Here is a 71,208-nt window from a genome sequence, read left to right on the forward strand (position 1 = left end):
GAGCAGTTGTTCTGAAGTCTTCCCGCGCTCCTTCCTTCCGCCTCTGCTGTCACTTTGCTGAGAATTGAGACTTACCAACTCCTTGGGTGTCCCCCCTCCGTTCCGGAACTTGTTTGGCGTCTGCCTTCTTTCCTCCTCCCTCCATCCCGCCTCGGAGCCCTGCTCAGCATTCCACGCCCCGCACCCCGGGCGGATTCCACCCTGCAGCTGTCCTCCCGCCTCTGGTCACCCTCAGGGGTCTGGACCACAGCTGCAGTCCGCCTTGAGGCAGGACGGGCGACTTGAAGGCGGGGCCGCTGGTGAGGGAAGCGTGGGGCAGGAGCGAGCAGCTGCGGGCGGGCGCGTCCTCCGCGTCCCGCAGACCTTCTCCGCCTCTCCCGGTACCTCGGCCTCCCCCTACCCCCCCGCCCCCCGCCCTGCTCAGCTCAGCCTCGTCCTCTCCACCCGCCAGGCATCGCTCCCTCCATCCTCCCTCGTCTGTGCCGGCTCCTCCCCTCTTCCAGCAGACACGTGCAGCTCTCCACTTGCGAGCAGCTGCCCTGAGCCTCTTTCTCCACTGCCTTCCCTCTTGGTGACACGTCCTTCCTCCCTAGTCTCCCGAGCCGCTGCTCCTGCGATCAAAGGCAGCCGCCGACGGCTGTCAGGCTCCTCCCTGTCGCCGCCCTGCGCTGGAAGCAGCTGGCTTCTGAAACAGGCCGCCCGGGCCCCTTCTGTTACCGACTTCCCTGTCTGTGCCCGGCTTCCGTCCTCGGCCCTCCGCTTCTCCCTCCTGCCGTGCAGACGCCCGGCTTCCGCACGCCTTGGCCCATCTCTCAGTGCAGGTTGCTTCCAGATCTTTCCAGATCTGACACCTCTAGCCCTCCGCCTCTGCCAGGTCACTCATGCCCTTCCACTGCCTCCGAGGTACTGCCAGGACGGTGTGACCATTACCTCTAAAATCGAACTCAGTACCCCGCCCGCCCGTCCCCACGGAAACAGAACCTTCCTGATGGCTTCTCATCTTGTCACTCCGACCCCAGCCCAAGCCTCCTGGTCTCCTGCTTCACAGTTTACAACAGCCTCACCCACCTTCTGCCTCTCTTCACTGAGCACCGCTCCTGGTGTCTCTCTGAATTTCTCATCCTTTCCTACTGTGGACAGGAGCTTCCTCTTCCTGAGAAACACCTTTTAGTGTTCTCTGAGCTCTAGTGCTAACTTCTCCTCTGCAGACATGCTCCTGCCCACATTCTCTACTGCACTCTCCCCCTCCCCAGAGATGTCACACCCTCTCCAGGACCTGGAGGGGCCTCTTCTCCGCCTAACCAGGTCCAGTCACCTCTGCTTCTCCGTGGAACGAAGCCCTTCCCCACACTCCAGTCTGCCGTGCTCACTCCCTCCGTAGACCTCCCGGTGCCCAGCTCAGCACAGTCACACTGCCGGCGCTCCCGAGACCCTTCCGGCGCTGAACGCCTGTCCCCTCCTTCTGTTAGCGCTTCACTTGTCAGGCTACCCGTGACAGCTTCTGGTTAGGAGAAGGTCACCTGTCTTTAACGTCCCTTACGTTGTTCCATGTTTAATGCTCGTCTCCCCCAGTCTGGTTGGGTGCCGGGAGAGGCCATGCCTGCGTCTCCCACAGTACGGGGCCTGCCCTAGCATCTACTGATTTGATCTTCAGCAGAATGTGCCGCTCTGAATACTTCATTCATCATCCACAGTGTCCTTTTTTTTTACTCTCTGGGGCATGACCAGCTGCATCCGTAAAATAGAAGGCGTAAAATACAAACCAAGCTTCTCGTTATTGTTGTGTAAAATGAAGCAAAGATTTGGATACACTTCCTGAAAAAGAAAGCAACGGTTATGGCGCTGGGACTCCTAACCCTACCACCCCACCCCTACATGTAGGAAACAACTAAACCACACAGGGGCACACACAGAGACACTCACACAAACACAAGGACCTTCTACATTACAGATGGTTCAGGTAAGCATCTGAATTGAAGGAACGTGAATTCACGCGTCACACAGAAGAAAAGATCTTTGTTCGTTCCTTTGACGTTTAAATGTTAATGGTTAAAATAATATTTTGTGTTCTTAAACAAGAGAAACGCTTTTCTCTCAATGCAGTCACAATAAACTGAGCTTTTGTGAATATTTAATTCAGTATCTTCCCCTGTAACTAAGCTCCTCTTTAAAATCAGCTGATCCAAAAATAACTAAAAACAACTGAATTTGTCCACTTAACAGGAGTGAATTATATCTCAACAGAGCTGTTATTAAATAGATATCACCTCTCTCCTTTTCTCTCTCCCTGCTTCATTCATTTGTTCTTTCATTCATTATTTACTTATTCATTCACCAGATGTTTACTGAGCACCTACTCTGTTTGGGTCAGACACTACGGATACAGTGGGAAAAAAGACACGGCCCTCTCGACACTTACCGAGCAGTGATGGATTTAGAAACAGGAGTAGGTAATTGCAGTACAGTGTCATAAGTGTTATAAAGGGGTGAGTATAGGGTACTCAGGAAAGGCAGAGTGGGAACACCTGTTCCAGTCTCAGAAGTCGAGAAGGTCTTCCAAGGGGAAGGGGAAAGGACACAAACTTTCCATTACCCCTGGTAGAGAGGATACCAGTGCACGTACATTCCTAGAGAGCAGAGTGCTAATGTGCACAGGCAGGGGCTGAAAGCGAATAGTCCAACTGGGTGGAATGTAGGCAGTGGGAGTTTTACAAAGGACACTAGGAAGACACGTAAAGGTCGGATTATGAAGGGCCTCGTGAGTTGTAATTTATCCCAAGGATGATGAAACCAACACAGATAGTTAAAAAGAAGACTCCAAAGTAAAAAAGAAACAGGACAAAACCAACTGGGATAACATCACAGAATAGCCGTAGGCTGGAGAGGACCGTTGGCCACCAGATGGAGCCTGTAAATGTTAAGGAGGGGGTAGAAAACATGGTTCAAAGGCATACAACCAAAAGAAAAAAGCAATTGGAAAACAAATAATAGGGGGAAAAAATGACAAAAAAAAAAAACCCTACACTGATCATATCTTTTCAAATCTTTGACTCAGATAAAGAGACACACATCACCCATTTATAAATTCGTACTCAATACATTCCCAGGCTGTCTTGGTCACCATAAAGGTACTTGTTAATCTTTCAAAATGAAGGAAGTGTTAGAAATCCCTTTCCAGGGTGTCGGTGAGGTATCCGTGAGCGATAGGTAGCTAAGCGCTGCAGAATGTGTGGTAAGGACTGCAAGGGAAACCCATCTGATCGGCTCTGACCTTGGACTCCACTCAGCCTATTTATCCCATCACTCACTGGAGTGAGAAAAGAAAGGGCAAGACTCCAGGAACAAGGGAGACAGACTGGCTTCCAGGTCACTGCGAGGTGGCCAGTTCTCCCGCCGCCCAGGCCGTGCCCCAGTGCCCGGCACAGGAGTTCATCTTATCTCTGTGCTATCAGTGGCCCTACTTTTTCAACATGCTTTATGAAAAGTTTCAAAGATACAAAAACGCTGAAAGAATTGTACAGTGAAAACACACCTATCCGCCACCCAGGTTTCACAGTTGTTACATTTTGCCCCGTGATTCCTGAGACGGCAGAATTTTCAATTGTGCCGGGAAGATGAGGCAGTGGTGGTGCTTGGGCCTTAGAATGATGCTTATGTTTTCCAAGCCATCCCTCTCTCTCCCCCGGTCACTGAAACATGGTCTGACAACAACAAAGAAGGCATTTATATGGAAATGCTCTTGAAGGTATAAAAACTACTTTTATCCACACTTTTATTGAAAAAGCATATGCACCCAAGCCATCCTAGAAAAGCCACCTTAAGATCACAGATCAGTTACCGTCACAGCGGCTACACAGACAGCCCACTGCTGACTCCTGAGTTTTCAACACAGCCAAGAACCAGGAGAAAAAATACTCAATTTATGAGAGCACAATATAGATGAATAAGGCACAGAGAAAACGGACAAGTGGTCTTCTGTTGGAAGATTTTCCGTCACAGTGTTTGAAGCCTTTGAACTAAATCGGGAAGAAAACGTCACGGTGTACATGAGAGCCAAAGAAAGCGTATTTTTAGGTATTTACAACAAAACAAGGCAAACATCAGTCAGAAAAGCTGAAGATATTTTTAAAATCAGTCTTATACGAAGAAACTGAAGCTCAGAATGGTTCAGGGATATGCTCATGGTCACAGAAGCATATAGTGATAGAACTGGGACTAAAACCTGGTCTCCACTCCTAGTCTAACAGGGGATCCCTCGGTCTATATTAGTCTCCACCCCTAGTCTAATGGTAGATCCCTAGGTCTATCTTGGTCACTACTCCCTAGCCTAAGGGTGGATCCCTGGATCTGTATTAGTCTCCACCCCTAGTCTAATGGGGGGTACTGCAGTCATTCTTACCTTGTTAAGAAAAAGGACAATGGTCTTCAAATACAGTTAGGAATAGAGAACAACAGAGTTTTAAATAAATAGGGAACTCAAATGACTAGAACCAGATTAAATATTAGTCCTCTGCCTCCAAGGAAGAAGCTGCAGAAGAAAATGAGCGTTGTATTGTATTCTTTCCTCAGAATTGCTGCGATCCTTAAGAGATGTGTTGTACCTTTCCGATATAACCTTATTTCCAAAGCTGGCGACTCATTCTGCAGGGAGAGTTAGTAACCCAAGACTAAATTATAGCGTTCTCTGGCTAAGCCAGTAGAGGAAACACGCTGCAAAAGCAAGATCCTCAGTACCCAAACAGGATTGCAGTTATTCATTCCTACTTAAGAAGAGTTTATATATACCATTGACTTTGCGCCAGGCACTGTTTTAGGGGCTTTATAATCGTTAACTCACTTCACCCTCACGATAACCCTAAGAGCCCACTGGGAAATGCATCCTGGGTATTCTGAAAGGGGGGGGCACAGTGTATTTGGCTGGCAGATTAAATGATGCTGTCCTGTCGCAACAGAGATAAACAGCTAAGCGGGAGGAACACAAGGGTGCCCAGAAATCTGTGCCAGTTTCCTGTGGCTGCTGTACCCATTACCACAAGCTTGCGGCTTAAGACAACAAACGTATTCTCTCGCAATTCTGGAGGAAGGAAGTCCAGAGTCAGTTTCACTGGGCCAAAGCCGAGGTATGGCCGGGACTACCCTCCCCAGAGGCTCTAAGGGAGAATCCATTCCCTTCCTCTTGTGGGTTTTGGTAGCTGCTGCCAGTTCCTGGCTCCTGGGCACGTCAATCTCCCCTCCATCTTCATATCACCTCCTCTTCCGTGAGTCAAACCTCCCTCTGCCTCCCTCTTACAAGGACATTTGTGATAGCATTTAGGACCCACCCGGGTAATTCAGGATGATCTGGTCATCTCAAGGTCCTGAACTACATCCACAAAGGCATTTTTCTCCAAATAAGGTAACATTTACAAGTTCCAGAGACTGTATCTTTGGCCCAGATATCTCTGGGAGGCCATTTTTCAGCCTACCACAAAATCATCTGGCGAACAGCAGCTCCACACCCAACACACACACACACAACCTCCCAAATTTGAGCGGGACTCGCCCGTGAAACTTAACCTTCTATCTGTGGCTTCATCAGAGTCCCAGGGACACAGATTTCAGCGCACTGCGAGGGGCTCCCCGCATTGACCGGGAGTGGACTCCGTGCAGCTATGACGATTCCCTCACGACACGGAAAGAATGCCATTCTAGCTCCTTCCCGTATTTCCCAGAAATCACCTTGCTTGGACTCATTTGGCAGGGAAACACCCAGGCGAACACCTGCTCTAGAGCTGAGCCTTCTCCATCCATCTATGGCCTTCATTTCAATTCAAGGTCAGAAACTCCCTCATTTATGTTCTGCAGGCAAATAGAACCACTTGTCTTTCTCACAGCACGTGCTTCCTGTGCTGACTTTACACCTGGCTGCATCTTACCTTTCCTGCCTTCGTATTCCCTTCGCTGATTTTTAAACCCACTTTTAAAAAAAACTGCATTTTATTGTGTTGTGTGAATTTTTATAAAGCAGCCTTAAACCGTTTTTTTAAACACAGGTGGTAAATAAATCGTACCAGTCCATTTAAAATACATAAATGTGTGACCAGGCATATGTCTGTACAAGAGTGTGCCTTCTGCCCTAGGGGGCGTGTTTCTACTCTTCCACAGCTGGGGGACAGTTCAACCTCCACGTCTTATACTGGGCTCCTTCCAATTCGCGGTCCGAGCACACTGGAAGTGCTTCGGGCAGGGTGCTTGAGCTGGTGTAAATTACTGATCAATGGTCATTTAGGGTGTGTCTTGATAGCTTGTTGAGAAAAATCACATGGTGTATGACCCCAGGGGAAATGAGTTGAACTTATCGTCCCTAGTATTTCTGCCAGGAAGGCAGATGGGCATCGGCCAGAGAGGACCAGCGCCCAGTGGGGAGTACTCCTGGCGATGGCCTGGCCGGGGACACACAGTAACTGCAGGTGGAGTCTGGTTAGCAAGCACCCTCCTCGTTCTCCAAACTCACCTCCATCTAGATTCCTGAGGCGTCCATGCACAGGGACACACCAGATGAATAGGCGCTATTACCAGCCTGCCCTTCAACCTCAAGTCCCCATGGCTTCCCTATCATTGTGCTGGACTTAGGAATTTCAGAGCTCTCTTGCCTCTAACACAAATGATGTCCTAGAGGTCATCTTAAGTGGTTTCCTCTCTCGCCCTTTCTCCCTGAGCCCACCCTGGCATCTCATCACGCTGAGGGCAGCAGAGAGAGAATGAAAGGTAAGCTGCTCTCTTCCCTAAGTCCCAGAACAAAGTCCTAACTTCTCTTCTCTGATACCCCGTGCCCTTGTGAGAGACTTGGGAAATGCTCCCAGGTCGTATGGTAACTGTGGCTTTAACCACGTCTATTTCTAATGCATGTACTCCTCCCACCAAAATCGGCCTTCCCAGTAACAATGGTTTCTGTGTTCCTGGGGCCCCACTGGTCACTGACTTTCATTAGTGCTTCTGTCTTGGAGATGGGATGGAGAGCAGAGAGAGGGGGTCTTTGAGCTTCTGCCTGAGGTTGACAGTGCATAATTCTCTCATCCTCTTGTCCTCCCCTCTCACAGGGACCTGCCTCTCTGGGGCTATAACTCTTCCTAAACTACTAATCACTTCATGCTTTTATTCTGCTAATCTTGCTTTGTCCGTGTGTTTAACAAGGGTTGTGCTCAACATTCTGTAGATGCTAAGCTTCCTTGTGAGAGTTCTTCAGAAAGTCAGGAGAACCAGGTTGGAAGCTGGGTCTCTAGGGACCTGTCCTCAGTTAACTGGTGGCCAGAGGACTGAGGTGGAAAATCACGCATCCTTATCACAGTTGATTAGAACAAAGGCATCAGGCAGGCTGTTGACACCCTCTCCGAAGCCCACACTAGGTGGTCTGGAGGCCCACGCGCTCCCACAGCCTTTTCACCCATGACACTGACCCAGCAGGTGTCAGCCGATCTTCAGGTGTAACCTCCAGGTGTTACCTTCCAACCGAAGTTCTACCAGCTCCGTACAGAATGGGCTCAGATACATCTCTCTGAACTGCAAGTACAATCCATGAAGACAAGAGGACTGGGCGTGCTTGGGCTTTTGACAATCGCTACGTTTTCCTTGGGCAGAGAGATGAGACTCCACTGACAACTCGCCTCCAGTGAAGTGATGTTGGTTGCTGTAGGGTCTTTGGGTCACACATGCACTTGGCGTATGTTTATTATCACAGGCTCTGAAAGAAATCAGGCCTGTGCATGTAGACGTCAGACCAAGATCCAGCAGAAAGCACTACACAACAAATCATTAAATAATACAGCACTGTGATGAAGGTGAAGGGGCCGTACCAGGCAGTCTCCTGAGATTTCACGTTATTCCAGCACCTGCTTGCGCCTTAAACGTAAAGCACAAAGTGCGTCTGAGAACTCCAGCTCCGCTGTTATTTAGCCGCGGTCCTAGGCAAATTGCTTAACCCATTTAAATTAGAGAAAGGAAAGTGTTTTATGAAAGCACACGGCACTGCACGTAAAAGTGTTTGGAGACTTCGTTTAAGCCATTACATCCGCCTTCTCACTCTTGGCCTCTTGAGGGACTCATTCAACCTCCAAAGCCAGCTCAGATGGCTCCACCAATATCCCCAAGTAGCCGTGGAGTCTCCTTCTGGCACTCAGTGGCCCACGGTACCTCCCCCATCACAGTACTCAACATCCCGTGCTAAGCTGTTTGTGGAAGTGGAGGACTGGCCAGAGGCTCTTCACCGTGTTCATCTGTTCCGGGCGCCTGGATCAACGTGGTCCCGATAAATGCTAAATAACAATGCTAGCTGAAGGAGTAACATCACCCTAGGTTACAGAGGCATGAAAGCAAGGAGTCAGGTTGGCTAACCCACTATGAATTCCACTGGGGACATAAGGGGAACAGTATCGCTTGTGAATTGCAAGGCTTAAATTAGCAACAATTCTGAGTTCACTGCACATATGCCTAGGAAGCTAGAGGTGTTTTTCTTAACAACTATGGATGTCGCCTTACAGAGTAGTTCACAATTTCTGCAGCTTTCTTCCGGTAATGCTGGGCTGCCTTATTGTCTACGTTTCTCTGCTGGTCACCGAGTAGCAAGACAGACCCACCCTGAACTTACAAGAATGACTTACGCCAGGTAGCAAAAAAGGAAACCAGCTGAATTTATTTTCTAGTCACCTGTGGCACCTTTGTAGAAGGGTATATTCGAAAACACTTTATGATTTGGGAAACTTCAATATTCCTCGCCAAGCTGTACTTACAGTATTTAAAGCGTACTACACTTAGAGTAAGAGAAGGTTTGGGGTGAGTTATATATATTTCAGATGGAGCGCTGACCACCCACAGTGGTTTATGTGTACCTGCCACTTCACTGCAGGAGCCAGGAATGTGTCAGCCCAGCCGGAAGGGAAGGGCCCCTTGCTCGCCTTGATTCATTCCACTTCTGACTCTGACAGGCTATCCCACCGTGATGAGACAAAGGCCCAGAAACTCACAGGCCCTAGGAGTCACTGCGGGTCCGCAGACGCAGGGAACGCAAGCATTCTGAATCAGAGCGCTCCCCCAGACAGAGCCAGCCCTGCAAGCTTCGCCTGGGGCAGGCCAGGCAATTCTTCAGTGCTGCAGGGACAGCCCTCCAAGAGCGGCAGTGTTGGTGCTGGGCTCACTTAAGGCAGCATTTCTGGAACTCTGTGCGGAATGATGGTCGGAGGACTCGTGTCAAGGCGCAGGGCCGGGGGCAGAAGGCTGGGTGGGGTGAGATTCTGCACCACGTTTCCAGTGACGCCTGCGCCACGGACTACATCTTGAATTCTAGATCTCAACTAGATCCACATTAGACTCACGGGGTCGGGGGGACTTTTAGAACCGTACAGGCACCCAGGCCTCACTCCTTACTAATTAAATCTGAATGATGCTATAGGGGCCGGAGCGGGGAGTGGGGTGGGCGCGAGGGGGGCACAAGGGGAAGTCTTGATCCGGGCTCGATACTGTTCTAAAAGCTCCCCCAAGTGATTCTCTTGTTCTCAAGGTTCAGAACAGCTGAGCTCAGGTTCACCTCATTGTTAAGCAGGGGCCCAGCCTCGAAGGAAGAGGTTCCAGTAGACAACCAGACTTCACCTGGTTTTGCCACTTAAAATTTTCCCCACCGAGGACTTCCCTGGTGGCGCAGTGGTTAAGAATCCGCCTGCCAATGCAGGGGACACAGGTTCGAGCCCTGGTCCGGGAAGATCCCACATGCCGCGGAGCGACGAAGCCCGGGCGCCACAACTACTGAGCCTGCACTCTAGAGCCCGCAAGCCACAGCTACTGAGCCCGCGTGCCGCAACTATTGAAGCCCGCGCGCCTAGAGTCCCCAGCAGGAGAAGCCACCGCAATGAGAAGCCCACACACCGCAAGGAAGAGCAGCCCCCGCCCTCCGCAACTAGAGAAAGCCCGCACGCAGCAACAAAGACCCAACACAATCAAAAATCAATAAATAAAATGAAGTTTCCGCACCGAACAGTCCCGCCACTCGCTGAAGGCAGTTTCCTGCCACCCCTCATTTTAACGGTGACTTTCAACACAGCAAATGAGCGGGAAGGCTTTTCCTTCTCTGCCTATCACCCCAATCCCTGACATGGGGTTGTGTACGTGACAGGCTGTCAACATGCTGCTTCACGATGGTGAGTTCTACGTCCTCTCTCTGACCCCAAAGAGGTGCTAATAAGCAACTACTGCACCAAAGGAGAGAAGAGAAGAGAAGCGAGGGGCCCAGAGTATTCAGTGACTGAACAGCCCTGAGACGGAACTGTCAGCCGCAGTCTACTGATAAAACAACTCCAGGAACGAGCTAAGAGAGGAATAAAGCTGCTTTCAGATTCTTAATGGCAAGAAAACAAACTGCAATTTTCTTTCAGCAGTTGATCGGATTCAACGCATTCAAGTTGATGATTCTTAATTCAGGCCAAAATAATATCGATACACAACCACAGACAGTTTAGCATTTTATCCTCACTTGTAACCTACAAAGCGTAAAGTGTGCACGAAAGATTTTAATAAATATAGTAAGGCTTAAGGTGACGACCGTTTTGAGTGGAAGAGTTTGCTTTCTCACATAGTAGCTGACATTCAGAATCTTTAAAACCTGAAACGTTCACCGCCTTACCGTGAGAGACACAAAACACAGCTTGCTCCAGTTTTTTCCCCCCGGTTTGAAGTATCTTTGTACTATCTTCCTTCCTCCCACATCTGATGGACAAACGATGATACAAAAATTTTTGACAGGTTAAGAGAATGCAGTTCTCTTGTTTGGTGTGACCTGAAATGTTTACTGTTTCAGGGAAAAGCTTTTACTGAGTCACTGGACCATGAGTAATGCAGCTGACAAATAAATACAGCTCAACCCAGTGGCTTCGGAGCTCAGCAAACAGCAAGAAGGGCTGTCGAACACACCGAGGAAGGGCAGCAGGGAAGTGTTCGCTCTCTTACACTGTAAACTGGAGGCAAACCCTACCTGTGAGAAAGCCGCCAGCTACACACGGGTCCTCTCATCTCGCACAAAATACCCGAGCAGGTCTTCTCCAGGGACCCTCTCATCATGCTCTCAGTACAAATCCTTGGCCGCAGGGCCTCAGGGCCAGGCTGTGAGGAGATTGCTGAACGCCTCCAGGTCACCTCAGTAGAAAGCGGCCCCCGAAATGGCCCGAGGCCCCGCGCCCAGGCAGATCTCCCTGCCTGCAAACTAAACGGGCAGCACAGGTCCCACTGGCCCGGGGATGCCCGCAGCGGGGGAGGAGAGGAGAAGCACACGCTGACAGTCGCCTCCCTCCTGGGTCCTTTAGATGGACTCCAGGATCCAGTCGGCGCTGCAGAGCGGGGAGACGGGCGGTGAGGGGTCCCTCGGGGGGCTTCGCTCCCTCCTGTCGTGCAGGGGGCTCTGCTCCTGGAAATAGCCCTCCTCGTCGTCGAAGAAGCCGTTCTCCAGAGCGTAAGTGCAGTCTGAGCTCGACGCAGCCTGGCACGCTCCCTTGTACTCCTGGATGGACTCGTAGAGGCTGTATAGCTGGCAGAGCAAGGACATGTCCAGCTGTCGGAGGCCAACCTTGAGGGAAGGGGCAGGCAGGTAAAAACGACAAGTCAGCACTGCAGTGTCACCTCAGCTGTACCCTCAGCCAGCCATCTGCTCGCGCCTGCACATTCCATCCACGCGGCAAACGACGCAGAGCATCACCTGAATGCTTCGGATTTCCAGTTCTGAGAAAACCTTAATTAGGTGATGCCCACGCCTCAGACGTTACTCAACATGTCAGGGAAGGGCCACACCCGCAGGGCGGCGGGGGGCCCCGGCACGCCCTGTGGTGCAACAGCTCTGCACATTCTGCAAGCCCCAGCTGGCTTCACATTGGACGGCAAGACTCAAGGGTGTCATTTCCTCTTGCCACGATCAGATTCAGAGAAGACCCACGTGTGCCTGCCCTGCTACGGCCGTCTCTCCTCCCTGGGCCAACAGTCTCCTTGCCACCGCCAGTGGCTCACCAGTCAGTGTCACACACTGCCCCCTGGAGCGCGCACCCTCCAACCAGCTCCGTCTCCAGGCTCACAAGTGGTCAGACTCCCTCTCCTCTGGACAAGAGGACACCTCCTCCCGAGATGGCTGTGGGATCACTCGCCACAGCGGCCACCAAATCAGCCTAGTGAGACCCGGGACCTCTCCAGATTCTCCTGGGAACTATTTCCACAAGTGATGACAGAACTAAGAACATATAAAAGTCACGTATTTGTTTACCCTCAGGTTCCTCCCTTCCCCGCGGCCCATCCCAGGGAAGAGAGCACAGTCAGGACAGGCGATGGATGCAACGTTTCCATCAATCCCAAAGGGAGAAGGGTTAATTCACCTAGAAATGCAGCCTTGACCAACGCATCTCCACTTTCCTGTGCATGAGAACCACTTGGGGATCTTGCTAAGCCTGCGGGTTCTGACTCGGGCCCCAGGCCTGAGGCCACTGGTGACGGGAACACTGAGCAGTGCTGCCGGGTGGCAAACCTCACGGAGTCTCGAGGGGAGACACTCTAAACAAGATGCCAGATTTATCATCTCTATGCCTCACCTGATGACAAAATGGAATACTTCCTCTTAATCTATTGGGAGGATCAAATGAAATATCAGCCATTTAAATAAACAGGAGTCAAATGCCTCCTGTGTATCAAGCGCTAGGCTAAAGGGGTCGCGATGCCCAGGGAACAGTCCACAGAAAACCGCAGGGAGTATCAGAGGAGTTAGTCTTTAATATTACCCAGCAGTGAGATTTTCTGCACAAGGGAAGCTAGGGCCCAGGAAGGAGCGGTCACCTGGTGACAAGACTGGACGATAAACTCCAGGTCACTCTTCACACCGTCAACCACGCCCAGTCACCAGCCCTCTCTCCAGTACAGCCGAACAGACCACAGAAACGGAGCCCCTCACACCGCCTTTGCATAATAGCCAGGACGTTCAAAGGAAGACCCAGACGGAGATGCGGGTCCTGTTCTTTCTGGAGCGTTTCCCTTTATTCTAGAATTCCTTCTACCTAGAACTCCTAAAGAAGCTGTTCCCAGGAAGAGACCTCGCCACAAGCCGGGGGCGTGGCCTCCAGGCCCAGCTCCGGCACTTTCCATGGCTTTGTTGAGGCCCTTGCCCTCAACCTGTCAATAAACGGAGGCTTCGGGCCAGATAATCTGTGGCTACGCAAACACTGGGGCTCTGTGTCCTAAACCACCGCTCCTTAGTCCTCAACGAATGGCGAGCGCCTGGGAGAAGGCTTTCCTGAAGGACAGACGTGCCCCAAGGCATCCTACTCTCCAAAGCACACCTTGAACAGGGAAGGCAAACCAAGAGGTGACCGGCGGCCACAATGTCCCACTGTCGGGTCAAGACACCACCACTATTCCTAATGAGTGTGTGTGCGCGCGCGCGCACAATATACGTGTGTATGTCGGAAGAGTGGGTCCCTGACATTTGTGTTCTAAAAATTATGCAGATGATCCTGAAGTCCAGTTCTAGTGAAGAACCAGGGTTCTTGACGGGAGTATCCGTCTGCCTCTCCCGGGCCGCGTGTAGGCACTGTCCTGGGCGCCCGGAACCGCAGGCCGGCAGGGGGCGCGGCGCCGTATCCGGGGCGCGGCGCTGCATCCAGGGCGCGGCGCGGCCCCGGGCGCCCGCCCGCCGGCCCGGTCCAAGCTGCGAGAGCACCGCAGACCAACTGTTCAGCTCCTGAAAAGAGCGGCAGCTGCTGCCACCCTTGTTTCCCTCTTCACTGTTCTTTTCCACTCTGCTGGCCTGCAGGGTTTCAGCTTGGAAAGGAATGGCAGGGACCTCGGGGCTCCGGCCAGGGCAGCGCCCGCGCGCCGCCTCATTCCTCCGCCCGCTGAGCCCTGATCCGGCCCGGGGTGTGCGTGGCGTCGCCGGGGCAGCCACACTGGATGCACGCTCTCCCCGTCAGCCTGCTTTGTGGGAAGCAGTGGTAACTGCAGACTCTCAAGGAGGAAAGGCCCTCCCGTGTCTTACTTCAAACCCCAACAAGGAGGACCTTGCAAACCAGCTAGTTCATTTCAAACCGATGTAATTATTCTTTATACCAAGTCAAACTCTGCGAGCCCTTAGATGCTATGTGTCGCCGCTGCACATACAAATGTAGTTACTCTCTTTCTTAACCACCTTTTAAATATTTGAGGATAATCTCTTTCCACCACCTTCACCCCCTAAACCATTTGCCTTCTCCGAGCTAATATCCTCAGTCCTTCCACTATTCGTGATGACTCTGTTCTATTAACCATCTAGTTCTTTCCTCTGGCCTTTCCAAAGCCTCCTCCACGGTATCCGGATCTGAATACAACAACCAAGCCACAAGGTTCAGACTTGGCAAATTCACACGGCCCTACCTTCTCTAGGATTTTATACAGGGGACATAAACTTTAATAAAGGAAGTCATCACACCTTCCAGAGAGCACACCAGTATTTGCTCTGAAAGTCATAGCAAACATTCATCCAGAATCCTGGAGATGCTTCTACTGGGTCACTCTGATACCAGTAGGGTTGGGGGAATCCCAAAACTGTTAAGGGAAAAAGAAGTACCAGGGAGTGACATGCTACTGGCCCAGGTCTGTCACCCTGCTGGGCCACTGGAATGCAGTGGGCACAGGTGAAGGCAGAAGACTAGGCTCCACGGCTCTACAACCCCTGACAGGCTGCAGCGGCCCCGACCTCCCACGATGCCGTGCTACCCGTGAAGCGAGGTTCCAGGCTGTTCTCTTTAGGTGCCAAGGTTCTCCAAGGCATTCCCAGGCCTACGTGGGAGACGCACTAGGCTGGGAGTCGGATCATGACCTGGACCTTTCTGCACCGCGGCGGCTGGTGATTCACAAAGCTGCCTTGTCATCGGGCAGAAAGCTGGCCTAGAAACCAAGTCTGACCAGCCTAGGAATACAGCACAGCCCTGTACATGCCTGTTACACAAGCCGGCGGATGCCAAGCGTTTGGACTAACTGAGCAGGATTGCAGGGACTTAAAAACAACACACGTGCACGCACACGCCCACACCCCACCCAGCTTCTCGGGGCCTCCTTCTTCGGGTGCTAGGTTCCACTTCCTCTGATTCACCAGCAATCCTCCAGATTAGCTAGGAGGACATGGGGCAAGTAAACAGGAAGCTAGGAACAACCTAGCTTCCTAGCCAGGACCCCCCCTCTCCCCCAGCTGCGCTTGTTTAAACATTTTCACTTGAATTTTCTAGATGTAAATTGAAAATCCCTAGGCAGCATCCCCTGATCTGGTCTGAAACTCTGCTCCCCTGCGCCTCATGCACTGTTCAGGCTGAGGCCCCTTCACCCCGAGTGTCCCCTGGCTGTCTCCAGTTACATCTGTTGAAGCCCAGCCCCAGGGTCTCCTCCACTCTTCAGACCCGGATGGGCTCAGCCACCAGCGCTCCTTGCTTTCCCTTGCCTCCTCTGCCTGTCTCATGGCATTTATCACTCCCTACCTTATGCCGTGGGTACACACACGGTCTTCCTTCTCCTACTGTAGGAGGAGCTCAGATGGCAGGGACCCATCTGCCCTTTGGGTCCCTCAGCACCCAGCGCAGAACCCTGCAGAGGAAACTCGGATACTGGTTGCCTGAGGGAAAGCGCCTCGCTGTGGAGACCTCGGTGCCCTCCCAGAGGACGCCTGGCAGCGTCCTGGCAGTGGGTCGCACTAAGATCCGCAGGCCCCTGGCTCCAAACCAAGGTCCCCCTGAGGAAAGCCACAGACCACGTGGTTCTCGCCACGTCATCAAAAAAGCACTCACCTCTTGCCTGACAGGAGAAGGCACAAAACCAAGATTCCTTCCTGAGCGCTCGTTACAGAGCCAGCCATCTGCAGCTGGAAGACAAACTCATGACAGGCCAGAAAGCAGGCTCTCAACACTGGCGCCAAGAGAACTCAACTGCCATTATGTTCTAGGACATGATGAAATCACCCATGAACAAGAACTTCTCATCCTTCCCGAAGAAAGTGAGGCGGCGGTGGGGGGGGGGGGGGGGGGCTAGGCAGGGGAACATGCCCTCAGCAAGCCCACTAACCCTCGCCACTGTCCCCACCCTGCGAGCAGAAGCCTGTCACCTTATGGACGTGTTCCCATGGGTCCCTAAAGGACAGCTGCTCTCCTCATTCACAGCTGGATTCAGAAAATGCAGCTCTTATTTGAAAGTGCAGTTGAAAAATTCAGACAGGCTCAGTTTAGAAAAACACAGAATTCTAAGACCCTGCCATTTGCAGCCCCTTGGTCTACACCTCTGAGACAATTCAGAACAAGCCACTCGTTTCCATCTCTTTAAACTGCTAGCGTGATTCCTTCCTCTCCCAGGTCAGGCTTCCTGCCTCCTATCTGAACTTCTCCCACGAGCAGAGCTCCCTGCACGCTGCCTGCTGCACGCACAGGTGCTCACCAACCCATGGCATCTCCAACGACGGGGCCGGATAATCCTGAACAACCCTCGCTCACGACGGTTTCAAGAGTTCACAGTGGGCTGGCCCCATGCATACACCTCAGACAGGGTGGTGGCTCCCAGCTGGGTCTGGGGTCACCCAGCCTCTGGATATCTTTGGAGGGTGGTGTTGAGGAGGAAGTTCTTCCTGACTTTCAGATTATAATAGAAACATTACCATTAGGGTACAAGGCCTAGAAGATGCAAGAAGACTTTCATGGGAGATTTATGTTGATTGAAAACAAAGCATCATGAAAAATTTTAGGATTTTCTCAGAAGTCAAAAATACATTTAAGAAAAAGAGTCTGTTTTATTGAAGTAACTGAAAACAAACTTTGGGGTAATTCACCGGTGCAACTTCTTCCCAAACACAGCAGTGAGTAGAAAACAAGACAAACATACAAGGAAATGGCCTTATTTGTACCCAGCTCCGTATAGGAGCCTGGGCCCAGGGGAGGGGGAAGCAGATCTGGTGCCGGTGTGGGCAATGAGCCCTCTCCCCTGGTAGTCCTCTATCTGCTATCGCTGTGATTCCTCAACCTAAGATGAAAACTGCCCCACCTCACATGGGACGAGGGATGTACAGATGCAAAGTTAAGCTATAGAATCAGGAACTACAGTACAGGGGGCCCCAAAATATGGGGACAGACGCGGAAAAAGTCTGTCGGGTAAAAGTTTAGTTCGGAACATAACGGATGATAGAAACTTGACTTAAGAAATTATATTATAGTCATACAATAAAAACCAGGCAGTCATTTAAAAGACAGAGCAGCTCTCTAAGCACTAGAGTAGGACACTGACCAACACACACCATTTGGCACGAAAGTTCAAGGTATAGAATAGTATGTTTAGTAGGATCTCACTTTATACATCTATGCACACACATGTGCAAGCTTCTGACTAGAAGAGAAAATGTCCGTTAGCAGAATTTACTTTTGGAAAGTGGGACTGGATGTTCACAGCCTTCTGTACTGCTTAATTTTTTTTTCCAACAAGCACATTACTCCTAATTTTAAAAACTAGTAATAATAGGGCTGCATGCTTGTAAAACCTTTCTGGAGGACTCACTGGCAATGTCTATCAAAAGCCTTAAAACATAACTTTTTTTTTTTTGGCTGTGTTGGGTCTTCGTTGCTGCACACGGGCTTTCTCTAGTTGGGGCGAGCGGGGTCTACTCTTTGTCGTGGTGCGCGGGCTTCTCATTGCAGTGGCTTCTCTTGCTGCGGAGCATGGTCTCTAGGCGCGCAGGCCCAGTAGTTGTGGCTCGCGGGCTCAGTAGTTGTGGCTCACGGGCTCTAGAGCGCAGGCTCAGTAGTTGTGGCACATGGGCTTAGTTGCTCCGCGGCACGTGGGATCTTCCCGGACCAGGGCTCGAGCCCGTGTGCCCCGCGTTGGCAGGCAGATTCTTAACCACTGAGCCACCAGGGAAGTCCCTCACGTAACTTTTAACCAGCTAACCAGTTCATTTCTGGGGACCGTGGAGTAGAAAATCTCAGCTGTACACAAATAGGTAATCCTCATCCCTGTTCTGTGAGGTAGGTGTGGATTCTGTTACGATGAGGAAACTGACGTCCTGAAAGATGCAGGCCCTTCACTAAGAGCAGGGGGCTGCAAGCAGGTGGCAGGACTCCAGCGTCCATGCCGGACCCTCAGCTTGCCCCGCCTGCACAGACGACACAGGGAGATGCCGCCATGTCAGCTGCGGTGCAGCAAGCTGCTGAGATCACAAGTGCCTTGTATTTGGGGCTTTTCTGAATTTTCCAGATCTTCTACTGTGAATACGTATTAATTCATAACGAGAGAACTTTCAAAGTTATCTTTTGAAAACGTAATGAATGAGTAAGCATATCCAATGAACAGCTTGTAAATTTATTTTAGACAAGACTTGGTAAATGCCCCCAATTTAATGGGAGTGTCTAGTGTGCACCCACAGGACTGGAATGCAATAAAGCAGTAACTAATGGACCATAATCTGGTTTCTGAATAAAGGATGTGTTGACAGAAGGACGCTGACCTGCATACTGTTTAGAAAAGGAAAGTCAAAGAGAACAGCTTCATCGGTGTTGATCTAATAGAGAAAAAGCTATGAACTCAGCAGCCGGAGCTGGACAGAGCTGCCCCTGCAGGACCCCGAGCTGCCCGCATGCTGTGATCCTGGGCTCCCTAAGCAGGCTTCCATCCATCACACGGCTCCTCCCCAGGGGGATGCACATCAGTCAGCCTCGTCTCCTGTTAACACTGTGGCCCCACTGAGCTGAGGACTGCCTCGGAAGAGCCCCGGTGACTCAGAGACAGCAAACAGACCAGGTGCATGGCCTCGCCAGGGATTAGGCCAGACCCAAAGCTCGGCCCACCTCTACACTCTCCCATGAACTCCTCGACCAGGAAGGGCAGTTTGAGTGGAGTTTTCTGCTTACACCAGAAGGCATCCGCACTGATGGATGGAGCCCATTCTGCAACTCAGCAGTTCTCATGAAGACGGCCTTGCTCATCTCTGACCTAAAGTAATGATAGTACCAATGAAGCCCATTTCCTCTCGTTGTGTCCTAGGTGAAGATGAAGAAAAGTGATCAACTGTTGTCTTTAAGAAACGTCTTTGTACATTCCTTAACTTTCCCGATTACAAAAATAAAATATTCTAACTATTAAAAAGTCAACGGGGGCTTCCCTGGTGGCGCAGTGGTTGAGAGTCCGCCTGCCGATGCAGGGGACACGGGTTTGTGCCCCGGTCCGGGAAGATCCCACATGCCGCGGAGCGGCTGGGCCCGTGAGCCATGGCCGCTGGGCCTGCGCGTCCGGAGCCTGTGCTCCGCAACGGGAGAGGCCACAGCAGTGAGAGACCCGCGTACCGCAAAAAAAAAAAAAAAAAAAAAAAAAAAAAGTCAACGGCTCATAATTATACGAAGAGTCTTCCGTAATTTCATGCTCTAAAGCAGCAATCTTCAAATGTTTTGGTCTTGGGACCCCTTTATACTCTTAAAATTATCGAGGGTCCCCAAGATCTCTTGTTTATGTGGGTTATACCTATCAGTAGTTACCTTATTGGAAATTGAAACTGAGAAACTTTAATATTAATCCATTCAAAAACACTATACCCATTGTTAATATAAATAACATTTTTATAAATGAGATTTTGTAAATCTTTTTAATCTCTGGCTTATCTGCTCTGTACTTGATCCTTGAAACATGCTTTTTTTGGTTGAAATAAACCTGGCCTCATCCTTAAGGTGGCTCCAGTGTGGAATTTGAAACTAAGACAATGAGCTTTTCATACTGTTTCATTAAAACCCACCAGTCTCGCACTCTGAATGGACCTTTTAACCACGTGTCAAGCGTTGGTTATGTGAAACATGTGGAAAAATGATTCACTGAATTATTTAGCTCCTCGAAACATTGATACATTTTCTTAGGTACTATTTTGGAAAATCACATTTGTCAATGTGACCACCACATAATTACGGACCCCCGAAAGGATCTGGGAACCCCTAGATGTCCTCAGACCATAATTTAAGAACCACTGTTCTTAACATATCCATTTTAGCTGTTTAGCATATGTCCCTCAAGACACCATGCATACACACATGTATACATGTGCTGTTTTGTAACTTAACTTTTCCATACCTTGAACACCTATGTTTATTTACATAGTTACCACATTCTTTTCAACAACTATACAGTATTCTATCACTGTTATATATTATTATTATAGACTACTACTATATATCACTGCAAAAGATATTCTTGTACAAGTACTGTTATTCCCTTGTGTGACTATTTCTGTAAGATAAATTTATGAAAATGAAATTGCAGGGGAGAAGGCAGAGAAGGGGAATGGGATGCCTTCCTTCCAGTCCTTCCCCAATCCTGGGGCCACAAACAGCAGACCATTCATCAAGGATTTGTGTCCAAGGCCTGAAAGTTCATTACTCAAGATGATGAATGCAAACGTGTATGCAGTTGAGGCTAAAAATCAGGTGGGACTAGAGGAAAAAACACGACTGACTAATGACACGTTGGAACTCAGCACACATTTGAAGGTTAGCTTGCATTTTGTCATTTTCTTGAATGATATCCAACTAATTGAAATCGCCTCTCTGCAAGAGCAGATGCAGTTAAGGAAGAGCATCTGAAGCTAAAAATCAGAAAACCAAGTTCTTGGACAATATACAGAAAACTTCGTGTCAGCACCTAGTGTTTTTTAGAAAACTGACGTAAGAAGCAAGAGAAAGAGGTTGGTGCCCATTCTGTTTTACGGCGCTTATTTCCCAGAACCCACACCATCACTATGATCATTCTTTTCAATCTTTGCTAATCTTTTAGGTAAAACATGATACCTTATTGTTTTAATTTGCATATCTGTGGTTATAAGGGGTTTTAAACACCTTGCCGTTCTCTTTACCTGCATGAACTTGGCTATTTTATTGCCAATCTTAAGTACAGTTGACAACCTAAGAATACACCAAACACCCTCCTTGCAAGTTTCTAGTCTCCATATGTATTTTGGTAATCTTCCTTAGCCCCGCCTCCCCAGGCTGGGACAGGCCTGGCATCCCACAGACGTTACCCCTCCCCTAGAGAGCACAGATCGGAGGACACACACACCCTCCACTTCTCCAGTCAAGGACAGCACCTCCCTCCCCGAATACTTGAAGACAGGATTCTCTGACCTGCAAAACGAGGCCAGCCCATGGCTCCTTAGGGCCAATCACGGAAGTGAACAGAGAGCGCTCATGAAAACTGAGAAGGCCACCTCTCTTAAACAATTTCTGCAGATCCGCAAGGAAGGCTAAGGGTTTGTCTCTTGGGGGAGAATGAACATCTCTGTCATGTCTGTGGGGGAATGAGCCACAGGAAAGAAGGAGCAGCCTTTGTGAGCCCTGCCTACTTATCACTTGGAAACGTCTGGAGAATGTGGGCAAGGAGTGAGGTGAACAGGAGGCCAGGGCTCTGGAGAACAGCACTGGGCAAGAGGGGGCAAACGTCTGACCTGGCCAGTCTCAGGGCTGGTTTCCTGCTCAGGGACTCTGTGATCTGTCCATAAGGTTTCTTACCCAGTATCGTGAAAAATTTAGCTTCTCAAATTGGGTTCTGAAGTCTCTGTAGTGCTGAGGCAGGCATTGCAGGAGCAAAACTGCGCAGCTTCTGACCGCTGCTGGGTGGGAGAAACTGCCTGAGGACTGTGGCCCTCTTCCTGGGCCCTCTCTGAACATCCTTGCCCACCTTGCCTCGAAGATCTACAGCAACGTCAGGCCCGGGCCCAGAGCGGGAGACACTGATGGCTGCAGGGTGCAGAAAGGCCTGGGCACTGGCTCTGTAAACAGAGAGGTACCCAAAGTGCCAACAACTGGGGCACTTTAGAGCCACACTTAACAGATGAATGACTTTAACCAAAAGGGGGAGAAAAAGCAGAAGGGCAGCGCTATTCATGAGAGACTTCTGAGTTAGGGAAAATGTGAATTTAGAGTCTCCACAGGGAGGTACAGTAATAGATAAAAGTTGAGAGTGGTACAAAAACATATCTTTCAATCCTTTACATCTTCAAATCTTAAGACTATAAGTATAGGGCTTCCCTGGTGGCGCAGTGGTTGAGAGTCCGCCTGCCGATGCAGGGGATGCGGGTTCGTGCCCCGGGAGGATCCCACATGCCGCGGAGCAGCTGGGCCCGTGAGCCATGGCCGCTGAGCCTGCGCGTCCGGAGCCTTTGCTCCACAACGGGAGAAACCACAACAGCGAGAGAGGCCCGCGTACCGCAAAAAAACAAAACAAAACAAAACAAAGACTATAAGTGTGATCTCACTTAGAGATAACCTTGAAAGGCCAATGACCCCATAGACACAAGTCTGCTGTCATACAGACTTTTAGCTTTTGCTTTTATTGGGTGGATACCGGGATGGAGACAGGTATTACACAGGGTAAGAATGGCCTAAAATCTTTAAGAACTATTGTAGACAGCCAAACTTCTGATGAACCAAGTCCAAGAAGAGCAAACTTACACCCTTCTTCCTTTTCTGCTCCCAGCCCTTTGCATTAAGTGGATCTGTCACAAGCAGGTATAGCTGTGCAAGGGTCCTCGGGGGCACTAAGCACACTGCGTTAGGGAGGACCTGCCCCCGTGCCCACGTTATTTTATGACAGAGCAAACGTCTTCTATAGGCACCATAATGACCCATAAAAACATGAGGGGAAAAGAATTATACCACTATTGCCAACTGGATCCTTTATGGCATTTAATCTCATTTTCCCAATAAGGGACCTGTAGCCTAAAATAAGGAAGAGGCTTGCCCAAGTTATATCACATAATTTGGTAACAGGATCCAAGCTCTCGATGCCCGGCTCATGCGCGTCCCAGCTCTCAAAGAGCTTGCTAAAAATGCAGATTCTGCCTCTCCCCCACTCTGATTCTGTTGGTATAGGAAGGGGCCCAGGAATCTGCATGTTTAGCGAGCACCACAGGGGACTCTGGGGCTGCTGGTCCATTTGGGGAACACCAAGATAAGCCATACTGGTGAGAAGACCAGTGGAAACACAAAGACAATACTAAAGGCCAGCGGCCATCCCCAGTCGCCTCTGCCCAAGGTCGACCAAGAACGCTGCATTGGGAGCTAATGCTCTTACCTCAGATGGCATTTCACAGGCCTGGCTCGAGACTGGACCTCCAACCAGAAACCCATTTAAAGACTCAAACCTGCTCTCTGAGACGCTAGTTTCGTGTGTAGGACGAGGACTGAACGCTGCGGGGATTTGGACTACTCAAGCTCATGCCTGTCTCCTAGAATACAGTTCACTGGACAAGCTCGTCAGGCCTTTAGCTGTTGTCTCAACTGAAATGCGGGAAAGATAAGTCTTGCTGCTCTCAGGAATCAAATCCTTTTTCTCAGATTAAATTCTTCACCCAAACCACTGCAGCTCTGGAACTCGAAAGTTCTGCGCGGGTGACTTCCCACTCACGCACAAGTGGGTGACCAAAGTAACTGCTGGACAGTTTGAAGAAAAAAAGAAAAAAAATGAGGCCAAGAGTCTTCAAAGCTACTAGAACGTGCTGCTGGTTTGAGGAGTGGAACCCAAGAAGACACAGACTCCGTGTCTCCGAGGACAGACACGGCCATCTCCCAGCCCCACGGCTGAGGCACTTGTTGTGTCTCTCCGCTTCCGTGGGACGCTTTTGAGGACCTAAGCTTGATGCGCTAACCCCACAGGGCTGCTGGCCAGTGGTCTCTGAAGAACCCTGCAGGGAAAGGCGTGTGCCAGGTCCCTGGGGACCCTGAGAATCGCCTGTGTCCTTCAACCACACGCAAGGATTTGAAACGCCAACCAAGATCTTCTGAGCCAAGCTAGCCTGTCAGCGTGGCAGATAAAAATCTTTGAAACTATGGGGGCCTTGAGGGCAAAGTATTCTTATCCAGAAAAAGGTCTGCGGTAGACATCTAGTATTTTGGCTGTCCAACAGCTGCCCCCTGCTCCATTTCTGCAAATTGTTCTTTCTTTGAGGGATGCCCAACCCCGAACCCCATCCACATGGTCATACCATCATAGTAAAATACCATCCTGCCCTCGGTCACTGATAGCTGGCCCAGGCTGGCCAGACCCCACCAAGCTGGACCCACTGGCATCCTTCCACACAGTATTTTCAAAGTGGCAGTAAGAAGCATGGCTGAGGGACTTCCCTGGTGGTGCAGTAGACAAGACTCTGCACTCCCAGTGCAGGGGGCCTGGGTTCGATCCCTGGACGGGGAACAAGATTCCAGCATGCATGCCACAACTAAGAGTTTGCATGCCACAACTAAGGAGCCCATGTGCCACAACTAAGGAGCCGGCGAGCTGCAACTAAGGAGCCTGCGTGCCACAACTAAGGAGCCGGCGAGCCACAACTAAGGAGCCCTGTATCTGCAACTAAGACCCGGCGCAACCAAATAAGTAAATAAATATTTTTAAAAACGAAGCATGGCTGAACCTGGGAGTGTGGACACTTTTGGCAGCCACATTCCAAAATGTAGCGGAAAAATTTTTTACATAAAAAGGAGGGGAAAGGAGAATACAGTGGCCTTCCTAGGTTCCCCATCAACCCTGGTTCTAGTCTGTCTCTGTACACATGCAGCCCTACAAGGTTCTCCTTTTGCAAGAGTTGGTTCAAACTGAGTCTCTATTACTAATACAGAGTCTTCAGACATGAAAAAATGACAAGTGGTCTAAACTACAGCAATCATATTGCTGCAAAGAGGCCCACCTCTACCAGATGTTATAAGCTTCTTAACACCTAGATACTTCCTATTCACCTCTGTGTCCTCCACAACACTTTATAACTAGCAGACACCTGGTCAACATCTGTTGAATATGATCCAAAACTATTCTCTGATGTTGGAAAACAAACAAACAAACAACAATCTCAGCTTCTTGTTTTAAAGGACTTTTTCAGGTCTAAAGAGCAAGAAGCATCTGTGTGACCCTCGCAGCTCTCCAAACGAGCTCGCTAGGGGAGGGGAAGGGAAGTCACAGGAGCACAGAACTTCAGAGTTACCCTGTTGTGAGGACAGGAAACCAGCACTCTCAGAGCAGAGCAGGGCGTCGCCAGTCATGGGACAGAACCTCTGCCCACACGGGCGCCCCTGGACACCAGCTTCCCCAGGTTCTGCCCTCACCGTGCATCAATCAGTTATCTCCAGGCCAGACTCTGCCAGCCTCCAGCTCCACATTCTGAAATGTTTGACATACTCTTCCGCTGATGTAATGGCAAACCACCTTCCCCCATAAGCAGCCACTCCTCCTGACCCGCCTAGTGCTGTGATGAACCCCACTTTCCCCATGATGGATTAGCAAGGTTATTACTGCCATATAATGGCACACTATGGAGTGAGGGAAGACATTATAGGATACATTGACCTAGAAAATATTTGTAATATGTGCCCCCCAAAAGTACTAAAATGCAGCGATTAAACAGGGTCTTGGGGCCGGACACATCTGGTTGAGTTTGTCCGCCTTAGGTGAGTTACTTAAATTCTGAGTCATATTTTTTAAACTAGACACTTTCAGTACCTATCTTGTGGAGAAGTTATAAAATTCAAATAAGACGATGTAAGGAAAGCATTTACACTGTGCCTATCGGGAGATACACCCAGATATTAACAGTGACTATCTCCAGGTGCTAGGACTGTAATTTTTCATTGTTTTGCTTAGCTGTACTTTCCATTAAAACACTTAAGTCATCTCTGGTTCCTCAGCATCACTGTCCCTGACTCCTAACATTGTATCAGCAATTCCTGCAGATTCTGTTTCAGAGAAGTAGTCCCCATTTGATTCTTGTTTCCCATTCCCGGGTCCCCATGCTGCTGGAGGCTCTCACCTGCCCCGACCATACCTCTAGCTCTGCCAGGCCCAGCTCTCCCCCTCAGCGCCCTGCTATCACATCAACGCTTCCAAGCCAGCTCTCCGGCTCAACCCCTTCCTTTGCTACTGGAGGCTTTCCGCAACCCACCTGGCCCCGGCCCCGGGCCCCTGGCAGCTGCAATGTCCACTCCTGCGTTATTCCAATGGGAGCGCCCTTTGGGCTGGCTGTGCTGCTAGAGTCCTATCACCCTCTCTCTTCTTAAAATCAGCCACCTTCTGATGCCTTCCGCACTACTGCTGCTGGAAGCTGGCCCTCTTTCTGCGCTGGCACAGGACTGTTTCAAAAGGAACTAATTTCATTCTGCCAGGACTTCTGGTTAGGTCCCTTGACACAGATCTGACCTCAGGCCTTCAGAGTCAATAGATCAACACAAACTACTAGGCAGATAATTCAGGCACGAACTCTCCGTTCTGATCTTGCAAGGCCCCCCAGTGGGAGCCTCAGTTTGAGGTGACCACTCAGACCCCACCACCCTAGGTTAGTAAATCTCAAAAAGCCAAAAAACCAGAGTACTTCGAAAGACCTTGTGACGTTTCTTGGAAGGGACCCGTCAAGGCCTGTAGCCATATTTTGTCTTGTTCTCAGCTAAATATCAGACAGACCTAAGATGGCTGTTTACTTTCCTTGTGCTTCAGATAGTTAGGCTTTGAGAGAGCTCTGGTCCAAGGCATAATGAGAAGGCTGTGGCTATACTTCAGTTGCACCAGGAGGGACCTGGAAAAACACTTTCGGGAACGGCATGTTTACTCCCACTTGGGAGTGTGTGAGACTCCAAAGCACTTTCACAAAGCAGAGAGAGCTTCACAACAGGAAAAAACCTCTCTGAGGTTTTCCTGTCTCTGTTCTGGTAACTTAACCAGGATGGGTCTTCCTATTTCACGCCCGTATTTATGCTGCATCCAAGTTCAGGCTGTAAACATACTCGGTGTACATTTATCTAATTAAAACACAGCTTACCAGCTGTTTAATGCTGGTGTCGATTAATGTTTATTAATAAATTTAGAACAGTTGGCTTGGAATTTAAGTCATTCTGTAAGAAGCTTAGAAAAATCTTTTCGTAGAGAACTGGAAATCACTTCAGTGGCAGCCACGGTGGGGGGAAGACAATATCTAATTGATTAAAAGGTGTTAAGGCTGTTTTTCTAGATTTAATTCTTAGTTTTCAGAACAGATATGCTCCTGAAAAAATTCATAAATTGAATTTTTCTAAAGAATATCTTAATGCACTCGATGCATATTTAAAGGATTCCTATTATAAATTTTTTGGTAAATTTATTCTTGGGGAAAAAGCAGTTTTCATATATCAAATTTCCTTAATAAAGTATTTACCTGTGCCAGGAGAGGGGGAAAACCTGCACTAGGTAAAAGGAATGGGCAAATTCTAAAAAGAGAGAGGGTGGCCAGGGGACGGTGCTCAGGGGCCCTGCGGGAGGGTTAGAAGGAGGAAGTTCTTCTGTTCTCTTCTAGGCTGGCCTAAGCCTGGAGAAGGCTGGAGAAAGGCCCCCTGCCACCCAAATCCCTGTCCTTGAGTTGCTTCTGGCGTCACCCTAAGTCGTGCGTCCTGGTCCACAAACACCTAACATACTTCCCAACGACTGCGAAAAAGTAAGCCCCATTGTTTGGAGCCCGGACACAACCTGAAGAACCTGCACGGGCTTCACCCAGACGGCGAGGATGCCACCGCCCCACTCCTCCCGAGCGGGCTCGGGGTGTCGCCGTACCGCGCGGACACGGTCAGGTCGAGCGGTGGCTTTCACGGCCATCTGTGGGCCGGAGCCGCTCCGCCGTAGTCCAATTCTGCACGCGCCGCCTCGGGCGCGGGGGAGGGGCGAGGGCTGTTCCCATCTGCCGTCTACACTCGCAAGGACAAAAAGTTGTTCCTCTTCAGGGCAGGAGAACACAATCGCACACAGCTCTGAAGCCCTCGCGCGCAGCGATGACCGCTCCCCGACCCGGGGGTTCTGCTGCCCTCTGGGGAGGGGTGACCAGCCGCCCCCGGCCCTAGGCCAAGCGCCAGCCCCACGCCGCGCCTCCCGGGTCTCTAAGCCAGCTGGGGCCGGACTAGGGGAGCCCGGTCTCCAAAAAGCTGCCTTTTGAGAGGGGTGCCCTCCCAGGGCGAGGGTCCAATCGCGGGCACAGAGCGGACAGCGTCCCTCTTTCGGTGCCGGCGCTTGGGTTAAAAGAGCCGGAGACAGGCGGGTGTCGCGGGGACTTCCGGCGAACTTTCCCGGGACGGCGAGCCGGCAGGGGAAGGGCCCCCGCCCCAGCCCGCGGACCTCCCTTACCATCTCCTTGCGCAGCAGGGCCAGCGCGGCGTCCAGATTAGGAGGCTTGGCGGGCAGCGCCGCGGCCCGCGCCCCGCCGCCGCCAGCGCCCCCGCGGCTCAGCTCGTCCTGGATGCGCGACTTCTGCGCGTACAGCCGCTCCAGGTGCCTCCAGCCCCCCGACGCGCCGCCGCCCGACGCCGAGTGCAGCAGCCCGCTCAGGCTCTTGGGCAGCGGGGGCAGCCCGTCCACCCGCAGCCCGCGCACCGAGCCGGTTGCCCCGGGCCCGCTCATTCCGCCCGGCCAGACCGCTAGCACTCAAGTCCTCCGCCGCCGCCGCCGCCGCCTGGGACTCAGGCTCCGCGGCCCGCCCCCTTTCCGGCGGCGCCCCGCCCACTTCCCCTCCCCGCCGCGCTGCCCCCGCCCCTCTCTGCGTCCCCGCCCCGCGCCCTCGCCCCCTTGGCGCCCCACCTCCCGGGCTCTCCTACGGCCCCGCCCACTTAGCGCCCACCCGACCTCCGGCGCTTCGGCGCTCACCCTCGCGTTCCCGGTTCACCGTGGACCACTACCCCGTACCCCCCGCGCCCACCCCCACCGCTGCGCCCATCCCCGGCGCAACCTTGAGAACCTCTCGAGACTCCCGCCTCACCCCCGCGCCCTCCTCGCGCGATCGAGCCCTGCCCGGGCTGCCCCACTCCCGGCGAGGTGGGTTCCGCGACCAGCCCCCAAAGCTGCTTGTAAGTACTGATGGGGGAGGGTCACCTCAGACGCCACCCGACGAGGCGGGCTAGTGCGGGGAGTCGGGGTACAGAGGCTCCCCCTCGGGGCGGGCAGGACGTCGGGGAGGTTTGGCCGTGCTGGTGATCCCACCGGCGGTCACCGTCCCCGGAGGCCAGGATCCACCTGGCGGCGTCCGCGCTGACCGAGGTGGGAGGAGGCGGGGCTCTGGAGGCACTAGTTCGCTCTGGGGCGCGCTGGCCTTCTCAGTAAATGGCAATGTCCAGCCGTGCCGACAGCAGCCAAGAAGAGCGCCAGGTCCACTTTGGGAACTTCAAAATGCGAACGAACACGTCTTTCAGCCTGGCTGTGAACGCGAGGGTAGTTCTCAACGGAAATAGCAGAGTGGAGAACGGGATTATCGCTCAGAAACTGTCCATCAGCTCTGAGGCGAAAATAAACACGACTCACACCTCAGAGAGGGAGAGAAAAGAGAGAAGCAGGCTCTACCCTTTGGAGGAAGAATAAAAATGACAGATGTTATAACCAGATTAGAGACAGAAAAGGTAAAAACAGAAGCTAGGGACCGATTTGCAGAGACCACCTCATTGCAGATTGAAAACTACTGCAGTATATAGAGAGTGGATAAATTTAATGCCCATTGATCGTTGGTTTTCATTATAAAAGGGACTTAATTGTTCTAAATGTATTCAACAGGATCACAATTATAAAGTGTTCTGAGCGCTTCAGGCATTCAACATAAAAGAGCCCTGCACTTTGGTGGGGTTTTTCCCCTTTAATCTACCACCCCCCTTAAAACCCTCTCCAGAATCAGTATTCTCGCTGGACCCTTGCGACTGGGTGAGACCAACATGGAGAAGCCCCAGCGCAAGCAGTGTGATTCAAGGGTATCAGGAAAGCTTCCCACCCCAACCAGTGCCCAGAATTTCCCTTCTCATCACCGTGCCTCACCTTCCACTAATTGCCTAGTTCCCTTTCCGGATTTCAGGGATTCATTCATTCGCCTATTTAAACAGTGGGTGTCTGGGAGAGTTACAGATTTGCTGGTGCCGAGACTAAGGGAGAGGAAGAGATGGGACATTTGATCTTTGGTTCACACCCTGGCATGAATTCCTTTAATTTGGGGTGTCAGATTGCTGTCTGTCCTGCAGTAGCTAACAGAAGTCACTGAAGTGAGGTGTTTGGAGGTTCGGTTATGTGATGGTACAATAAGAGAAGAAATAATTTCAAAGTATCTGGTCACTGAACTCATTTGAAAGCACGTACTTGAGATAATTACGGATGGCAAGAAGGAAAGAGGCTTGGGGCCAGCGGGATAGCAGCATGAGATCCCTGATGCCAGGACGAGAGAGACAGTTTACATGATACAAACCCTACAATATTAAAGGCAGCTTCTGTGTTCAGATATATACTCAACGAGATGAACACATTGAAATTGTCCCCTTTATATCAATTGTCCCCTTTATATCAACAAACAACATCCAGTGTGAATAGTCGAAATTCCTCCAGAATTTCTGTGGTACTGATTAAGACTTTATTTGTATAAACCCAAAACATAATTATGCAAGAGCCCACCAAATATTTTGACACCCATGGGGCATGTCAGATAGTACCTGCTTATTCAAGAGCAAATATAAGGTGCCTTTTAAGGTTCATGCTTATATCAGGAATGAAGTAATTTTTTAAAACTTCTGAAAATATGTGTTTTTGCTTTAATTCAAGTCTGAAACACCAGCATTCTGACCTCAAACCAGAATGAACCCCAGCCATCTCTTATGCAGCTAAATCAGTCTTTTTTTGTTTTTTTTCTCTTGTGTTTTGTTTGTGCACAGGCTCTTGGAAGTCAGAAAATACAGACTTTTTTTTTCTTTTTTTGTCACACTGCGCGGCATGTGGGATCTCAGTTCCCTGACCAGGGATCGAACCAACAACACCCGCGTTGGAATGCGCAGAGTCTTAACCACTGGACCGCCAGGGAAGTCCCAGAAAATACAGACTTTTAATTCAGTGCTCTAGTCGTTAACCCACATGTCTTCTTAGACTTTTCTGTAGGTCAAGGTCCAGGACCTGGGCCTGGGAGCACTGGCCTCACATCTGCTGACACTGAGTGGATCTCAGCTTTGTTTCCTAGCCTTTTCAGCCAGGAGTGCGCTGTGAGCTCAGAGTGAACTTTCAAAGACTCACCAAGAGGCATTCTCATCTCCCTCCCCCCTGTCCTTCCACTAATCCAGCCACTTCATCCCACCCCTAATCCCTACCCACTTGGTGTGTGCTTTCTGGAACATCACAGAGTCCTTCTGTGCTTTTTTATAATTCTAAAAGTTTAATAACTTAGGTTGTGGACAGAATAGAAGGAACCTGAAAAATACATTAAAATGTCGATTGAGCTTTCTTTTTAGAGCTGATGACCTTAAATTCTGCTAAGCAGAGAGAAATTTGTCTTCTTGTCCATGGTAAATGGTAAACATTTTTCACTTGTGTCAAGACCTAAAATTAGAATACTTTGAGAGCAATTGTGCAATGTATTTAGCCTCAATTTTAGCAGATGTATTTATTTCAAGATGTAATTTCTTATGTTTCTGTCATTTCTAAAACAAGTTATAAATTAAAAAGTGTACACAGAGCCTTTCAAAGGTCTTTACATGCAACTGTGTAGACACTAGGTGGGACTAAGAACTTAGCATGTAATCACAGATTCTTCTTCTTCCTTTTTTTTTCCCCCAAGAGAAGGAAGGATTTATTACTTGCAGGAAGTAAGGAGAGCACTGCAGATCTTTCCCAAAGCATTGTCTCCACGGATTCTTTCATATAGTTTTTATATATAAGAAAACTATATGAAAGAATCTTGTAACCTCAACAATATTGTGTTGAGTCAGGGACAAGGGCAAGGCTTTTCGTAGCTGCCGTTGCACCTGACACAATGCTAGGCTCCTAGGGGTATTAAAAAAATTTTTAAAGAATGTATCATTAGATGTAACTTGTTGAATACCTACTGTGTGTAAACCACAGTGCTAAGCTCTGTGATGAACAGAAAGATGGGTACATAAAGAGGTTCAATCCATGACTTCAAGTCATTTACAGTCTATCAGGGGAGATGACATTGTCATAGAAGTAGAAAGCAAACACTTGTGGTCCCAGCAGGGAAAGATTCTTCGTGGGGATTCAGAAAACGTATACAAGGAGCGTGTTCATTTAAATTGGGCTTGAAGGGTAAGTAGACTTTCGGTGAGTGAAGACAGACCAGGGAGGGATGGGAAGAGTCCTAGTTGGTTGGAAGGTGGGTTACATTTGGGAGACAGAGGGCAGAGAGGTGAGAACCATGGCTCTGACCTTAGACCAGGGAGGGTTTCAGAATGCATGCTCAGAAGTTTGGACTCTACTTCTTAGGCAGGGAAGCTATTGAGCATTTTGAAGCAACACAGCCTGAGCCTTAGAAGATCTTTCTGGCACTTGCATATCCAGCAGGTTGCACGTGGAAGCAGAGGTTAGAGGCAGGGAGAGTAGTTGAGAGGCGAATGCATCTTTGAATTGAGAGGAAATGAACGCCTGAATTAGGTGGCGGAAAGCAAAGGATAGGAAATGGAAAGCTAGCACTTGATAGATTTCTCATATATTTTTCTCATTTGACCTACACAACCTCTGGGAGATGAGTATTAGTTCGAGTTCCATCTGACGAATGCGGAATAAGGTAGCTGACTTGCCTAGGTCTTGCTCATCTCGTAAATGATGGGACCTTGCCAAAGGCCACTGTCTTCTTACCGGGGAGATGCCAGAGACAGAATCCGAGGAGCTGTTTGGTTGTGTAAAGGCTGGACCAGAGTGGGCATTTAGAGGTGACGGTTGAAACACTTAAAATGGAGGAGATCACAGAGAGAGCACCTCTCAAGCAGTATTTGGAAACACTGTCACTCACTAGCCCTTTGAAGTTAAAAAAAAAAGAAGAAAAAAATGCCAAAGAGAGTGCAAAAACCTAGAAAATGCAGTAAGTGAATTAGAACATTGGGGGAACATCCGCCACAAACTTGATCTTCTGAAGTGCAAGGTGAAGCATCTAGCCAAGGAGCTTAACCAGACAATAATGTGCCCTTCAGAGACGAGAAGGGACGGTCATCAAATCTAGTGGGAGAGGAGAAGGAGAAGTAGGTAGAGAACTAGAGTAGCGTGTGTGAGAAATCCAGGCAAGAGGTGACAGAGAAATAGAGGGGAAGGGACTTCCCTGGTGGTCCAGGGGTTAAGAATCCGCCTTCCAATGCAGGGGATGCGGGTTTGATCCCTGGTCAGGGAGCCAAGATCCCACATGCAGTGGGGCAAGTAAGCCCGCACACCACAACTACTGAGCCCATGTGCCACAACTAGAGAGACACCCACGTGCCACAACAAAAGACCCCGCATGCCACAACTAAGACCTGATGCAGCCAAAAAAAAAAGATGAGCAAGTGAGTGGGAGGGGGAAAAAAAGCATAAAGAGAAGGGGAAAATGCTTGGATTAATGTCATTTATTCATTTCTCTCTTCCTGCCTCCCTCCCTCCCACTCTTCCTTCCTTCTTTGCTCTTTGATCTACTTTGTGCCAGGCAGTAAGTCAGGCTCAGAGATACAAATAAGTCACTCTGAGATAATGAATGAAAGGCTTTTAAGAACATGGTAATTATTTTTGTTAATGGGGTCCCATCCTCTCCGTAAACATCCGAAATGATCAGGGTCACACCGAATGAAACCTGTCCATTCAACTTGTAGACCTTTCTAACTTTTAGAAATAATTTTCCTCCTTGGTGGCAATTTAAAAAGCCCTTTTGGGCTTCTCTGGTGGCGCAGTGGTTGGGAGTCCGCCTGCCGATGCAGGGGACGCCGGTTCGTGCCCCGGTCCGGGAAGATCCCACATGCCACGGAGCGGCTGGGCCCGTGAGCTATGGCCACTAAGCCTGCGCATCCGGAGCCTGTGCTCCACAACGGGAGAGGCCACGACAGTGAGAGGCCCGCGTACCGCAAAAAAAAAAAAAAAAAAGCCCTTTTACGTCCATGATCTCATTTATCTCCACAGGAGCCTTTACTTAGTCAAAGCTATGCCCCCAACTATTAGAATCCTGGTTCTGCTCAGGCGCTGCCCCTTCAGGTGGTTATAGCACAGCTGCTTTTCGTCCCACTCCTCTGGGATATTCCTGCTTCCCGTCAAACATCCTGAGGGCCTGCAGCTCACCTTTTGTGAACACAATGGTTTTGAATTCTTTGCCCCCTTTATCAGTCTCCTCCAGACACATACAGTTTTGTCAGTATTTTTCTTGAAAGGTAGTGTCCATATGAAAGTGAAAAACTTCCAGATGTGTTGGACAAGTTCTAAAGAGCATTGGACTATTTCCTCCATTTTACCATAGACTTACTTCTTTTTTTTTTTTTTTTTTTGCGGTACGCGGGCCTCTCACTATTGCGGCCTCTCCCGTTGCGGAGCACAGGCTCCGGACGCGCAGGCTCAGCGGCCATGGCTCACGGGCCCAGCCGCTCCGCGGCATGTGGGATCTTCCCGGACCGGGGCACGAACCCGTGTCCCCTGCATCGGCAGGCGGACTCCCAACCTCTGCGCCACCAGGGAAGCCCGACTTACTTCTTTTGAAGCTTAAAATCAAATTAAAGTTTGGAGTTGACACATCCCACTTATGAATAATATTGACCTTTAATCCAACTTTAGTTTTAACCCCTTTTCAAGTAAGTTGCACAAGAGAATAAATCTATCCCCATAAGTGTTAAAAGTTTTAAAGGATAAACAAATATATGTTTATTTAGGCACAGGACATTCCTGGAAGGACATGTGAGAAAGTGGCTCCTTGCTTCTAGGCAGTGGGAAAGGGGGTTCTCAGAGGGAGGTTTTTTAACCTTTTACTTTATACCCTTTTGGACTATTTGCATTTTACATTAAATATGTGATAAAATTAAAGGTATAATTATATTCCTAACTATATTTAGTCAAGTATAAATTTTAATTTATAGAATTAAATTTTAACTTACAAAACACTTAAGTGCCTCTTTTCGTATGAACTACAATTAAGCTGAAAGCTTATTTTTGTATGGTTGGATTTTCTAACGTAAATGCAGTACTTTCACTTATCTGTAGAAATTTCAGCTTGTTTTATTCAACTGCATACAGTCTGGGAAAAGCTTTTTGATTCTTTAACTTAGTACCTGTCTTACCCCAGAATTATCTCACCTGCCAAATTAATAAATATACCATTTATGGTGGTAAAGATAGTGGTAAAACCTAATATTGAGGGCTTAATATGTTCTGTGTACTGGGGTAAGCATCTTACAGACAGTATCTCTTTTACTCTTCGTAACACTCCTTTGAGGTTGGTGTAATTATCCCCAGTTATGGATGATGAAACCAAAGTTAAGAGAAGAAAGTTAACTTGCTCACATTCACACATGTGGTTGGTGGTAGTACTGAGATTTGAAATTAAGGTCTCTCTGACTCAGAGCAGATGTTCTTTTTTTTTTTTTTTTTAAATTGTGGTAATAAACACATAACGTGAAGTCTACCCTCTTTACAAATGGTAAAGTGTACAGTACAATATTGTTAACTCTATGCACTTTGCAGAGCGGGTGTTCTTAACCCCTGCACGATCCAAGCCATCAGGGAAAACGGTAAACAGAACAGGGTCAAGGACTGAAACTTGTGCCAGAGACCTTCCGCCAGTGTGACAACAGTATGTTGACTCACATTCTTTATGTATGTTATACCATCACCCACCCATGTGGGATATCAAGGGCTAAGAGTACCTAAAACTGAGCTGTCCAGTATGGTAGCCACTAGCCCCAAAGGGCTACTGAGCGCCTGAAACGTGGCCACTCCAAACTGAGATGTGCTGAGCACTGGATTCCAAAGGCTTAATATGAAATAAAGAATGTAAGGGGCTTCCCTGGTGGCACAGTGGTTGAGAGTCCGCCTGCCAATGCAGGGGACACGGGTTCATGCCCCGGTCCGGGAAGATCCCACATGCCGCGGAGCAGCTGGGCCCGTGAGCCATGGCCGCTGGACCTGCGCGTCCGGAGCCTGTGCTCCGCAACGGGAGAGGCCACAACAGTGAGAGGCCCGTGTACCGCAAAAAAAAAAAAAAAAAAAAGAATGTAAGGTGTCTCATTGACAACTGTTTACATTGATTGCATGTTGAAAAAATATTTTGGATATATTTGGTTACATAAAATGTATTATTAACATTAATTTCATCTGTTTATTTTTTATGTGGCGATTAGAAATTTTATAATTACATATGAGGCTGCTTTTGTGGCTACATTGTATTTCTGTTGGACAGTGCTGGCTTAAAATAAGTCCTGAGTCCCCAGGAGCTTACAATTCAGATATACATATATGAAAGGGTTAAAAACATAAAAAGCGTTGTTGAATAATATACATGCCGAAATAGAATGCTGCAGTCTACAGGAGTTCACACATAGGGATCATCAACAGAGAAAGGACTTGCAAGAAGAGCTGGACTTCTCTGGGCCTTTAAGGAGTTAAAAAGACGGGGCTTGCAGGACAGGGGCCCACATGAGCTCCACAGCAGGCAGAGGGAGACGGGGCCTGTGCGCAAGAATGAGGTTGGGAATGTGAATGGAGCAGGTAACTGAGGCTGAGGAACCCCACAGAGACCAGGTGGGAAAACGTTCAGAAAGGGCTCTGGTACTTGCCCTTCAGCAGAGAGGGAGGACAGATGTTTTTAGTGCAGGAATGATGCAATCTGCATTTCGATATTTTCAGGACAGAAGGTCTCACATATGTATTACTGAAACTACTAGTGCAGAGGCATGGAAACAAAGAGAAAAATCATTTTCCCAATAAAACATGTCCAACTGTCCAGTTAGTGGTGATAAGATAAGGTGCTCCTGAACTTGATACAGCATTAAGTAGGGTGCTGTCTCCTGTGGGATCCCTGAAAGACCCAGCTCGGCTGGTCTCTACTGTCTCCTCTTGGAGTTAGACCTGATTTTATTTTATACATTTTTAAAATAATTACGTTTATTTATTTATTTGGCTGTGTCTGGTCTTAGTTGCGGCACACGGGATCTTTGGTTGCAGTGCACGGGCTTCTCTCTAGTTGTGGCGCACGGGCTCTAGAGCACGTGGGCTTAGTTGCCCCGCCGCCATGTGGGACCTCAGTTCCCCGACCAGGGATCTAACCCATGTCCCCTGCATTGGAAGGCGGATTCTTAACCACTGGACGGCCAAGGAAGTCCCTAGACCTGATTTTATTACCAGTTTTCATCCAAATCCATTTGGGGAATGAGATGATTATGCTTTTGTTTCTTGGCCAGGAATCTCTTAATCCTGAAAATCTAGTGAGGTGACCCGACAAGAACAGAGTCCATCGCACACACCACGGTGAGCTAAATCTGTGTTTTAGAACGTGAACGTGGCAGGGCTCCGGATGGATGGGGTCGGGGAGGGGAAGAACCTGACACAAGAAAAGAAGGAAAGAACAATTAAGAAGCGAATGTTTCTGTCCAGACAGGAGTTAAAGCTGGCCCCTACACCGAGGGCCTGGCTCTGAGGATGAAGATGGGCAGGATGAGAGAGACCTTTAACCAAAAGTAACATAGTATTTGATGACTGGTGGGATGTAGAGACTTGAGAATCATCCTCAGAGACTGGCTATCTATGCATGCTTACTTTTTTATCCCGAATAAATGAGAGTTGAGAGGATGATTACATTGGTCACTGGGACTGTCACACACAATGAAAGCCGTTCAGCTGACAAGATTCAAGTTGAAACAAGCCATTCAAAAGCCCCCTTTATAATGGCCAGCGTTTCCAAGAATCCTTTGGTTGGAAAATTATTTGCAAATCCCTTTTAGATAACAGCTGAACTGAAACTAAAAATCATGGCGTTTCCCCACTTGGCACTGTTCACTGTTTAAATGAATATCAAATAATGGGGTTAGAATTCACTGGACAGAAAGCTCTCAGCACACATTGGCCAAGAATCTACACGAAGAGCAAAGGGAAATTGGTATGTAAGTAGAACCGGGAGCATCAGACAGAATTAATGCCGACCAAGTCGTCAGTGTTCCATGCAGCAGAGTGAAAGTGAGCTGTGCTTTCTTCAGCTCTACCAATTCATCCAACTGCATGGCAAAGAGTGGTGTGATCTGGCCAATAGGTTACTACCTTTTTAGTTTTTCTGGTGGGAAGTTTGTTACCGAAGTTAATCAGTTAAATAGATGTATGCGCTCACTCCAGGCAGATTTATTAGCCATAAATTGAAAACAAGTTTTAAAGTGATGGCTTCTCTGTCATCTATCCTAGATACCCTGAGACCTACCATTGTTCATTAATTTTTTTCACTTTATTGGCTCGTTAACTTATTTTTTTTATTTACTGTATATTAAATAACTACCATGTACGAGCCACTGTGTTATGTGATAGGAATACAAACAACAGTTTCTCCCCTCAAGAAGCACAGGAGACCAGCACGTAACCTCAGAGGTTGAATATCCCTAATTGGTCCTATGATTGAAGTGGGGTAGGCAAAGCCCAGTGCCCTGGGGGCAAAACAAGGCCCTGAGAGCTCAGGCGAGGAGTGACATAATGGGGTTTTGTGTCCATCTTCATCATTCACAGGTTCTATATTTGCGGATTCTGCATTTTCCAATTCGCCTCCTTGGTAAAATGTATTTGTAACCTCAAAAACAACACTTGCGGCAGTTTTGTGATCATCTGTGGACCTGGACGGAGAAGTGAAAAATCTGAATCTCCCAGTGTTCACGTCCCCAGCTGAGGTGGAGCATGGGGACCTCTGCCTTCCTGTGTCAGTTCCTACTCTAAAAAAGTGTCCTTTTTGTTGTCTACTTAGTGCCACTTCTTTTGCATTTTTGCGCTTTTTGCTGGTGACTTTATTGTTCAAAAAGGTCCCCATTGCTGAGTGCTGAAGGGCTGTCTGGTGCTCCGAAGGGCAAGAAGGCTGTGATGTGTGCTCTGGAGAAAACACTGTGTGTTTGTTAGATAAGATTGTCCAGGCGTTCACTGTGGTGCTGTGGCTGTGTGACATTCATTCAATGTTAATGAATGAGCAAGATATATCAAGTAAGGTGTCCTTAAACAGAAATGCACGGAAGACAAGGTTAGGTACTGATTAACGGATGAAAATGTTATGTTCCAGAAGCCCTCAGGAGCCTAAGCCTATATTTCCCCTTAGGAGAAATGGTTCAGCATTTGCTAATTCAGTGTTTGCGGCAACTTCATAGAACATCACTGCTGTGAATAAGAAGAATTGAGAGTATTTTAGAACAATCCCTTTGGCAGAGTTGCGGTCAACGGATTGGAGGGTTTGTTGCTTGCTGTCCTTTTCAGCCTATCAGAGCAGTTCATTTGAAAAGATGAAGGACGTAACCAAGGTAGTAGTGGTGAGGATCTATTCATTCATTTGTTCTTTCATTCAGTACCTATGTCTTGAACACCTATTATATGAGAGATAGAGCAGAGCACAGGCGGACCAGGCGCCTTCATCGTTGGGTGGAGTGAGGTGGTCAGACCGCCAGGTATCAGTGACCGACTAGGTCTGAGGCAGGAAAGAGAAGCAAGGGGGAGCCCAGCTGTCTGCTGGGCAGGTGAAAGGTGCTGATTCTCCCAAAGAAAAGGAAGGTGAGGAGCAGGAATAGTCTTTGAAGGAGACAGTGAAGAAGTTGGTTGGATACATATTGAGTTTCAAGGTATAGGGGACGCTTCCAATTAGAAGACCAGTGGCAGGTAAATATATGGGCCTAGAAATCAAGAAAGCAGTCACTGCCCCCTGTCCTTCCCAAGGTGGGCTCCAGGCAAAGTTATGAAGTAGAAGAAGCCCTCTCGGTGCTTGCCTTATTCTTGGAGCCTCTGCCCTTTGGGTAATCTCGTCCCATTCTGTATCATGATACTCAGGACATTTGCCTCCATTGGATGCCCACCCTACCCCCCTGGGGCCTCCTTTCCTGCTCCTTTGGGCCCAGCTCCCTTCTCTTCCGTATCCTTAACCAACTTACTTCATCCCTTGATTTATAGTCAGTTTCTGGTTCCTCAAGTGCAACCATCCACCCACCAGACCTCCAGTCAAGTTTTAAAAGCAGTCCTGAATGGGAGCAGAAGTTCTAGGCAGTTGCCCGAAACCCACTCTATTTTTCCTGTCTGGGTGTTCGCCAAGCTGGTCTCCCTAGGGGCTGGACACCGGTTTCCATACCTGGCTCTGGCTCCCCTTGGTGCCCTGGCTTTGTGTCCTCCTTGCCTCGGGTAAGAAGCTCCTTGTTTCACGTCTGTCCTCTAAACAGGTCACTTCCTAGGCCTGCCCGAGGAGGATTGCAGAGACGGTTCTTCTAGGTGTCAGTTTATCTTGTAAACTAATGCTCTTGGGGAACAAGTGGCCCTGAGGAGTCCAATTTATTTATTGTTTTTATACATGTTTCATCTCCTTTACCAGTTTTAAGCTACCTGTTGGCAGAGGTTGTGCTCTGCTCAGCATCGAGTCATCCTCAGCATCAAAGCACTTGGTAGGTACTGAAAAAAGATTTGTGGAATCAGTACTCAAAGTGGGGACTTCAGAGCAAATAAGGAGGGATGTCGTGGCAGGTAGAGTGGTAAGAGGATCTTTTCTTTATCCCTTAAATTGCCCCCTCTAGGCCACTACCAATTTTCCTCATGAAGCAGGGACTTTGATATCTTATCCTCAGGGCTGGGTGAAAACCTGGCATAGGGTGGGCATTAAATAATTATTTGTTGAATAAATTATCCCTCAATTTTGCTCTGTGTCTCTCCCAGGTTTTGTGAGGGATACAAAGAGCTTAGGCATCAGTTCCGCACTCACCAAATCTCTAATCCAGAATGTGTGCGATCTCCTTTGGGAGATGAAGGCTCTAACTTCAAAAATTTGTCTGAGGACTTCTGACTCTGGCCGGATGGTGTCACCGGTACCAGAGTTGCTCTCCCACCTTAATCAACTAGAAAACTGAACAAAACCTAGGAGACAGCTGTTTTTAGCTACTGGATAACAGGCAACGAGGGACTGTGGTCCCTGAGAGAGTGATCACAAATAAGAGAGTCCTGTGGTTGCCCTGGCTTTCCATCCAGAGGCGCTTCCAGAATCCCAGCAGAGTGGGGAAGGCTCAATCCTGAAGAGACGGAGATGGGTATGTGGAGAGACAGAGGCAGCTGGAACTCATCGGGCAGAACATGGAGAGGAGAGAGCTATGCAAAGTGGTCCAGAAATCCGTGTGGGGCTACCCTGAAGCCTTTGCTGAACACCTGGCTGCCCAGGCATGGGATGTGATGACAAAGAACAATCGTCAGACCTCCCACAGGGCTGGGAGATGCTGAGATCTGACAACCAGAGGGGAGAGACTGGGTGAACACCCAGTGTCAGCAGGCAGTGGAGAAACCAGAGACTGACTTCTCAGTAACGGGGCTCTACTACCTCTAGGTAAAGGCATTTGTTGTATTTAAATGAACCAATCTTCTAAGAATTGGCTTACTTCTTAGGACCATGAAAAGTCCTAGTTCTATTTTTCTTAATGTTTGTATACATAGCTTAACTATTTTCTACATGCCCAGATCCCACAGAGACACCCTGGCACCATCAGTTTGAGGCTTAAAGTTGGAAGTTTAGGCATTTTATTAGGAATATTTACAAAATTAGAGCCTACCGTCAAAAGAAGATTAATTTTAATAACTTTTATTTGTGTAGCACTGTATGCTTTCTTTTTAAAGTATAGAGCATATAATGCAAATTAAATGTTATTTTTTTAAAGTGTAAGTTATAGATAACACAAAGAAGAAAATCAGATGGCCTATAATGCCACCACTGACAGATAACAATTCTTTGTACTGTGTCCTTTTTAAAGAGTACTTTAGGGCTTCCCTGGTGGCGCAGTGATTGAGAGTCCGCCTGCCGATGCAGGGACACGGGTTCGTGCCCCGGTCCGGGAAGATCCCCCATGCTTGCGTACTGCAAAAAAAAAAAAAAAGAGTACTTTATCATACATTATCTCATTTGGTCATCACAACAGCTGATTAAGCAGATGGAGTGCATATTATTATCCACATTTTACAGATAAAATTAAGTGGCTTGCATAAAGACACTCTGCTTAACAGCCAGGAAGCCAGACCTGGGCTCAGATACTCTGACTGTAGATGCTTCTAGTCCCTGGGAGTTGAAGTTCCCAATGAACTATTCCCAAAACAGTCTTCAGTTAGCTTTTCCATTAAGGTGGAAAAAAGGCCAAGAAAACAGTTCAACTGTAACCAGCAAATAAACTTTTTAGGCTTAAATAGTTAAGGGAAACCTTTCAGGAAAGTGAAGAGAAAGGCATTCAGAAGAAATGCACTGAGACTCATCTTTCCCTGAGTCGAAGAAAGAGGCTGGGTTTCATTTCACTTTTGGGTAGCAGATTTTATGAGAGAGAGGAGGAAATCCTAATTTATATATCACACACTAGGTGAGAGAGCAAGGTAACCCTGATCGAGAATTACACTGGGATAATTTGAGGATGCACCTAAGAGGGGGGAAAGCCTGAAGTTTAAATTGCCATTTTGTAAATCAAAGAAGAATAAAGAATTCTCCCATTTCTCCAGTCTGCTGTTTTTTTAAAAGCTGATTCCTCAGTGAATCTATCCTTCTTAAAATCATTCTTCCAGTTTTATTTCAGTCTTCCTTGCCTTTGAATGCAGCATGGGGAAGTCCATGCAGCCTAACTCCTTCCCAGACTTTGGCTAGTCCTTTTAGGTACTTAGCACCCAAAACGGTTTCTCAGATTGTAAGGTTGCCCTATCAGCCAGAGTGAGTTAGTAGCAGAGTAACTCAAATTCACACAGGAGGCAAAAAGGTTTGTCTTTGGCCTCATCCTCACCCTCTTTGCCAATCCTATTTTAAGAGAAATTTTCTGCTTAAACAAGAAAACAACAAGCAAACTAATAAATGTCAGCAACTTTACACTAGGTTCAACGTTTACATCTAAAGAGGAACATAGGGGGATTCCCTGGTGGCACAGTGGTTGAGAATCCGCCTGCCAAGGCAGGGGACACGGGTTCAAGCCCTGGTCCAGGAAGATCCCACATGCCACGGAGCAACTAAGCCCGTGCGCCACAACTACTGAGACTGCGCTCTAGAGCCCACAAGCCACAACTACTGAGCCCGTGAGCCACAGCTACTGAAGCTTGAGTGCCTAGAGCCCATGCTCTGCAACAAGAGAAGCCACCCCAATGAGAAGCCTGCACACTGCAACAAAGAGTAGCCTCCGTTCGCCACAACTAGAAAAAGCCCGCATGCAGCAACGAAGACCCAACACAGCCAAAAATAAATAAAAAAATAAGTTTATAAAAAAAAAACTTATAAAAAAAAAGGAACATGGGATGGGTCACCAACACTGGGACACGGTGGGTGGTCTTCACTCTGGTTCAGGGCCCCCATGCTTTACTCTGTTCTTCTCGAATACGCTCCCATTCGTAACTGGGTTTTCTGCTGAGGGTAAGAGCCCTTTTTGTTTCCAAAACATTCCAAAACCATGGACTGCCCAAAATGCATATTTACTCTCTATGCGTATATCGACCCTCTTATCTGGAGCTATCTGGCAAGCCCTGGTGAGCACAGTGAATTCTGCCGTCGGGGCAGATTTTGCAGCTGTCAAGAGACCATGTTTTAGAGACAAAGTGAATTTGTTACAGGATATTTTCTTGGTTCAGTCAGATGATATGGCCCATCAACCAACAAGATTGAGTCTGCTTTTTGCTAAAATTTCTGATAAATCTATTCATTCATGAACAGAGGTTAGATGATTATGAGTTTCCCCTTCAAGTAACAGAAAAAGAGTACCAGGTTTCAAGGTATTATAATGATGAATGGAAATAGGTAAGCGGGGAAGGAACAGGATTTCATAGGAGGTAAGCCTACGTGCTGAGAAATGTATATTTTCAATGAATAACAAAGATTGTCCAGCAGGAAGGACCATCGAATTTAAAAGAGATCCTAAAACCAGAACAAACTTGAAAGACTCACACTTCCCAATTTTAAAACCTTCTACAGGGACTTCCCTCATGGCACAGTGGTTAAGAATCTGCCTGCCAAGGCAGGGGACACAGGTTCAAGCCCTGGTCCAGGAAGATCCCACATGCCGCAGAGCAACTAAGCCCATGCATCACAACTACTGAGCCTGTGCTCTAGAGCCCACAAGCCACAAATACTGAGCCTGTGTGGCACAGGAGCTGCAACTACTGAGCCCGCGTACCACAACTACTGTAGCCCGCATGCCTAGAGCCCATGCTCCACAACAAGAGAAGCCACTGCAGTGAGAAGCCTGCACACCTCAACAAAGAATAGCCCCTGCTCGCCGCAACTAGAGAAAGCCCACACACAGCAACGAAGACCAAACGCAGCCAAAAATAAATAAGTAAATAAATAAAATTAAAAATGAAACCTTCTACAAAGCTCCAGTAACAGATGAATAGATAACGAAGGTGTGGTACATATATACAATGGAATATTACTCAGCCATAAAAAGGAACGAAATTGGGTCATTTGTAGAGATGTGGATGGACCTAGAGTCTGTCATACAGCGTGAAGCAAGCCAGAAAGAGAAAAACAAATATCATATATTAATGCATATATGTGTAATCTAGAAAAACGGTACAGATGAACATATTTGCAGAGCAGGAATAGAGACGTAGACATAGAGAACGGACGTGTGGACACAGTGGGGGAAGGGGAGGGTGGGACTAATTGGGAGATTAGGTTTGACATAAATACACCACCATGTGTAAAATAGACAGCTAGTGGGAACCTGCTGTACAGCACAGGGAGCTCAGCTTGGTGCTCTGTGATGACCTAGATGGGTGGGACGCGGGGTGGGAGGGAGGGAAGTCCCTGAGGGAGGGCATATATGTATACATACAGCTGATTCACTTCACTGTACAGCAGAAACTAACACAGCGTTGTAAAGCAATTATACTCCAATAAAAAACAACAACAAAAAAAAACCCCACTGTGGAACTGGTGTAGGGTCAGACATATAAATCAATGAAATAGAATTGAGAGCCCAGAAATCAACCATCTCATCTATGGTCAACTGATTTTCCACAAGGGTGCCAAGACCATTTAATGAAGACAGAACAGTCTCTTCAACAAACGGTACTGAGAAAACTGGATAGCCACATGCAAAAGAATGAAGTTGGGCCCTTACCTTACACCAAATATAAAAGTTAACTCAAAATGGATCAAAGAAAATAATAAGTTGGTCAAAGACTTAAATTTAAGAGCAAAACTACAATACTCTTAGAAGAAAGCATAGGGAAGATCTTTTTTTTTTTTTTTTTTTTTTTTTGGCCATGCCGCATGCATGTGGAGTCTTAGTTCCCCAACTAGGAATCGAACCTGCACTCCCTACATTGGAAGCGCAGAGTCTTAACCATTGGACTGCCAGCGAAGTCCCAGGGAAGATCTTCATGACTTTGGATTTTGCAATGTGTTCTTAAGTTTGACACCAAAAACACAAGCAACAAAAGAAAAAAAATGAATTGGACTTCATCAAAACTAAAACTTTTGTGCATCAAAGGACACTACCAGGAAAGTTAAAAGACAGCCCAAAGAATGGAAGAAAATATTTGCAAATCATATATATGAAAAGGTTTAATATTCAGAATATATAAAGAACTCCTGCCTTTCAACAACAAAAGGACAAAAAGGGCTTCCCTGGTGGCGCAGTGGTTGAGAATCAGCCTGCCGATGCAGGGGACACGGGTTCGTGCCTCGATCCGGGAAGATCCCACATGCAGCGGAGCGGCTGGGCCCATGAGCCATGGCCGCTGAGCCTGCGCGTCCGGAGCCTGTGCTCCGCAATGGGAGAAGCCACAACAGTGAGAGGCCTGCGTACCGCAAAAGAAAAAAAAAATAATAATAAGGACAAAAAGTCCAGTTTTAAAATGGGCAAAGTACTTGAGTAAACAGTTCTCCAAAGAAGATATACAAGTGGGAAATTATATGAAAAGATGCTAGATACCATTAGTCAATAGGGAAATGCAAATCTAAACCACAATGAGCTACCACTTCACACTAACTATGACAGCTATAATTTAAAAAAAGACATAAGTGTTAGCAAGGATGTAGAGAAATTGCAACCCTCATACATTGCTGATCAGAATGTAAAACTGTGCAGCCTCTGTGAAAGTTTGGTGGTTCCTCAGAAAGTTAAACAGAATTACCATATGAGCCAGCAATTCCACTCCTAGGTATTCACCCCAAAGAATTGAAATCAGGGACCTAATCGGTACACAAGCCTGTACATCGATGTTCATAGCAGCATTATTCACAATAGCCCCAAAGAGAGACAACAAATGTATCCATAAATAGATGAATAAATAAACAAAATGTATTTCCAACAGAATATTATTCAGTCATAAAAAGAAATGAGATTCTAATATATTCTACAACATAGATGAACCATGAAAAAGTTATGCTAGGTGAAATAAGGGCAAATATTGTATGATTCCACTTATGTAAAATATCTAAATCATAGGGACAGAAAGCAGATTAAAGGTTACCAGGGACTGTGGGTAGAGGAAACGCTAATGGTTAGAGTTTCTGTTTGGAAAGATGAAAGGTTGGTGAAAGATTATTTAGAAATAAATAGCGGTGATGATTGCACAAAATAATGACTGTGATATTAATTACCCCTGAATTTAAAAATGGTTAAAATGGAAAATTTTATGTTATATACATTTATTTTACACAACTAAAAACGTACACACAAGTTTGGCTAATTGGGCTGCTGTGGTTATTACACTTAGGTGGCTTAGCTTTGCCACTGGATGGAGAGAGACTGCAGTAAGTTATTGGCCTCTGATGAGCCTCATGAAGGTAAGTCTCATATACAAGTGTGTAGAAAGGCTTATGGGAATTAGGAAGGCCCAGACTGGGAGATGGTTGAAGTGCTAATTTTAACTCAGAAAAGGACCATTCATGTGTAGAGTCCCAGGGAAAAGATTTGGTTACCAAACACTTGGTGAAGTCATATGGTAGCAAGGCAATTTCAGGGAAGCCGGAAGCCATAGCTCACAGCAGCCAGGGAGACCCAGGAATTCGCTTTTTTTTTTTTTTTTTAATTGAAGTATAATCGATCAGGAATCCTCTTAATTGTCTCTTAGTTACTGGCCTGGGAAAGTTTTGAAGGTCCTGCCTTGTGTCAGGAGTAAGGGATTTACCTCCTTGGGATAAAACATGTCCTAGGAAGTGAACTTTGACGAAATTGTAACTTCTCTTTGGAAACCTACCCCTTTCTGAGCTAAAACACTGAGATAGATGGAATCAGTCTTAGAGCTCACCTCATCGTCAGAACACAACAGAAGGTCATCGCGTACTGGATAGAGTAGAGCCATAGGGAAATGGAAGGTCCTCGAGGCCCTGGCTGAAGACCTGTGAGAAGTTGGAGGGGCACTCTAAACTCCCGGGGCATAATGTTCATTTCCCAGGGGAATGTAAGCCAGTGTTGACTTTCCATCTAAAGAGAGGCTGAGGAGAGTAGGATGCAAATCTACAGCTGTTAGATATGCAGCCTCAGGAGGCACCACTATGAAACTAGATGTGGGTTTGATACTACAGGGAAGCAAGGAACGTCTCTTCTATTTATGGCCCCGAGTCCTGAATGCATCTCTATCTTAGCCCATTGGACTTTTCGGCAGGGAGGATAGGAGCATTACGTGGACTGGTACAAGCTTTTTCTCTGTTAGGCTTTTTATTTTTATTTTTAAAATTATTTCTGTCTTTCGTTGCACCAGGTCTTAGCTGCAGCTCCAGAGCTCCTTTAGTTGCAGCTCTCCAGCTGCTTAGTTGTGGCATGCGAACCCTTAGTGGCAGCATGCACGTGGGATCTAGTTCCCTGACCAGGGATTGAACCCAGGTCCCCTGCATTGGGAGCGCAGAATCTTATCCACTGCGCCACCAGGGAAGTCCCTCTGTTAGGCTTTTTAACAATTGGTTTCAGTCCTTCTTTAGCTTCCGGTTTAACAGGATACTATGGAGTTTGGACAGAGATTTAGATAAATCAGTCCGAACCTTAATTGTTTTAGCTCCTAAATCCTGCCTGTATCTAAAATATTGGGGGGGACTTACCTGGTAGTCCAATGGTTGGAACTTCGCCTTCCAATGCGAGGGGTGTGGGTTCGATCCCTGGTTGGGGATCTAGGATCCCACATGCCTGAGAGCCAAAGGACCAAAACAGGGAACAGAGGCAGCATTGTGACAGATTCAATAAAGACTTTGAAGATGGTCAACATCAAAAAAAATAAAATCTTTAATAAAAAAAAATTTTTTGGACCTCCTTGGTATTTTGGGCTTGATTCAGATACTAGAGTAACAGTGAATCAACATCCAAATTAGCTATGATCTCATTGTGAATAGGGGAGTTTTGGGGGATTTCAAGGAAGACAGCCCCCAGAGAACATTTAATCTGGCATTTGCACGGTAAACCCCTCCCTATCAAGTTATGTCAACAGCTGTCGTGTTGGGAGGAGGAAAGACTGTTCCTTGGTTACAGGTCTGAGGGAGACGTTTTGGCACTGGGAACCTTTGGGGGTTATTAGAGATCCCACCAGCTGACTAGTTGTTGACTCTAAGACAGTGGTAGCTTTAAAGTTTATATATAGCACCTGAATTAATTAAAAATTGCCAATGTTGTCTGTTAATATTCAGAGAAATTTCTCCTTCTGATTTAAGGGTAAGACAGAAAATTAGGTGTCTACTTTCCCCTTGGAGCACTTTAGCTGGTCACTCACTTCATTTTTGCCCCTTTAGTTTCTCAGCTAATGCAGAACAACTGTTTTTCTTTTTTTGTTTTCCCACATCTTTATTGGAGTATAATTGCTTTACAGTGTTGTGTTAGTATCTGCTGTACAACAAAGTGAATCAGCTATACATATACATATATCCCCATATCCCCTCCCTCTTGCACCTCCCTCCCACCCTCCCTATCCCACCCCTCTAGGTGGACACAAAGCACCGAGCTGATCTCCCTGTGCTATGTGGCTGCTTCCCACTAGCTATCTATTTTACATCTGGTAGTGTATATATGTCCATGCCACTCTCTCACTTGGTCCCAGCTTCCCTTTCCCTGCCTGTGTCCTCAAGTCAGTTCTCTACGTCTGCGTCTTTATTCCTGCCCTGCCACTAGGTTCATCAGTACCACTTTTATAGATTCCATATATATGTGTTAGCATACGGTATTTGTTTTTCTCTTTCTGACTTACTTCACTCTGACAGACTCTAGGTCCATCCACCTCACTACAAATAACTCAATTTCAGAACAAATGTTTTTCTAACGTCCTTTCAAGAAGTGTCTTTGCCTAGAGACGCCCTCTTTTGGAGATTAATGACTAGGGGAGCATCTAGCTATTTTTTCGTAATACCACGGATTGGCCACCTTTTCCTGCCAAGAGGCAGACAGTGAACATTTTGGACTTTGCAGGCCATACATCTCTGTTGCAACTGTTTAACTCCGAGGTTGTGAAAGCAGCCAGGGACAGTGTGTAAACAAATGAGGGTGGCTGTGTTCCGTCAAAGTTTTATTTGCAGAAACAGGCAGAGGGTCAGAATTCACCCATGGGCTGTAGTTTACTGAAACTTTTGTGAGATCATGAGTTTATTCTGAGCCTTATTGTTTCTTTTGGAGCTCTCAGCAAAGAGCTGGAGGTCTGGCAATGGGGCTTTTTCCCATTGTAGCTTTTACTTGTATATTAAATCCCTTATTTCTGGATTAAGACCATTTACAAAGAGTGAGGTCACAACTGCTTAAGGATCTACTTCGGAATGCTATCTATAGGTGGAAAAGAGCCTGTTCCTGATTTCTCCAATGGATCATCTTTTTTTTTTTTGCTTGCAGGACTGAATCAGAGCTCAACCTGTTTTCACGGGAAAGAGCTGGGGAGAGCTTCTAAAAAATCTTGTTCAACATGCACAACTTTTCTAACTTCCTCTGGTTTCCTCTGCCATTTTAAGTCATCCTGTATCTTCCCATTCTGCCTTTTCAACCTTTTTTTTTTTTTTTTTTTTTTTCCAGCTGAGGTTCCTACTAATATATGAACTAAATGGTATAGATCTGTGAGTTTGGGATTCCATGTCCTAAGACTATTTTAAACTCTGTAAATTTCTCTCCATCCTGTCTAATTTCTCCAAAGACTTTGGAAAAACTTTGACAGTGGCTCTCAGCTCACAGCAAGAACAGGGCTTAACAGCAGCCATACGGGGTTTTCTCTGTCCTGAGGAGGATTTAAATTGAAAAGATAATTGAACTTTGAAGTTTCTGGCTATTCAAGAAGGAAGAGGGGCAGATTGAGGTGAGGTGGAGACAGAAAAGATAGAGGAGCATAGAGTGGAGAGAGAGGAATGGAAATAAGAAAGGCTATTAGATTTTAGTTGTGATTAAGGGATTATAGAGGAGACACGGTTTTATGTTGTTCACATTTTTCTTTGCCATGGCCAAGGAATCTCTTAAGGAAGCAGTTTTAGGATTAGAATTTCTTTTGGACACTTTCTCATACCAATCCAAAAGATGTAGAATATTGGATGTTTGGCAATGCTTCTAAAGTGTCTCTTAAATAAATAACTTTTTGTTCTAAAGTATCTCTTCACTAAATAATTTTATTCCCATCAAAAGTTCCCTGAGTGTGGCTACTATAATGCCAAATCATCCTTGGTGAAATTACGCCATTTAGGAAGGCGAGCACACGAATTTGAGTTACAGCATAAATACAGATAAGAGGTAGGAATATGGCCTAGAGGGGATGTGCCCACAGACTGAGACGACTTCTTCAGAGTCTTGGAATAATTTTTCCAAACTATCACACTCTGTGTCTCTGCTTCCCCAAGCTACTGGCTGAGCTGTAAAACCGCAAACCCAGGGGCTTCCCTGGTGGCGCAGTGGTTGTGAGTCCGCCTGCCGATGCAGGGGACACGGGTTTGTGCCCCGGTCCGGGAGGATCCCACATGCCGCGGAGCGGCTGGGCCCGTGAGCCATGGCCGCTGAGCCTGCGCATCCGGAGCCTGTGCTCTGCAACGGGAGAGGCCACAACAGTGGGAGGCCCGCGGACCGAAAAAAAAAAAAAAAAAAAAAAAACCGCAAACCCAACCTACTTGCCGTTCGCAGAGGGTGAAGGTTTGGAGAGATCTCTCCCAGAACCAGACTCTCAAGGAGAAAGCAAGGTAGGACTGAGGAAAGTTCTCATAAGAAATTAATACAAAAACCGCTTTATTGAGGTATGGGTTATACATTATAAAATTAATCCATTTTATTTTATTTTATTTTTTTTATTTTTTGCGGTATGCGGGCCTCTCACTGCCGTGGCCTCTCCCGTTGCGGAGCACAGGCTCCGGACGCGCAGGCTCAGCAGCCATGGCTCACGGGCCCAGGCGCTCCGCGGCAATGTGGGATCTTCCTGGACCGGGTCACGAACCCGCGTCCCCTGCATCGGCAGGCGGACTCTCAACCACTACGCCACCAGGGAAGCCCAAAATTAATCCATTTTAAATGCACAATTTGATAGTTTTTTAAAAATTTGCAAAGTTGTGCAACCATCAATATAATCCAATCTGAGTACATTTCATCTCCAAAAAATAACTTCTTGTCCATTTGCAGTCAATTTCTATTCCCACTCCCAGCCCTAGGCTACCACTAATTTACTTTCTATCTCTGTGGATTTGACCATTCTGGACATTTCATATAAATGGAATCATACAATATACGATCTTTTCACTTAGCACAATGTTCTCGAGTTTCATTTCATAATGCTTTGATGAGTGACCCAGGACAAAGGTTGTCCACAGGACCCTGGTCTAAGAAGAAAGCTTCTGACTTCTCAGTTCTCAGGGCTGCTTGAGGAATGGATTTTTGGGGACCTGGCCTGGCCTCCTCCCTGTGAACTTTCTTCTTATAGACATGCAGCAAATATCAAGACGGAGACATATACGTATTATTAGTGATAAGGCAGATTGCCGACAAGTTTAAAGTTTTTCCAAATCTGATCACATAACCAGAACACTTCTAAAAAGGGTTTTTCGTTTTCTTTTCTTTTCCTGAGAGACAAAATAGACTCAGCATTGGTGGAGCTCAACAAAAAGAAATCAGGGTCTTATTACCCTGACACCTAATAAGTGCTAAATAAATATTGGCTATTACCGTTCATTTGGTCAACATGTATTGAATGCCTACATATACAAGCCTCAGTGCCAGGAATTACCCATACAAAGCATAAGGCAAGGTCTAGTAGGAAAAGGGAGGGAGATAAGTACACAAAGGAATAGAATTGAGTGTGGCCAGCACTATGATAGGAGGAAGCTCCTACTGTCCTAAGCTGGATCTTGAAGATGGACAAGGTGGGAAGGAGGAGGCACATGGTCAGGTCATGGGAGCATCTTGCTCACGTAAAAGTATAGCCAGTAGAGAAAACCTGGTTCATTCTGGAAACTTCAGAGAGTTCGGCATGGTGGAGATGCAGAAGGTGGGTAAAAGATGTCAAGAGATGGAGTCAGAGAGGTGATGGGGCTGGCCTTGTGTGCCATACCAAGGAAACTGAGGGACATTGAAACATTGCAACCAGAGCAATTCAATGATCAGATCCAAGAACTGTATTCCAGGCACTGTACTAAGTACTTTGCATATGTTGCCTCATTTAAGTTTCTTTTTTCTTTTAAGATTTTTTTTTGATGTGGACCATTTTTAAAGCCTTTATTGAGTTTGTTACAATATTGCTTCTGTTTTATGTTTTGGTTTCTTGGCCACGAGGCATGTGGGATCTTAGCTCCCCGACCAAGGATCAACCCCACACCCCCTGCATTGGAAGGCGAAGTCTTAACCACTGGACCTCGAGGGAAGTCCTTATTTAAGTTTCCTAGTCACCCTGTGAAGTCAGCCATTTTCTGTATTTTACAGCTGAGAAAACCAAGGCTCGTAGAGTTGAAGTATCTTGCCCAAAGGCACACAGTTATTACGTGGTAGAACTGGAATTTGAATCCAGACCTTCCAAAGCCCAAACCGTGATGTTGGTTATCTCTTAATCATGATATTAACCATGACAGTGCCCTGCACCAGTTAGGTTCTCAGCGCTCCATGGGAGAACACTTGAGGGCAGAGTCTAGGACAGTAGCAATAGAGAAAGAGAGACTGGCATGCGTTGGAGAGGTCCTAAGAAGTAGAGTCTGCAGGAATTGGTAAGTTGAATGGGAGGGAGGCTAGATGGATGATGGTGTCATTTGACCAAACAGGGACAATACAGGAGGAGGAGCAGGTCGTGGAGCGAGATAACAGTTTCTCTTTGGGTCGTGTTGAGTTCAAGTTACCTGGGGGAAAATTAAGTGGACCAGCGTAGTACTCGGAAGTCTCTGGGGTCTAAGCTCAGAAGAGAGATGCCAGCTGAGAATTAGTTAGATGTGGGAGATGTAGAAAGCAAGAAGAGAAAGCTGATGATGAACATGGGTTCTGTCATCGCAGCAGAAGTGTTTTGGGTTATTGATTTCCTAGACAATAGTCTAAGGAATTGATCTTCCATTAGCAGGTGCAGAGGTGAGTCACATGTCTTCAATAAAATTCGAATTTCTTCCTTCATAGAGTTGGTCACACAAGAAATTCTTACATTGTAATGCTACCTTATATGACTCTGATTTAAAGCCTCTGTTTGAAAGGTCTAATAAAACTAAATGGAACAATATCATCAAGAAGGAAAGAAAAATAATTATCAGCCCCTGACATGGGAGAAAGTGCTGATCAAAGACAGGCATTAGATTCAGACCCACAAGTGGCAACTTCTGAGCCCAGAAACCCATTCAATGGTCTTCTCCATACATTTCTGTTAATGGAAGTCTTAAGTGCTTAAGGAAACTATTTATCCTTTTTCCATCCCTTCGGTGCTTTAATTTGTGAAGTCCTCTGAGGTCATTAAATAAGCATCAGATGAGAAAATGCATCTCATGATTTACCGTAGATAGTTTCCCATGACATAATACTTCAGATGGAAAGTTCCCTTTGAATAGGCCAGAGTCCTCCACTGGCCAAACAGCTTTTTGGTTTTTTGGGGTTTTTGGCTTTTTTCCAGCACTCTAGGCTGTTCTGTACATGAGAAAGGGCTAAAGTCAAAATAATAATATAATTTTTACCAGACGTTATGGGCTGAATTGTGTCCCCTAAAATTAATGTACGGAAGCCTCTACCCCCAGGAACCCAGAATGTGACCGTAGTTGGAGATGGGTTTTTAAAGAGGTAATTAAGGTAAAATGAGGTCATTGGGATGGGCCCTATTCCAAAAGACACACACACAGAAGACAATGGGAAGACACAGGGAGAAGGTGGCCGTCTGCAAGCCAAGGAAAGAGGCCTCAGGAGAAACCAATCCTGCTGACACCTTGATCTCAGACTTTTAGCCTCCAGAACTGGGAGAAATAAATGTCTGTTGTTTAAGCCCCCTAGTCTGTGACACTTTGTTCTGTCAGCCCCAGCAGACCAGTACACCAAATAACCAGTATTTTCTCTCTCTACGTGACTATAAACCAACAGATAGCTAGATATGAGTGGGGCGTTTGGGCTTGCAGCGTTTTCATGGTGTGAGCCATAAAAGCAGATGCCACCTTAGAAACGGCTGCTTTAAATCCTGGAGTGATTACAGCAAATGCAATGCTTCAATCCAGGAAAAAGACAAAGCTGCTTTCAAAGGAAGGCAGGAAGGGGGAACCTGAGAAGCCATCTGTACGAGGGCCACAGATAAAAGCAGATGTGTCTGCAATATACCTTGCCTTCAGCCTGAATTTTCTTTGGTCAAAACTCAGTAACTTGGCAAATCTCATTGTGCCATTTATAAGCGATTGCTGGAAACAGGGGAAGGCAGGCATCTAAGGCAGGTGGGGGCTGGGGGGCAGGGCAGGATGGTGGGTAAGGGATCAAGATGCTCATTGTTGGCCTGTCCATAGGCCTTTGAAAAGGATGCAATTTCTCTATCCGTGTTTACTGAAAGAGAACTCTGTTTATCGTCCATCTTGGTGAGATTAAGACCCTTTCAGAAGTAAGCAGGAAGGAATTTTAATTTGCGTGCTCTTCTGTTTTCATTTTTTTACGGGAAACTCAAGTGAGTTGATTTTGAAAAAGACAAATGTGATTGTAGTTCCCTGGGTTACAGCGTATTTTCTCCTCTATATGGTTTGTAATTTTGGACTGCTTTCTTTTTTTTCCTTTTTCTTTTTCCTTCTTCCCTCCCTCCCTCCCCCACGCCCATTCCCTTCCTTCCCTTCTCTTTAAACCAGGGCTCTCTTTAACACGCCTATCAAAAGACACAAGATACACTTCGAGCTCAGCACATTGCTGCATTATCCGCTAACCCCAATTTTGCCCACAGACTCTGTCCGGAGGTGGGGGTCTGTGATGTTGCCCTTGGCCGACCCAGGGTCACAAAAATCATTCACCCACGGACTGGTAAAGAGCAAGGGGGCTGGGGAGGGCAGCTGCTAAGGAATATTTATCAAGTGTCCCCTTTCTCCTGCTCTGACCACTGTCTCTCCACATCCTTTACCAACTATGGTCCTGGGTGGTGTTCTGTTCTAATCGGGGCTAATGCTCTCAACTAATGTCTTTTTTTTTTAAAATAAGTTTCGGCCCCAGCATGTGGGACCTTTGTTCCCCGACCAGGGATCAAACCCACACCCCCTACAGTGGAAGCGTGGAGTCTTAACCACTGGACCACCACGGAAGTCCCTCTTAACTGATTTCTGAGACCAAATTATTATTCTGTTTGGACCCAGCCATGTCAGCCTTTCCCAGTCTCCCCTGAAGCACCCCCAGGGATTGTTGGGGAGTCTCTGTTCCTTAAGCCAGGCAAAGGGCCAGTTGTAGAGAAAAAGCCCCAGAGACCGCCTGCCCCAAGCTTTCTGAAGGACTGACCATGCAAATATGAACCTTGTTACAAAAGAAAATTTCACGAGAGATGGGGAGGGCACCTGGGAGGAAACGGTGTTGGTCAACTACTGTGCCCAAGAAGAAAGAAGAAAGCTCTAGAGCGAGTGGGCGAGCAGTCTCGGGGACCAGGGGCTGTTTTCCTGGAGGAGCTGGGCTTAAAAAGCAGCCCAGAGTCAGACAGACCTGAATTTGAATTCTCATCCAACCCCTTGCTGACAGCGAGACTGTGGAAATCTCTGGAAGCAGAAGTCACAGCACTGTAGCGAGGTGGGTTTAGCAAAGAAGCCTGTGCAAGAGCCCTTCTCACCCCATCTATGCATTGGAAGCTACCGGTGAATCTCACAGAGACTCCCACCCCACCTCCTCCCCACAGCCGTCGAGGGCAGGCCGTCTGGCACACACAGCAGCATGTACAGCGTGTGTGCACACCAAGGGCTAGGAGCAGCGGCAGGACTGCTCGCGGGGGAGGACACCAGGGCATCTAAGGTAGTTGCCCAGGTGAGTTAGGAAGAGGCTGGAGCCAAATACGATGACCCGCCCCCACACCTGGCACAGAAGCTGGGACCCCTGATGGCAGCAGGTTCCTCACTGTCAAGGTTACACCAATAGGGAGAGAACATGTTCTTTGGGTATCTTTCAGCTGACTTGCTGTTGAACCGAAACAGAGGAGTTTCAGGGCTGGGTTCATTATATGATCCTTCTGCACAGGGTGGGCTGATAGGGGCGTGATGAGATTTGAAGGCCCCAGAAAGACCTTCTCTTTGCCCCTGTAGTGGAGCTGATGTTGTAGCCCTTACCTGTAGCCTTGTGTCTGCTCCCTGGTCTTAGAGGCCAGGAGGAGCCCAGTGATTACCAGGGACCCCAAGTCCCCTTGATGGAGGAGGCATTTCCTACCACAGTGGTTTTGAAGCTGTGTTCACAGAAGCCCCAGGGGTTCCAAGTGAGCCCTGAAAGCGCCCAAGCAGAGGAGTGTGGAGCTGACAGAAGCCCCCTTCCCCTGCTTCAACGGAGAGGCACGATGTCATCTCTTTGTTACGGAACAAAACTTGGGTCTGCTTGCAGACACACGGTAAAGCCAATCAACTGACACCAGGTTGGGGTGAAGGAAAATGCAGCATTCACTGCAGGGCGCCAAGCAAGGAGTCCAGACAGCTAGTGCTCAAAAGGCCCAAACTCCCTGATGGTTTTTAGGGAAAAGTTAATAAAGATGGGGTGAGGGAGGGGGGCTGTGGGGTGTGTGATCAGCTCGTGGACCTTCTTCTGATTGGCTGGTGGTGAGGTAACTGGGAGTCAACATCATCAACCTTCTGGTCTCAACGAGTCTGGGGTGTACGTGCTTGTGGGCAGCATACAGTTAACTTTTTCTACCTGGTGAGGGTTTCAGTATCTGCCAATCAGCTCAAAGGACGTGGCTCAGAATATTATCTATTATCTTTCTTTAGTTCCTCCTCAAGGGCTATGGATAGCCCTTGAGGAGGAACTAAAGGTCCTTGACTTTGTGTAATGACTAAACTATTATTATTTTTCTTGCTTGATTATTTTCCTTTGTTTCTACATTTTCTCACCTCTCTGATTAAATTTATTCTTTGGAACTCGGGGAAGGCTTAGGAGGCTAAAGTTTCTCTACAGACAAGAGAACATGGGGTGGGGGGCGTCTGTCCCAGGAAGACCCCATAGAGTGCTGCTCAGTTACATCTTTTCTATATACTTTGGGCTCTGGATAAGATTTTCCTTCAGTAAAGGCTTTAATTAGGGTTCTTTGGTTGAAAGCTACAGAAACCAACTCAGGCCAATAAGCAAAGAGGGAACTAATTGGAAGAAGCAGCCCCTGAAGGTGCTGGCAGAAAGGCTCGTCCGTCTCTCTGCTGCTGGTTGTAAAGAACTCAGCCTTTGCTCCATCAACACCTCACCCCTCTCAAGAATGTAAGGGTGAGAGGTGGGCCCTCGCCTCCATGGAAGAGAGAGGCTCTGAGGCCACAGCACAACTGCATGTGCCAGGAAGCAGGCAGAAGCTGGATGTCAAAAGTGAAACCCTCATGACAACATTTTGGAAATCACTGTGACTAGAAAAGGATGGTCCCCCGATCAGCCACCTGTCCACTCCTCCAACCTCTCTGACCCCTTCAAGATATAAGGCAGCTGGCACTAGCTGTGTGCTAACCTTACACGTCCTGACGTGTGCAGGAACAGGTGTATCAGACAGGCAAAGCCGTTCTCTCTGGGCTTTTCTAGACCTTGCCACCCTAACTTCTGCCACTCCTACTCTGCTTTGGCAGACCCCCTCCTAACCGCACCCCCATCCCAGGTGTTAACACCTGTGAAACCTTCCTGGACCAGGACAGAAAAGGGGAGCCAGCAGGTGGTGAAGGGGCAGGAAACAGATGTTGGAGAAAGAAACTATGTGGAGTCCCTACCAGTTGCAGAGAGTGTCATGACAAAGGCTGAAGGGTGACTCTGGCTTCTCTGAAGGTGTGTCAACACCCCACAGGGGCAGGAAAGACCCAGCTCACTGTGAGACGAAGCCAGCTGTGACTGGAACACCTGCAATCTGTGGGCTGCTCAGGGCAAGGCCTGTCCAGAGACAAGCTTGCAAGGCTCTCAGCAGAATCTGCCTCATTTTAATGAAATAATCATTTTAATAAAATAACAAAAATCAGGGACTTCCCTGGTGGTCCAGTGGTTAAGAATCTGCCTTCCAATGCAAGGGACCTGGGTTCAATCCTTGGTCGGAGAACTAAGATCCCACAACTCACAGGGCTACTGAGCCCACACGCCACAACTAGAGAGCCCATGCACAGCAACTACTGAGCCCACGCGCTCTGGAGCCCACGCACCACGCTAGGGAGAAGCCCGTGCACCACAACAAAAGATCCTGCATGCTGCAACTAAGACCCAAAAATAAATAAATAAATATTTTTTAAAAAAACAAACATTCGGCATTACCAGCAACCCCTCTGGTGTCACTCTCGTCTCCTTTCTTTGCCTCCTGACTCCTAAATCAAGCTTTACCAAGAGTCACTGAGCACCTCTCCAGGTGTCCTGACCCTGGGCAGGAAATGGGCATGGTGCTTCTGGATCGGAATTGCTACCATTCCACTCCAGGTGCTCCCTGATTTCTAGGCTCATCTAGTGTCTCGCGCTGGTCCATTCAGGTCTGTTTAGGAAGCTCAGTGGCAGTCGCTGTTTAACGTTTTGCCCCATTTGAGCACTTGCGAGGAAGCCTGGCCGTATGGTAGACAGACCGATGTTGCTTTCCACACGTGATTATCTCAGCCCAGGGCCTGAGAGAGCAGAAGTGACCCCCAGGGTCATCCGAATTCATTTGCCTGGAAACCCAAGCAACAGGGAGCTAGGCTGAGGAAGTTTTTCCACACGAGATCGGGTGAACTTGGAGCTTTTCTGAATCTGGAAAGGGACAAACATTTAGGTGCACCTTATGTCCCGCTGAGGAGAGTTTAACTGTAGCTGTTAAGAAAAAAATTAAAGACAGGGCTTCCCTGGTGGCGCAGTGGTTGAGAGTCCACCTGCCGATGCAGGGGACACGGGTTCGTGTCCCGGTCCGGGAAGATCCCACATGCCGCGGAGCGGCTGGGTCCGTGAGCCATGGCCGCTGGGCCTGCGCGTCCGGAGCCTGTGCTCCACAACGGGAGAGGCCACAACAGTGAGAGGCCCGCGTACCGCCAAAAACAAAAAAACAAAACAAAACAAAACAAAAGATTTAAGGACAAAGATGATGTCAGATGGAGGCAAGACCACAGCAGCTGCCATTTTGGCATTAAGTAGCTAATCTCGGTGTCACCTAGCGGTGTGACCTCAGTGTCACCTAGCAGTGTGACCTCGGTGTCACTGGCCTTTGTGAGCCACACGAGCCATCCCTCACTTCTGTCACTTCTGTAACTCTGTCGTTGGCCTTCAAGAGACCTAATCCTCGAGGGACTAGGGATAGCTTTACCATTTCTCTATCTACTGGATACTTGAACTCTTACTTACTTACTCAAGGTCCACTCTGTTCCAGAAGGGATTGAAAGCAAAGCCTGAGAACTGGGTGGCAGGGGAACTGGAAGGTCGGGAAATAACCCTAGACTGAGACGTAGGAACTTGGATCACAACCCAACAGCTCGCCCACTCCATGACCTTCTGTTTCCTCAGCCAGAACACGAGGAAGTGGACTTTCAGCTCCAACGTTCAGTAATCTGAGATGAGAAGCTGAAATGACCAGAATCAAACATGGGATCTAATCTGAGGAATGTGTATCCCATCGCAGGGCCTCTTGGCATCCTGGAAGCTTAGAATAGGTTCCAATTTTCCAAAGGACAGAATCGCAGCTTGAGTGGAAATATATGGCTTGGGACTTTATTCCATCCTCCCATCAAAAACAAATTCTTATTCCCCTCAGATATATATATATATAATCTTTGGGGGATGGTGCAACCAGAGAGTATTTCTGTGATTAATTAGGTCCTAACAAACATTTTGGAAAAGAGAAAACAGCTGGCCCTTTTACAAGACTATTTTATGCAAATCACTGTTAATAAATAGGCTTTTAAAAACAAGAAGTGGGACTTCCCTGGTGGGACAGTGGTTAAGACTCTGCGCTGTCAATGCAGGGGGCCCGGGGTTCAATCTCTGGTCAGGGAGCTGGATCCCACATGCATGCCGCAACTAAGAGTTTGCATGCCACCACTAAGGAGCCCACCAGCTGCAACTAAGACCCAGTGCAACCAAATAAATACACAAATATTTTTTAAAAATTAAAAAAATTAAAACCCAGAAGCGTTTGCTTTTCTAAGCCTTTCTCTACAGCATCCAGCAAAGTCAAGAGTAGAGCAGTCCAACACAAGCTCCTGCAGCTCGAGGTGGAACAGTCAAGCCCCCGCTCTCACCATACTCCCCAGTGCTGTCGGCTCGCAGAAGCCTCTGCAGCCTCTAGGGACCAAAGGTTCGCCTCACCAACCATACCTTCTTCCTGGCCATGCACAGCACTTCCACGAGGCTTCCCAGCCATGCACTCAGGTAAAGCTGCCCTGCTCCACTACGAAACGGAGACAGGAAGAGCTCAAGAATTTCTGCCCTTCGGGACTTCACAATCTAGCCTAACGAGGAAGCCAAGCTGTGAACAGATTGATAATATGATGTGGTATAGCATAGTGTTATGGGCTGTGTTGTGTCTCCCCAGATTCACAGGCTGAAGTCCTAACCCCCAGTAACTCAGAAAGCGACTGTATTCAGAAAAAGTATCTTTAAAGAGGTAGTCGAGTTAAAATGAGGCATCCTTAGAAGAAGAGATCAGGGCATAGACACACACAGAGGAAAGACCATGTGACGACACAGGGAGAAAGTGGCCAGTCAAGGAGAGAGGCCTCAGGAGAATCAGCCCTGCTGACACCTTGAGCTTGGACTGCCAGCCTCCAGAACTGTAAGAAAATTAATTGTTGCTGAAGCCCCTGGTGTGTGGTACTTTGGTACGGCAGCCTGAGCAAACTAATACACATAGGTTTTCATTCATTCATTCAGAGAAAAGATGTGCAGCACCTGTTGTGCAAAGCCTGTGCAAGATCCTGGAGCTACAGAGTAGAATAAAACAGAAGAGCTATTTTCAAAACCGTTCATAGGTTAGCGAAGAGGATGGATATTTATACACATGTGAGTGTTAGTATGATAAGTGTTATGATACAGGAATTTTAGTTATTTACATCCCACATTGCTCTGAGAATTATTCAAAAGTATAAACAGTATTGTGATGGGCAGGAGGATTACTTTGGAGGAGTTTAGAGAAACTGCACAGAGGTGAATTTGATAGGGCCACATTATAAATTTCATGGGCCCTGGACACTTGCCCTTGTGGGTTCCCTCCTCCATAAAGAATACTTAAAATTATATTTTACTGATGGCACTGGTGAAAAACAAATATATAATATTATAAATCAAAGCACTCTATTTTATCTAAAAGTTCATTTTTCTCTTGATTTTCAGAGAAACTAAGACACTTTTATGGCTCCCTGAAAGTACTGTGGACTCCAGGCACAGTGACTCGCGTGCCTGGTGGGGAATTCAGCCCCGAGGATGAGGGAAAAGGCATTCAGTGTAAGAACTCAAAGCCAGGAGACAGCACAGCATGTTTGTAAAATGTCAAGTTCAATGTGGCTAGAGCTACTGGGACACTAAGGGAAGAAGAAAGCGCAAGAGGCAGACCTGGGCCAACTGAGAAAGGTCTGGAATGTTACATCAAGGCAGAGGTGTGCTGGTAAATGCTTAACTACCAGCTCTCTGGAGAAAAAAAGCCCTGATTTGCAGTATTTGCCAACTTCTTGGGTATAAATTGTCCTACCGTGGCCAATTTCAAGCTGCACCACGGTATCACCAAATGCAGAGTTGGGAAGGGAAGTTGGCCATCAACTCTTGCAAGCCATGCAGGCAGCCTCCAGTGCATTCTGCACTAAAGCAGTGAGGAGGGATTTTTGTTTCTAGGAGTGGAGACCCGTTAAGTAGGAGACTTACACAATAGGATCTTTATTTTAAATCACTCTGTGTGTCTGATAGAATTCATTTGGTTGCAAGTAACAGAAAAGCCAACTAAAATGGGCTTAAACTAACTGATGTAATGGGAAATTGACTTAACATAATAAGAAGTCCAGGGCTTCCCTGGTGGCGCAGTGGTTGAGAGTCCACCTGCCAATGCAGGGGACGCGGGTTTGTGCCCCGGTCCGGGAAGATCCCACATGCCGCGGAGTGGCTGGGCCCGTGAGCCATGGCCGCTGAGCCTGCGGATCCGGAGCCTGTGCTCCGCAACGGGAGAGGCCACAACAGTGAGAGGCCCGCGTACAAAAGAAGTCCAGAGGTGACAGAGATCTGTTACTACAGAAGCTGACAATGCCCTTTCGGCCTCTCCATTCTGCTGTCCACAGCGCTCGCTTCATTTTAAAGCTGGCTCTTCTGCTGGTTGGAGAACGGCTGCCAGTAGCAATTGAGAGTAAATGCTTCCTTGTTCACATCTACTGGGCAGCTTCCCACAGTCCTCTAAGAAGAATAAGAGGCAATTTCCTAGTGGCTTCCAATGAATCTCTCTTCCTGTCTCATTTGGCAGAATCAATTACACACCCATTTTTAATCCATTGTTAACAATGGGGTGGGACATCCCTTATATACTTGGACCAATTCCTGGGTCTAGGGTTGGGGTCAGCATCCCCTGAGGCACAGGGGCTGTGTGGGGAGGGGAGGATACTGAACACAATTGAGGTTCTGTTAAGAAGGAAGAAATGGGTAATGTCATTGGGAAGTTTTGAAAAAATAAGCTAATGGATCTTGGGTAGGAAACCAACAAGTGTACTTTCCATTCTGTTAAGAGTATGAAAGATGGAGTCGATTGGATAGAGGAGGGAGGCTAATAGGACTCTTCTGTAATTGACAGGGAAAGAGGTGATGAACACCTGAATTCCAACAGTGATCACAAAGCTGGTGGAGAGGAGGAAACAAATTTAGGGAATGCTTAGGAATTAACGGGACTCAGAGCCTGATGGAAGGCGAAGCATTAAAAGGCATCCTTAGCAGTTTGTGGAGACATTAACCAACACAGGGAACATAGGCAAACACAACTAAGGATGAAGATGATGCATTTGGTTTTGCATATTTTGACTCTATGTGGGACGTTCAAGAAGAGATGTCCAGTATCAAATTGAAAAACAGGGGACTGGAACTCAGAAGAGAGGTAGGAACCAGAGAGATTGATGAGTCATAATTATAGAGATGGTTGCTGAAGCTATAGACCTGGATGACATCTCCTTGGAAAAACATGTAGACTGAGAAAAGAGTGGAGTAAAATGAGAACATTGTTAAACGCCAGTATTTAGGATGCGGTGGGAAAACATGATGCAACAAAGAATAGCCCAGATTTGGGGTTGAGACTCCCTGGCCTTAGAGATCTAGACAGAACTGCTTTGGACCCCACGTTCCAAATTCCTGGGCTCTGTACAAATTCTGCGAATTCCAGGGGCTAACTCTCTCCCGGCTGCATCTGACTCCCAGCATCTGCATCCCTGAAATGGTCTCCACAATTCATTACATCCTTGGACTAGAAAATACAGCCTCCAGTTTCCAGCTTCAGACCAAAAGCAGTAACAAGAATGTAAATTTTCCTGAAGATTTAGAAGGGGAGATGACAGGGATTGGAAATCTGCATGGTATCGATAGTAGATATTTCTGTTCTCCTAAAGTCCTGTTGAGATTCACCACTCTAGCCCCAGTTCCTGGATATGACAAGAGCTCTATGTATATTTTCTGAATAAATGAATTAATGAGCAAAGGTTATTCTCTGTGATCCTCCCCCAAACCAGGCTCTGGATTTCTCTTTGTCCTACCCAGATTCCACCTGGGCTCTCCAACCTTCACAGTTATTGCTAAACCATACAAATTCAGTTCTTTCTGGCTTTCACCCTCAAATTTGCAATCACAAACACATCAAGCTGCTTAGCAAAACTAAGAGCTTCTTTTTTAAAAAAAAATCATATCATGATTCCTCCTTAGAGATAATTTAGGTTGTTTGTTTGTCTATTAAAATTTTTGGCTGCATTGGGTGTTCGTTGCTGCGCGCAGGCTTTCTCTAGTTGCGGCGAGTGGGGGCTACTCTTGTTGCAGTGTGCGGGCTTCTCATTGCAGTGGCTTCTCTTGTTGCAGAGCATGGGCTCTAGGCGCACGGGCTTCAGTAGTTGTGGCTTGCGGGCTCTAGAGCGCAGACTCAGTAGTTGTGGCCCACGGGCTTCGTTGCTCTGCGGCATGTGAGATCTTCCTGGACCAGGGATCGAACCCGCAGCCCCTGCATTGGCAGGCGGGTTCTTAAACACTGCGCCACAAGGGAAGTTCCCCTATGTGCCTTTAAAATAAAGCTCAAGTTCATCTTTTGTGACATGTTCCTCAACTCCCCCAGACAGATTTATTTGCTTCCTTCTATGTGATCCTGCAGCACTTTGTGTATAATCCACTATTACCTTCTAATTTCAATACCATGTGAGAAGCAGCATTTAACACACAGAGTTACAAATATTTTTTGAGACATTGGTCTCTTCCAATGCCTGGCATAGATTAATAGCTGATCTCAACAACTGCTTCTTGAATCATGACAGACATTATTATGTACCAGGCAGTGTGTTTAGGGTTTTTGCACATCTCTTCATCTAACCTTTAGAACCATGGGGTAGACACTTTGGTTCTCCATTTAATAAATTACAAACTGAGGAACAGAGAAGTTAAGTAACTTACCCAAGGTCACACAGGTAGGCAAATAGGTAGCTAGACTAGGATTCAGACTCAGGCAGTCAGTTTCCAGAACACTAGCTCTTAAGATGCCCCTACTGTGGTTTGGAGACCAGTCCCAGGAAACCGTATCCATTCCATTTGAAATATTTTTTACACGAGGGGAAGATTTTTCCAAGGGACCCTGTGAAACAGAGGGATTTACTTGTATGCTATTTATATCTTGCACAGAAGTGACTTCCACGGCCTTAGAGGGCTAGAAGGGCCTCTTCTCAGGCCACCTCCAGGTAGGCACAGCTACCCTGAGATTGGCCATTCATCGCTGCGACAGTGACGGGGAGCTTGGAAAGTAGGGCGGGAGAGGAGGACTGTTTTCTAAGCCACATTTTGCCCACACCTACAGTGAGGCTGTGTTTATTATCCATTTCTTTCTCCCTCTAGAAGTTTTTATGTCTGTTTTTGAAAAAAAAGCAGGCACTAGGCTGAACACCCCCCTAGTTGCTGTAGCCCCTCATGGCAGCTCCATGAGGCAGACAGCGCCGGGTGGGGGGGGGGACGGCGGGCTGCGAAATACCGGATGAAGCGCTCATAGGCGGATCTGGCTCAGAAGTGCATCCTCTGAGCGGCCGGGAGACAGGTGCCGGCCCCAAGCAGCCCACGGCTCCACCGAGCCCACTCGGGGCCTGCCTGGGGTCTGCTTGCCACTAACCAGGTTGCAGGAAAGCGCTGCTCTTCCCTGTGGAGGGGCGACTGGCCTTCGTGTTCAGGGAGAAGCTCGTCGGCATCCCCTGCTGAGGTTCCACGGAGCCTGGGAAGGTGGGGTGTCAGCCCCCGAGTCGGCTCGTGGTCACAGAACAAAAGTCCACGCAGATTCCCCTTCCTCGAGAACAGAGACCAGCTGGTTTGGACTCGCTGGAGAGCTGGACCTGCAACGGACACATTTCCCCAGGCTTTCTTTGGGCCCTTGAAGGGATCTTACTTAAAATGGAGTGGAGCGTAGGTATGAGCGATGCCAGTTACATAGGAAAGAGACCTTGCAGAGTCTGTGGAGGCCGCGGGCCCAATGGAAGGTGCACTGCGGCGGGGGGAGGATTCACCACCGTCAAACTCTGGCTTCCTCAGTTACTGGCTCCATAACCTGGAAAGCTACTTAATTGCGCCTTGGTTTTCCCCACTCATTAATTGCCTTGCTTTTCTATTAAATGCCATGTATAAAATCACCCTATATAAAATGGGACTAGTAACGCTTCATTTGCAGTTGTGGAAATTACGTGAGAGGATGCAACCAGAATTGCCCAGCAGTTGTTCCCTCAGTGATACTTATCACTACTAGAGCGTTTGTAACATCAAAGTGTGATTTAGAGACAGAAACATAGGTATGTATTGTTTGGCCACCAGTTCAGCTACCGAAATGAAAGAAAGTAAATGTTCGACAGAAATCATTTTATCTCTTAAACATGTTTCTTAAGAAAGAAAAGGAAAAAGTCTGATTTAGTCACAGAGTGTGGGTTAACAGCTGAGTGTTACTAAAGGAATGGAAGTTGAAGTGCCCAGGTACCTGGTCACCTCTGACACGCGCCTGGGACCCTTGTCTGCAGTGCTGCAAAGCTTGCGCCTGGACACACCTCTCCTGGAGCGACAAACTACAAAGAAACTACACGGGACTAAAAATAACTGTGTGCATGCACAGTTTGGGCAAATTCTGGACCCAAAAGATACAGAAAGACAAAAATAAAGTCAAAAAAAAAAAACCCCAACAAAAAACCCAACTGCCACTTCTGAAGAGCCTGGAGCAAATACAGGGTGTCGGGAGCAAAAGCAGGGTACTGCGCACGCCCCCTGCACACAACACCGCCTAAGGGGTGGGCAAAACACCTAAGCCACCCCTCCGGCCCGACTCCTGGACACACCCCTACCCTCACGCCCTATAAGGAACAAGCTCGCGACCACGCCCTCTCAGAGAGTAAGCAAGAAAGCCAGGGAACCTGATGTCTGTTCTCTCTCCCCTCTGCTGCAGCAGGGCCCCCATAAAGCCTTGCCTGAATTTCTCATCTAGCCTTTAGTCAATTTCTATTGATTGGACAAGGCCTAGAACCCTGGTATGTAACACCTCCAAGGCAAAGGCAGCTAAGGACTGCCTAAGAGAAGAAGTTCTGGACACTGTCCAATCAAGCGGGAGCTCTGCTCCCAAGGCCCTAGGGGGTCAATCTCTCATCTGTCTGCTCCCTCACGCTGGGAGGAAGTGATGCATAAATTAAATCGCTAACGGCATCACATGATTTCCTTTACCTCTCTCCCCTGAAAACCTCCTAACTGGGTGATCTGACCCCCAGATCTAGGGAAAAGGCGTCCAGGAAAGGAATACTGGTGGGCATTTCACCCCGGAGGAGCAGATATCATCACCAGCCTTTTAAGGACGTCATAAAGGTAGACACAAGGAATGCACTTCCTCTTGAAGAAAAAACATCCAAGGAGCTCACCTGGGCCTCTTGGCTTTACAAACACCCACCCTTCTCTCCTGCCCCCTGTTTTGCCGAGCTCCACGCTGGCATCCTGCAGATGGAGGCTGCACTGTGTATTCCCGGGCAGCTCCAAGGGGCTCGTGACCCCATGCTGCCCTCTGTCCCGGGCTCCCGTGCAGGCAGAAATTGCCATTAGACGCCAATGTGGAAGCTAGGACCTCGCTGGCAGGTATTGTGCAGGACTGAACTGGCCCAGCTGCTCTGCGGCATTTTGATTGATGTGAGTCCGGATGAGACCTTTTAAAACTCGATTTCCTTTGGAAACGCAGTTTGGAAAATCACTCTGGCTGTGTGTGTGTGTGTGTGTGTGTGTGTGTGTGTGTGTGTGTGTTCACATGTGTGTACCCTGCATGCTCCAAATGAGTCTTCAAATAAAATGCCTATTGAATTTAATTGAATTCAGTTGATTTGAGGATTTCCAAAGGTAAAGAATAAAACTCCACATCCCTGGACTTTTAATGGAGGCGTGATCCAGGCCTTTCCATTCTAAAGCACGCTAAAGGGACTCATAATTTTACATGGGATCAAATACTTCTTCAAAATAAGCAGGTTTAGCAAATTTCCATGAAGCCCCAGAGTGTTTCCAACTACAGAAGCTCACTCACATTCAAGCAAGTATAAAAGATGTAGCTTGGGCTTCCCTGGTGGCGCAGTGGTTGAGAACCCACCTGCCGATGCAGGGGATACGGGTTCGTGCCCCGGTCTGGGAGGATCCCACATGCCGCAGAGCGGCTGGGCCTGTGAGCCATGGCTGCTGGGCCTGCGCGTCCGGAGCCTGTGCTCTGCAACGGGAGAGGCCACAACAGTGAGAGGCCCGCGTACCGCAAAAAAAAAAAAAAAAAAAAAAAGATGTAGCTTTACCCTACAGGACATCAGACAAAAATGTCCAACCCTTCATCTGCCCCTGGCTATGCCAGAAAGTAAGCCTAGTGATTCTAGAATTCCACAGTCTAAACAACAGCCAGGGTGACAAGACTCTCTAGGAAAATTGCATCTGTGTGATCCAGTGAATCAGCCCTCAGACACACGTCCGCTGGCAATCAGATCAACTCGTTCAGGTGTTTGCTTTGGGAAACTGTCTGTTTTATAAAGGCAAATTGTTCCAAGTGGTCTAATCATTTCCCTTCACACCGGGCTTTGGCATTTCTTTTGGAATAAGAAAGATATGAGAGGGCTTTCCTGGTGGCGCAGTGGTTGAGAGTCCGCCTGCCGATGCAGGGGACATGGGTTCATGCCCCAGTCCGGGAAGATCCCACGTGCCGCGGAGCGGCTGGGCCTGTGAACCATGGCCACTGAGCCTGCGCATCCAGAGCCCGTGCTCCACAACAGGAGAGGCCGCAACAGTGAGAGGCCCGCGTACCTCAAAAAAAAGAGAAAGATATGAGGATGTGAAGCTCATGACACTATGCTGGCTGCTGTGAGTTCAGAAGTCCATTTTGATAGTGTCTGTGTGTTGTACTCTCCTCCACTGAGGCTGCCTTTCCCTGCACAGCACCGTATCTCACAGGTGGTGACCTCATAAGGAGAAACTCTTGGGACTTGGAGGAAGGGGCACCTTTTGAGAAAGAAACGAGTGGAAAACTAACCCATCAATGCTGCACGCTGGGAGAGGTGCAGCCCACCAGGAGGGTGAGTAGCTCACATCCTCAGGACTGGAGCAACTTCAAACCTGTGCCCTAACCAGCTCTGTTGACCCCATACCTAAGCACAAGACCTGCTAACACAGGGGATGATCTGCACACAGACCCTGAAGAACTGGAGAGGCAGAAGGTTAGAGTGTGGGCTTTCTGATCTCGTGCAGGAGAGGGCGTCCTAATTCCAGGAGAGCACTCCTGTCCCTTAGCCAGAATGCCTGCGGCGGGGAGAAGCGAGCTTCTGCAGCCTGCCTTGGGTGTTCCTCGTGCTCTGGTTTGTACTCAGAGCACAGAAAGCAGACCTTTTCTGACCTGGGAGCTAGAGTCCTGAGCTGTCCCCCCGTGGGGTGTCCTGCGGAGACGGCAGCCACCGTCTTTGTCTGTGAACACTTATTCACAGGCCTGCCATGGATGGCTGAGGGATCTGGGTCCTGTGACAGCAAGCCTGTCCCCACAGGGTCACCAGCTGCACGTGGAGGATGAAATGACAGCGCTGGGCTTTAAAACCTGGACACCAGACTATGAACCTCAGAGGCCGTGCAAAGTACTGCCCAGCGAGGGGCCCCGCCTAAGGCACGTAGCATGTCACCCTGCAGCCAGGGCTCTTTTCTCAGTTGTAATCCGTGTGTCCACCCCACTTCCCGGCATTTGACGTTCCTGAGGTTGGAAGCCATGAGTTCAGTCCCTACAGTTTTTGACATAGAAATTTTGGTGGATTCAGATTGTACGGTTTTTCGGTTGGGTTGTTGGGTTGGTTGGTTGGTTGGTTGGCTGGTTAGCTAGTTGGCTGGTTAGCTAGTTGGTTGGTTGGTTGGTTGATTGGTTGATGGGTTTATCTGGCTGGTTGGTTGGTTGGCTGATGGTTACTTGGATGAGTGGCTAATTGCAAACACATGTTCACTCTGATAATTGCAACTTAAAGGGGGATCAGATGGCCTGGGCTCTAGTACCAACTCCATCCCTAGCTAGCATCACTCCCCGGGTGGCTTAGTTTGGGTTTCCCAAAGACAGAGTCTGAGGCAAGAATCTGGGGACAAGTCACTTCTTTGAGAGCTGATCCCAGGAAGCACAGGAGAGGGGGTGGGCATAATGAGGCAGCGGAGAGAGAACGCCAGTAAAGGACATGCTAATGGCTGGGTCACCTGGGTTGAATCTCAGCAGGGCAGCTTCAAGGAGAAGTGTTGTCCAACTGAAGGCTGGGGAGAAAGCCACCAGTGCCACCTGCTTTGGTGGAAGTGTGTCCCCTCAGCAGTGTTCAGGCTGCCCTGCACACAGGCTGAGCAAGCATCCATGGGAGAGAAGTAGAGAAATGATGCCCGAGGTGGAAACCACCAACCTCCGTCTGAACCGTCCACTGAAGCTGCTCACCAGCTCAGGTGGCTGTGGGGATCAGCTGCACCTGCTACGGGGCCTCAGGGTCTTTGTCAGTAAAATGAGGTAGTTGCACTAGAGCATGTCCTGGCTCCCTCCATCCCTAATAATCTCTGCACAGCCCTTTCTATCACAGATGCGCTCATGGGCAAGCAGGCCACTGCCTGGTCGGTGACTCATGCCTCCATGGGTGGCAAGACCACCGGAATGGCACCAGCATGTGCTGTGATCCCCTGGTTTGACCTTGGAGAGCTGCACGTGGTGGGACGTCCATGGCACACAGCAAGAGGGCTGCAAAAGGACCCAGTAACACCAGAAGATTTGGGCTGCCGGGTTCCTACAAAGTCAGAACCCAGTAACACCAGAAGATTTGGGCTGCCAAGTTCCTACAAAGTCAGAACCCAGTAACACCAGAAGATTTGGGCTGCCGGGTTCCTACAAAGTCAGAACCCAGTAACACTAGAAGATTTGGGCTGCCGGGTTCCTACAAAGTCAGAACCCAGTAACACCAGAAGATTTGGGCTGCCGAGTTCCTACAAAGTCAGAACCCAGTAACACTAGAAGATTTGGGCTGCCGAGTTCCTACAAAGTCAGAAAGAGAAGTAGTCTAGTTATTGAAAAGTCTCGAAAACATCCACCAAGTTAACAGGC

General features: G+C 47.9%; 2 protein-coding genes across 3 annotated transcripts in view; one reads left to right on the top strand and one right to left on the bottom strand.

Moving 5' to 3' along the window:
* ARV1 (ARV1 fatty acid homeostasis modulator) overlaps positions 1–2,278 on the top strand; it is a 14,472-nt gene extending 12,194 nt beyond the window's left edge. Inside the window, 1 exon segment of the mRNA XM_027094031.1 lies at positions 1–2,278. This exon segment is cut by the window's left edge and continues 656 nt beyond it. The gene's annotated coding sequence lies outside the window, so the exon portion shown is untranslated.
* Positions 2,279–10,474: 8,196 nt separating this feature from the next.
* On the bottom strand, positions 10,475–28,480 carry FAM89A (family with sequence similarity 89 member A). Of its 2 annotated transcripts, XM_027094032.1 has the most exons (3): positions 28,150–28,480; positions 18,900–19,028; positions 10,475–11,584 (listed from the first exon to the last, which is right to left on the bottom strand). In XM_027094032.1, the coding sequence occupies exons 1-3, from the start codon at positions 28,420–28,422 to the stop codon at positions 11,321–11,323; spliced, it is 666 nt and encodes a 221-aa protein (XP_026949833.1). In that variant the 5' UTR covers positions 28,423–28,480; the 3' UTR covers positions 10,475–11,320. The 2 variants fall into 2 exon arrangements, with proteins under 2 accessions (XP_026949833.1, XP_026949834.1); XM_027094033.1 differs by lacking the exon at positions 18,900–19,028 and having other exon boundaries at positions 28,150–28,472.
* Positions 28,481–71,208: the final 42,728 nt, after the last annotated feature.

This window comes from Aethalodelphis obliquidens, unplaced genomic scaffold (assembly GCF_003676395.1).
Source record: "Aethalodelphis obliquidens isolate GAN/ISIS:26980383/991018 unplaced genomic scaffold, ASM367639v1 scaffold87, whole genome shotgun sequence".
In the NCBI taxonomy this organism is placed as follows: Eukaryota; Metazoa; Chordata; class Mammalia; order Artiodactyla; family Delphinidae; genus Aethalodelphis; species Aethalodelphis obliquidens.

Bases quoted from the DNA above. Each gene is read 5' to 3' on its own strand.
- FAM89A (XM_027094032.1), bottom strand. From the start codon at position 28,422: ATGAGCGGGCCCGGGGCAACCGGCTCGGTGCGCGGGCTGCGGGTGGAC. The intron at 19,029-28,149 runs GTAAGGGAGGTC...ATCTTCACCTAG, and splicing joins CCCTGCTGCGCAAGGAGATG to GACACAACGAGAGGAAATGG. The intron at 11,585-18,899 runs GTAAGCAGAAAA...CCTTCCCTCAAG, and splicing joins CAGTGCGGATGCCTTCTGGT to GTTGGCCTCCGACAGCTGGA.